The sequence below is a fragment of the Ruditapes philippinarum genome, unplaced genomic scaffold, assembly GCF_026571515.1.
Source record: "Ruditapes philippinarum isolate M1 unplaced genomic scaffold, ASM2657151v2 ctg4884_1_1_1_1, whole genome shotgun sequence".
NCBI classification, from domain to species: domain Eukaryota; kingdom Metazoa; phylum Mollusca; class Bivalvia; order Venerida; family Veneridae; genus Ruditapes; species Ruditapes philippinarum.
In genome coordinates this window covers 81,856-153,944 of record NW_026861710.1, presented here as the reverse complement: position 1 = coordinate 153,944, position 72,089 = coordinate 81,856, and the positions used below count along the sequence as shown (strand labels likewise).

Below are 72,089 nucleotides of genomic sequence, written 5' to 3'. Positions count from 1 at the left end.
AATCTAATCAGAAGGTAAAACAGTTTGATTTTTTGGGCAGCATTAGACTGTTTGTGACCAACTGTAGGAGGAAAGATTATACAGACACAATGAAGAATGCAGTGTTGGATGTGATGCTGGTGAAATTTGTATAGTAACTTTAAGTGATTAATCTTATCAAATTTTTATAAAAAAATGAGAAATATTATTCTTTTTGTTGAGCTTGAATTAAATTCCTTGATAAATGTAGATCCTCAAAAAGTCCTAATAATTGTATTTGCAGGACTTTTTGACCTACAATGAAATTGAGGCTGAATCCATGTTGGAGGTCAAATAAAACATTGTTGACCTTAAAATGCTGTGTAATGGTTGTTGCCACAATGTATCCCACTATACTTTACAAGGATAACATGGCAAAGAAATGGGCCTACAGATTGCCAGGCTACTTGTATCACATTTATTTATAAGAGTATTCTGACAGCTATCACATGTATCATCTGATGATAGCCAATCAAGCAGTTGTATTGAGGGGTAATTGTATATTTGTAGCACGTTGCAGCTCCTATAATCTAGCAGACAAACAAAATCATTATAAATGAGCAAAACAGTCATTGAATTTAGCACTGGCCCGGTGGCCCATGGCCAGTGTAAATTAGTTCAGGCCAGTGTAAATTTTAAGAAAATTTAGTTAGAAGTAGAATAAATTCAAAACTGGAATTCCAGCCAGTCAAATGTAAATTCAAAATCTTAAATTTGTTGAATGCAAAAACGCATTTTTTTATTCAAGGGCCATAACTTGGCTAAAAATTATTCAACCGAAAAACCCTTAATTATGCCCCAGAACTTGAATCAAGTCAAGTTACAAATAACATTAGTAGTATTTAAATTTCATTTTACTCTTATGAGTAGCACATTCAAACTTTGATCATTCCTGTAAATGGTTTAGATTAAATTACATTAGCAGTTTTTGAGTAGTACTAAAACAAGTTCTGTGACAGGTGGTCAGAACTGCAATCCAGTTGGGATAAGGTGCTATTTCTTTTGTTTGATCCCTTGTTATGTTGTTGCAGAATGAACTTTACTGGGCTTCCATTAAGTTTCAAAATTTGGAAGTCAGATTGAGAAACTGCAAAAACTCTGACGTTGGAACTCACATGATGTACATAAAGAAGGACTGGATGTCACACACCCCAGAGCAGTTCAGTGCAGTCATAGCTTGCAGGGAACACCCTAGTTTTCCAGCACCATGTTTTTAACAGTAACATATTTAATCTTCTTTTATTCTCTTTTTAACTTTTGCAATTTAGACGTGCAGACATGCCTATGTCCCCGCTAGTGGTTTGACATAAGAGGAAGATAGATATATTAGATAGTGCCGACAGAACCTAGGTGTGAATAGAGACACTTGTAAGGAAATTTCCACAAAGAACAAAAATAGTTAAAGATTGTGTTTTATGTCATTTAAATTGTGTTTCTCTAAAATAAAAGACGAATGATCTGTTAAGAAAATAATACAACTCTTTAGGAGAATTTAATTTTTAATATTTATTGACTCATCTCTATTTTTATCAACTCTTTTAGATCTAGTTTAAGTCAACTTTCGGTTCTAAATTTTATTATTTCCTGTTTAACTAAAACGATCCCCACATTTTCATAAGTAGGAAAAATATCATGATATACCAACATTTGTGTGTACAGCTGTGAGACACAGCTCATGATTGTTGTCATGCATAGTTTCGTGTTTATTTACATACCGAGCGAATTTGACGTTTGAAACAGTAGCATATGAAACTCCATATCTTAGCAGCCAGTACAAAAAATCCTCGCAAGCCCATAACAATATACTTGATCATGAGTGCAGATAAATCATCTGGCAACACAAAATCAGGTAAATGTTTTGCAAAAACAGACAAAATTAGGTTTGTCGGCGACAATTTAGAAATCTGCAAACCACAACTTGCACAAGGCAGCCATTGATTTCCCACAATTCCCAAATCTCACGATACTTTGTACGCGATATTTAGGAAATGGCGTCTGTGGCAACAGCAAGTGCGATGTGTCAATTAGCAAAGAAGTTAACGGATTAGACAACTATATTCAAGTAAAATGATTCAACCAGAGTAGAATCTCTTACGTGATTTATGTTTTCGTTTTCAATTTGAATGCTAATTATTTGGAATATCTTGTTTTGCAATGTATTGTAAGTTATGCTATGACTATTTTCATTATCAATATGAGTTCAAGTGGGTGGGGTACAGATTGTTTACATCATGATCATTAATGAAAATGACAGTATTATTTTTTGTTACCTTAATTAAAAACGATTTTCAAAGATCACCACAAAACTGTTGACATATAACCAGCGTGACATATTTTGCATTATTGTAGATGCCAATCATAACATGAGGATGCAAGGCGAAGCATAAGAGTACAGATACCAAAGCTTGCCATTTTAAGTCGAAGCATATCACCCATTTATTCTTCCTGCAAACAACTTGTTATTTTTTACACTTTTGCATTAATTACCGTATTGTTTCTATTTATCCCCTTTGGGGTGTCCATTTTATAAAATTGAGGGTGCTAATTAGAACTTTTAAAAGGTGCTTTAAAACAAGTTGCAGTATTAATTATTTTGTATGACGTTATGCAATAGAGGCTAGCGCGATACATGTGTCGTTTGATATTTTAATTCTTGTATGTAGCTAATCAACATGATTGGCACATCTGGGTGCGGCAAAAAAGAAAATTATTACACAGCATCTTTCAAAATAAAGTTATTAAACAAGCTGGTTAGAAGGGTAAACATCATACAGCAAAAGATCTGGTCTAGACAGAAAGCGTGTATGTGAATGGTGCCAGATGAAATATTAAAATAGCCATCACATCAAATTAAATAAGAAATAAACCTTGAGGTGCTGGACGCCCTGTCAGTATCAAGACAATGTAATCGACAAAAAAAGTAATTGAAAATATTTGGCTGGTGATGGGATTGTACTGTCTGAGAGTGATGATGACTCATTTTCGTCGGCTGAGAGTACAGATTATGAATGTGGAGACTTTAAACAATTAAAAAAACCTAAAAAGAGTTGAAGTTTACTGATTTTCCATTTAAATATTCAATGGAGTGATCACTAGTAGTTGTAATTTTTCAAATAAAATATATGAGCTGCGCCATGACAAAACCAACATAATGGGTTTGCAACCAGCATGGATCCTGATCAGACTGCGCATCTGCTGGTTGCAAACCCGTTATGTTGGTTTTGTCATGGCGCAGCTCATATGGATATTTTGCATTGCTCTTTTGTTATGGATAATAAATCTAAAAGGTAAGATATTTTTCTTCCACAAAACGTGGTAGGCGGTGCTAGTTAGAAGGGCAGTGTTAAATGGAAACAATAGTATATGACCACCTGTCAATTCTTAAATGTTAATATGGATCTGATGATTAATTATTTTAATCAAGTCGATTCATTTTTTAAAATATTTTTATAAATAAATACGGATATAAATATAGAAATGTCAAGTCAGAAATTTTTATTTATTTTCTTAAATACACATTTTAATTTCATTCTCTGTAATGTACAATAACATTTAAAAATAAAATATATATTATATACATTTGACAATTTATAAAAATGATCTGTCTGTTTATAAAAACAAAAACACAATTGATAAGCAAATCAATTCTCTATAAAAGGTAAAGGTGGCACATGTTGACCTGGTATGCTTGACACACGGGTACGCTTTGTCATACATTCTAAATGTGAAGCTGAATTATATTCGCTATAAATCAATAAGCATGTCACTGTATAGTATTTCAACTTTAAAGTATTTCACTGGAACATAATACTCTTTCTTGTCACAGACTTGCATTATGTATTTAAGGTACCAGTGAGTTTTAAATTGTCTGTTTTTTATAATGAGTAACTCATATTTGATAAATCAGTGAAAATTAATATTAATATTAATTACTGTTTCAATAGACTAAGAAAAAGATGCAATGGGTGGGGTAGATGGTCAACTACAAATTGACACAAAGCTTCATGAGGCTGTGAGGTTCTCTCAGATTGAGGATGTAAGGATCGCCCTCCAGCAAGGTTATGATCCCAATCTGATCGGAGTGTATATGTGGAGTCCCCTTCACGAGGCTGCATATAATGGAGACAAGGAAATTCTCAAGTTGCTATTACAAAGAAAAGGTTTGGATCTTGATCTTGAATAGAATTTTTGAAGGGTATAAAGCTATATCTCATGAAATATTTTTTATTAAAATTTATGAATGTTAAAATTATTTTTAGAAGTAGGGGTTCAACCATTTAGCAGTGATTTTTTGAATGGGCCATTGGCTCTTATGATATCAAAGAAACAGTTCTTTTATACAGATATTGTAGACGTATTCTTTTTCAAAATTCAAAAATAATTTTATGAACAAATATTATTCATGTAGCTTTATACACTTTAATTTTCCTTAATTATCATTTTTTTCTGTTATCATAAATTGCAAATTTATTTTCCCTGCTATTGTCATGATTAATCTATACAAAGAGGTCAGGTGTTTGATATCATTTATCATACATTAGTCAAATAAACATGATAATTTCTTGTAGCTTAAGAATTCAACAAATCAAATCAAGTTGTATGTTCTTTACATTGTTGATGTGATTTAAAACACAAACAATGCTTTACTAATCCCAGATGGTGGTATACTTTTTTTTGCTGTTGTCTTAATGCTTTATAATGTATAACTATAAACTTGTCACTTAAATGAAATTTAAATATCAGAGAGAAAAAGAAGAGAAACAATAGTCTATTATATATGATAACTATATTTCTTACATAGATTATATTGAATGAGTGTAGGTTTAATACTAAATTTATTAATCTTTTATCTATTTATCACACATATAAGATAAGAACAGTAAACTGTTAAAAGATTTTTCAATGATGCGCGTATAGTGTAACACTTACATAAGCGCCCTTTAACGCTATATTTGTATATTCTGCAAATGACTTCACATCAAAGTGTTATATCATAAGTGTAATATTGTTTTTAGCTCGACTATTCGTAGAATAATCGAGCTAATGCAGTCACCCATTTGTCGGCGTTGGCGTCCCTGTGGTTAAGTTTTTGTATGTAAGCTGGTATCTCCATAACTACTGAAGGGAATGGATTGAAACTTCACACACTTGTTCTCTGTGATTATCTAAGATGATTGGCACAAGTCCCATAACTTTGATTTGCTTTTTTACATAATTATGCCCCTTTTTCGACTTAGAAATTCTTGGTTAAGTTTTTGTATGTAAGCTGGTATCTCCATAACTACTGAAGGGAATGGATTGAAACTTCATACACTTGTTTTCTGTGATTATCTAAGATGATTGGCACAAGTTCCATAACTCTGATTTGCTTTTTTACATAATTATGCCCCTTTTTCGACTTAGAAATTCTTGGTTAAGTTTTTGTATGTAAGCTGGTATCTCCATAACTACTGAAGGGAATGGATTGAAACTTCACACACTTGTTCTCTGTGATTATCTAAGATGATTTGCACAAGTCCCATAACTCTGATTTGTTTTTTTACATAATTATGCCCCTTTTTCGACTTAGAAATTCTGGTTAAGTTTTTGCGTGTAAGCTGGTATCTCCATAACTACTGAAGGGAATGGATTGAAACTTCACACTAAACTTCACACTCTTGTTGTCTGTGATTATCTAAGATGATTGGCACAAGTCCCACAACTCTGATTTACTTTTTCGCATAATTATGCCCCTTTTTCGATTCATAAATTCTTGGTTAAGTTTTTGTGTGTAAGCTTGTATCTCCATAACTACTGAAGGGAATGTATTGAAACTTGAAGGGATTGTACCCTTCGGACAATTTTATGTATTCATATAGGTAAGCATTATTATACTCAATGAAACACCCTTGTGACAAATTTTCGAATAGTAGAGTGTTACTGTCCTCCGACAGTTCTTGTTCTTAAATGGCTTTATTACACTCCTGCGCCATGCTTTATGTGATAGAAATTAATATTTCAGGCAAAGTGGCTACATCACACTGTTTTTGAAATTTAAAAATGTATAAAAGTTTAAATTTGCACTTCTTAATACACTGTTAGAAAAATGCTAGGCTTGCCAGATTAAGGTTGTACATATTGTTATTATTCATGAGCACTAAGAGAAACACATCTTTGTTTTATGGCTGCAGCTAACACTATAAAAAAATGTGAAGCTATTTTGATTTTATTCATACCTTGTATATTAAGGAGATATGTTTTCATTTGCGACCATTATACCTCTGTTTAGGTGATCCAAACAAGAAAGATTATCAAAGGGGACGTACAGCGACACACTATGCAGCAGAAAACGGCCACATTGAGTGCCTTAAATTGCTGATAAACGCTGGGGCCAGGTACGATATAAGGGATGAGGATGACAAAGATTGTCTTGATGTTGTCACTCCTGGTGGACGCAAAATTCTCGAAAGATTAAGTAAGTGATTACTTTTGATGATTTTCTGTTACATCAATGTTAAAAAATCATCTTAGGAGTTTTTTGATGAAAATTGAGTAATTTTTTTCAATATAAAAAAATATGTGCACATATTGATTTATTTTTTATATTTCACACCTTGTATAAGGTATTATTATAATAAAAGTTGTTATAAGCCCTACTATTTGAAGAAAAAGAAGAGATATTAAACTCACCCAGGCTTCAGTGTTTGCATTGGTTAATTTTTTGCTTTCGATAACTATTAAAGGGATACTCAGGCAAATATATGACAAAATATTAAATTTACCATATTTACTTAACTTACGCTAAAATGAAGTTTTTAAAAGTGATTAAAAGTCCCAGCATGTTTTTTTTCTGTATAAATACTTTATAATGTGAGTTTAAAACGTAAATAAGTCTACATATGTTGAACGAAATGACGACGCAGACAGAACTAACGAGTAGTTTTAAAACAAGTCATTTGACAATTACAATCCCTAGAAGTTAAAAAAAACAAATATTGTGGATATTGTAAGATTAAAACAAGCCTAAGTCGCTCATTTGACAGGTTCTTTTACGTTTTTATAGTTCACGGTGATAACTATGGTGAAATCTAAATGCTCTAACCTGACCCGCGTGGGTCAGGTTAGGAAACCAACATTTTTTTCTTTATATGGAGAAAAATTTTGTTCCCTAGACTGCTTAGTCTATTCATTTCGATGACATTTATAGAATATTGGATAGAAAATTAAAATCTAAAATATGAAAATTTTGCCTGTGTCTCCCTTTAATGGATTTTGACAGAATTATGGCCCTTTTTTAATATAATAATTTCTACATTATTCAGGCTCTTGTTTTACTATCTAGTCAAACACATTATCCTACTGTAAACTCTTGATTTTTTAAAAAATCATGGTAACTGTAACAGACAATAGAGTAAAACATTAAAGCAGCTTGGGAATTCAAATTTGAAGCATTTTCACTATTTATGTTTTGATATTGCTTTGTTTCAGAAATGAAGGATTTAATGTTAAACCCTGATGATGATAAAGATGAAGGAATCTCAACCGACCGGTCACATGACCTAACATCTTTATCTTCCAGTAGAAGATCATCAGTCATTTCTGAGCAAGAAGATGGTCCAGGTATATTAATGGCCACATCACGACAAAACCAAAAAAGTGGGTTTGCGACCAGCATGGATCCAGACCAGCCTGTGCCTCCGCGCAGTCTGATCAGGATCAATACTATTCACTTACCAACTCTTACAAGTGGAGAAACTGACAGCGAACAGCATGGATCCTGATCAGACTGCGCGGATGCCCAGGCTGGTCTGGATCCATGCTGGTCGCAAACGCACTATGTTGGGTTTTGTCGTGACGCGGCTCAAATTTTGTTTATTCATCTTTATTAATTATAGATATTTCTTAGGAGTTATCACAGTGCATTTCATAAGATTACATTATGTGGCATGAATGATAAAGATCCCTGCCAGTTGTGTGTTTTTGTATGTAAAGAAAACAATTAAATAATGTTGCAAGTGTTAAAATAATTCAGTATTCTTACTGGGATTTTCAAAATAGGAATCCCAAGCCAGAAAAAGTAAGATTCTCATATCAAATAAAAAATATGTTTAGTCATCTTTGCTGCAGTTGATTAATAATAAACAGAGTAAGGGGAGAGGGGATTTTCAGAATTTGAACAGAGAAAAAGCTTATTTAGGAAAATGGTAATTTGTAAATTATTTATTGTCAATGCTTCTTTCCCAGAGATCAGATGAAATGGTATTAACAGAGTCAGTAATCCATATGTTTATGGTATATTTTCTCAGTAGAGTCACACATAAATTTTATTCTGAAGATTTTTATGTTTTTCTACAATTTAAGCATAAAGCATATAAAATTTGTATTTACAGCATTTATTCTGAATTATTTGTGAATTATAAGGAAGATATCAGGTATTTCAAATTGTTAAATTAAGTAAAATATGTTTCTTTTTATCAGTGTTAGGTCATATTCACCTGTCTGTGGAGTACCATGCAGCAAAGGGGTCATTGAAAATACGTGTATGGCAGCTCTCAGATCTACTTCTTCCACCTCGTAAGTTTGCAACTTTATTCTTGTTGTGATGGCCACTTTGTAAATTTTTATTTCCCTGTTAAATGTATCATTAACTAAAACTGTCCTGGACATATATTTTTATGTAATGTCATTTTCATACATCCCATACTGTGTTCTCCCTTATTAAAGTTTTTGCCATTACATGTGTTATTTTGTTTTATTTCATGACTCTGCTGGGATTCTTTATCAATGGTTATATTGTTGAATTTGTTGATTTGTTTTTTTGTTGTTAATTTTCAGCAAATACCTCAATGATTCATTCAATTTATGTGAAGAGCTACCTTCAGCCTGACAAGAAACGTGAAACAAAGCGTAAAACTGAAGAAGTCAAAGTGGACTCCTCCAAAGGTTCTATTCATTGGAAGAAGAAGAAAGATATTAGCGTTAAACATGTATTTACACCTGCAAACTTTAAGTTTAGTCAGCCTTTAGAATACTCAGGAATAACACATGATGTTGTCAAAGAAAAACAGCTAGAAATTGAGGTATGTGTAACACAGCGTTACTCTCACCGAAGTTTCCTTATTGGAATGATACGTATGTCGTTAAAATCTGCCGTGAAGAAATTGAAAAGGGAAAGATTAGTAATAATTCCATGTATGAACCACACAATTCCTTCTAGCATGAAGGTATATTGTGCATCCGAACTGGACATTGTGAATAATTCTCCAGGTGGAAATTACTTCTTTAGTAGCCCAAATGTGAGAATTGTGCTTCCAGAGGATACAGATGATTCATCTGAAAAAGCTGCTAGTAACCCAGATTTGCAACCATGGAAACATCACTCTCCATCTGTGGAAGTAGATATGAACCAAAAGTTTGAATTTGTGCCAAATGTTCCTAAATTGGATTTGAATATAACACCCTTAGATGAGAGTGGATATTCTAGTGAGTTTCATGTATCATTGCAAGGTGAGCTAGAAAGCCCAGATTCTGACAGTTATAAAAATAGTTTTGTAAGGTTACATGAGAAAAGTGTAGGTATTCCAAAAGTTCACGATCCATTGAGGAAAATGAAGCCCGTCCAAGTACTAGAAAATATTAAAGAGCACAATTTAAGAAATACTGAAACTAATTTAGTTGGTAAGTCAGATGTTAAACTAGAAATAACTGACTTTGATGATACTGATTTAGGTGAAGTTCTTGTTGAAAGTGGTAAAAAAAGTAATAAAGAAGTGGAGGAATCTAAAAAACAAACAACAAAATGTGGTAAAAAATCAGACAAAGATTCAGGTTCGAGACCTGAAACCCCTACATGGGATTATTATGATATTCCAACAGAAGTAGTTTCTCAGGAAGTGGAACAGTCCATTACACCTTGGAAGGAAGGTGCAGCACCTGTTGTGTTGCCAATGGAAACGACACTAGGATTAGCAAATACCAAAGATCAAAATGTAAGGCAGTTAAACAAAAGTGACAAATCTGTCCGCCATTCGAAGAAAAAATCAAATAAACCAATTCCTGGAAAGGCTGTCCCACTAATTCCAAGTATTGTTGTTACAAATGCTGAACAATGTAGAGAAACAAAAATAGCAATACCAAGTGAAATTTTAAGGGAAGTGAAAGATAATGATGTTAATAATTCTGAAGAAATTAAAATATCTGTTGATTCTGATAAAGGGGCTAGACCCAAAACAAAGTCATTGCTGAAAAAAGTTGACAGAAAGATGTTTATTAATGTTGGTAAAACAATAAGTAAAGATAGGAAAGGAAATTCTGAGGTTGAAATGTCAGAAAACAACGAACAAAGAAATAATGAACATAACCGTCCGAAATCAAAACCAAAGTTAAGGAAATTGAAAAAATCACAAGAGATGGATTCAAAAGGTGTTTATAATGATAATGAGGAATTTAAAAAGGTGAAGGTGCCTCCTTTAGATTTTTCAGGTAAAAATACTGAACCAGTCCAAACAGGAAGTTATCAGCAGACTGGTACCTCTGTAGTTTTAGACATGGACAAGCTTTCATTGTCAGCAGCCAGTGCTCATGTTGTGGAAGTAATAGAGGATGACATTAGTATAACAGAGCTTGATGAAGGTGATCAGTTATTTACAGACAGGTCGGAGGTTTCTGTTTCAGCATTTACAGATATTGAAAGTGGATTAGGAGATTACCATATTCCGGAACGAGTGTCTCCAACCAAGTATATGATACCAATGCAGGTATATGATGTTGATGACACTAGTTGTGATGAGTCAATAGCTACAGATAGGTCATATGTTCCCACTACTGTTTTATGAAAATCTTAGTTAACTAGTATGGTAAATTTTCTTGCCATTGATAATTTCCTTCCTCTTTTGACTCTACAATAATAGTCTTCCTCATGTAATATATTAATGTAGAATCTATATAAGATATACATTTCTAAAGTCTTACATTTGTATTTTGATATTTGAAGTCTCTAGGGCCAAGTAGTTAATGTTTATAATTACCAATCACTTGCCTCTCACTTCTGCCAGGGATTTGGAATTCATTTTTAAGCTATTTTAATTTAAGGTAGGTTATGACAGGTTAAAGGGATTTCATTGAGGTTTTTTTTTTGACATATCAGGACTGGAAATGATTTTACGAAAGTAATGTTCCATTTGATGTAGGACCATTAAATTTCAGATTTTGATTTGCTGACTCCCTTTTTCCAGATTAATTAAGTATTATAATTGTGAAAAATGACCCAAATTAAAAAGCGGTTTTCACTCAAAATCAGACTGAGAATAGCACAAGAATATAATTTTCAATTTATTTCAAAGCTTATCTTTTGCATATCTTTCTGTTTTAAGATCCCTTGTTGATCTGTGTAAGGAATTCAAATTCAATTTTTAAGGCTTTTGGACCATACAGTAGTGGAGTTCCTTTAAAGGTTCTTTTTCATTCCTTGTTTGTCTCCCTGAAACAATACATGGGGAGGCAACATTATTCTGTGACTAAACAAACTCAGATAAAAATAATACTAATAGTATGTTTAGATTTGACTTTGAAATATTCTGTTTAAAATGAGGTTGTATAACATTAGTATGAAACCAGTCATTTGTGTCCCCTCCCTTCCTGTGCACAACCTTAGGAGAAATGCAGGGATTCGACCTATAGACTAGTCAAGCCTTGGTCAAAACTCAGATATTACTTCTGCTGATATACCTTTAATACAGATTTGATTATATCCCTGGCCCGCCCCTGTTTGTGTGCACAAGAAAATTTGCTTCATTTTTTTCTACGGTTATGCAGGGATGCTCGAAAAGAAAAGGGGAAAGGGAGGGGGAGGGGTTTCAAGGACGTCTTGTTCTCTATTTACGCATACATTCTTCACTGCATTTATAATCATATTCTAATTCAACTGTGCCTTATATTTGTTTATATAGTTATTTTGTTATATCTTACATATTTGAATAATATTTCAAATTAATATGCATTTATTTCTCATTAAACATTTTACTAATATACACCTCCGTTGATCGGAATGCTCATAGTCATTAGTAATATATTTTGCTACTACTACAAGTTGTTAAAGTTTATAAAGTGTACAAAGTGTCTTAGGTTAGAGATCTGACTAGTTTTTATTGAAATTTAATAAACCTAACATTTTTTTTATTTTTTACATAGATATGTTTAGATTTAAATAGTTCGCACAATGTATTAGTTTAGGAAAGAACTTATTAGATCTAATTTACTTGCAAGATTTAATATTAGATGAAAATTTAAAGTTACATGTAGCAGATAGTAAAGAGCCTTGTCAAACTGCAGTGATATGGGGCTGACATGCCTCTACTCAAGTGGCAAATATTATAAATCTTGGTTCCAGCATTCATTAGGCTAAGACATGTAGAGTTTATATGAACCGAGTCATGACAAAACCAACATAATGGGTTTGCGACCAGCATGGATCCAGACCAGGCTGCACATCAGCTCAGTCTGATCAGTATCCATGCTGTTCGCTATCAGTTTCTCTACTTGTAATAGGGTTTGTTAGCGAACAGCATGGATCATGATCAGACTGCTGGGATGCCCAGGCTGGTCTGGATCCATGCTGGTCACAAACGCACTATGTTGGTTTTGTCATGACGCGGCTCAATTATACTGTATAATCAATATATGTGACATCTGATAATTTATTAGTTATTTGGTGACAGGGTAAATTATCATAAATTAGCAGATATTTGAATACTGTGTTTATTGCATTAACTTTTTAGCTCACCTGTCACAAAGTGACAGGGTGAGCTTTTGTGATCGCTTTTCGTCCGGCGTCCGTCCGTCCGTCGTCCGTCCGGCGTCCGGCGTCCGTCCGTAAATTTTTGCTTTAAATGACATCTCCTCATAAACCACTGAGCCAATTTCATCCAAACTTCACAGGAATGTTCCTTTGGTGATCACCTTTAAAAATTGTTCAAAGAATTTAATTCCATGCAGAACTCTGGTTGCCATGGCAACCGAAAGAAAAATCTTTAAATATCTTCTTTTAAACAACCCTAAGAGCTAGAGCTTAGATATTTGGCATGAAACATCTTCTAGTGAGTGTCTACCAAGTTTGTTCAAATAAAAGCCCTGGGGTCAAAATTGGCCCCGCCCCGGGGGGTCATTGATTTTCCCTATATGCATATAGTAAAAACTTGAAAAATCTTCTTTTAAAGAACCCAAAGAGCTAGAGCTAAGATATTTGGCATGAAACATCTTCTAGTGAGTGTCTACCAAGTTTGTTCAAATAAAAGCCCTGGGGTCAAAATTGGCCCCGCCCCGGGGGTCATTGATTTTCCCTATATGCTTATAGTAAAAACTTAAAAAATCTTCTTTTAAAGAACCGTAAGAGCTAGAGCTTAGATATTTAGCATGAAACATCTTCTAGTGAATGTCTACCAAGTTTGTTCAAATAAAAGCCCTGGGTCAAAATTGGCCCCGCCCCAGGGGGTCATTGATTTTCCCTATATGCATATAGTAAAAACTTAAAAAATCTTCTTTTAAAGAACCCAAAGAGCTAGAGCTAAGATATTAAGCATGAAACATCTTCTAGTGAGTGTCCACCAAGTTTGTTCAAATAAAAGCCCTGGGGTCAAAATTGGCCCACCCCGGGGGTCATTGATTTTCCCTATATGCATATAGTAAAAACTTAAAAAATCTTCTTTTAAAGAACCATAAGAGCTAGAGCTTAGATATTTGGCATGAAACATCTTCTAGTGAATGTCTACCAAGTTTGTTCAAATAAAAGCCCTGGGGTCAAAATTGACCCCGCCCCAGGGGGTCATAGATTTTCCCTATATGCATATAGTAAAAACTTAAAAAGTCTTCTTTTAAAGAACCTAAAGAGCTAGAGCTAAGATATTTAGCATGAAACATCTTCTAATGGGTGTCTACCAAGTTTGTTCAAATAAAAGCCCGGGGTCAAAATTGGCACTGCCCCAGGGGGGTCATTGATTTTCCCTATATGCATATAGTAAAAACTTAAAAAAATCTTCTTTTAAAGAACTCAAAGAGCTAGAGTTTAGATATTAAGCATGAAACATCTTTAAGTAAATATCTACAAAGTTTGTTCAAATAAAAGCCGGGGGTCAAAACTGGCCCTGCCCCAGGGGTGTCATTGTTTTTAACTATATGTGTATAGTAAAAACTTTAAAAATCTTCTTTTAAAAAACCCAATGAGCTAGAACTTAGATGTTTAGCATGAAACATCTTCTTATGGGTGTCTACCAAGTCTGTTCAAATAAACAAATAAAAGCCCTTGGGTAAAAATTGGCCCGGGGAGGGGGGGGGGGCTATATACAGGTGAGCGACCTCAGGGCCATCATGGCCCTCTTGTTTTACAATATGTAGTTAATAAAGGTAAAAAATGGTATGAATTTGGTATACATGAGATTTCAGTTTTCATTTTTAATTTTTTTTTTTTGGGATAAAGTATGATGGACCTTGGAAGTGGGCTATTTTTAAAGTTGTGAAATTTTAAAAGTTAGAAATTGACATTGCTTGCATAATATTCTTTGAGAACTTATGTAACCACTCAAAATTACATCACAAATTTCATTGTTATAAAAAGTTTGCGCAAAAACACCTGACTTAAATACGATAAAATTAAATCTTTTCAACAGAGAAGCTTAGCCGAAGTCACGAGTTAAAAGAGCCTCGACAAGTCCAAAAATGGTGTTATTTACAGTTGGGGAAGCAATACATAGTTTGAGCTATGAATATGTCACCTTTTATGAATTAAGTAACTTAAAAGGGATAAAAAGATCTGATATTAAAAGTATGTATTAAATTTTAACTGTTGCACTATGACAACAATTTGTCAGTTTTTTAAACATGGAAACTTTTAAGTTAACACTTTCCCTGTCTTTTGATCATTTATAACAACTTGTTATAAACAATATCCTTACATGTTTGACAATACATGCGTAAGACAAGATTTACCTGTATGAATGTTTGTAGCACGTTATAAAATTGTATAATATTATACAAGTATGAAAACATTCATGTAAGAGATAAAACTATTTCGGTAACATGTAGTACAAATTACCCATTGTAGTATAACCTTTAAAAATGTATATTATCCGGAAAGAAATCAAGTTCAGTTTTTTTTATTTGTATTGGTTATTTAACCGGATAAAAGCTCAAAGAATATGCAAAATTAGAATACCTGACACATACTTGTACATTATTAAGCTAAAAATGAACGTTTTTCCACAAGATCATTGTTAAATCTTACAAATGATAAGAGTTTTTAAGGTTTGATAATGAATGATACATTATCTTGAAGGTTGCTAGCTGTAGGTTACGATACTTTTCCCTGAGAACTCTGTCATGTAAGAAGGCCATGTCTTATAGGCTGTTGATGGTACCACTCATATACTCGCCCCTGCCTGACAAAAAGGTTTTATCATCTATGAAAAGTTACATATGATCCTTACATTCTTAGTGTGAAACAAAAAAACAGATTTAAACAAAGCAAAAACTAAACCACTCATATACCCTCCCGGTCTGAAAAAAGGTTTGATCATCTATGAAAAGTTGCAATATGATAAACATTGTTAGTGTGACACACAATTAAGCTAAATTGAAACAGGTTTAAACAAAGCAAAAACTGAATCTTATTTATTATCATTACAATAAATTTAATATACTAGATTAAATCACAAGCTATGGATTATAGGTTTTTTAGCCTAATAAGGGTTACAACCACATCCATAAAATGTTACCAGCTCTAAGTAGTTGCCAGGATTCAAAGTAAGAGGGTGGTTCTAAGATAAGCTTAAACCCATCTTTTAATTTTGGCTAATATAATCTATAGAAATGACTTAACTTTCAAAGATATTGATATTTTGTCAAGTTAGTGCTTAGTAAGAAATAACTATTATGAGTTCTATGTTGATACTTCATCATAAGTGAGTTAAAATAAAAGTAAGAGCAACTTATTTTGCAAAAAAAGTATTCTCTATTTCTTTAGTTCTGATTTCTTTTTGTATGAAAATATTCTACTATTTTTATGACCCACAAATATACAATGCAAATTTGAAATTCAATAAACTAACATTAAAATGCTGTATGTAAGATCAAGATTTGTTATAAAATCTATTCAACATAATGTAGCAGTGGAATTAACCTAATTCTGGTGTATATTTTTATAAATATTGGAAGACTGTATTGAAATTTTTGTGGCTGATCATAAAAGAAAATTGGCGAGGAATTACAAATAACTTTAATGGTATTTCAATTATGTGTGTACTTACAAGGTCTAAAGTACTAACTGGTTTAAGTCCAAGGCATTCCTTATTTAGGTGATACCATTGATTGAATTTTATAGATATAAATCTTCAATGTACAGTCAAACTTGTGAACAAAGGTCACCCAAAGGAGAGATGGAACATGGCCCTTATAGGCAAGTGGTCTTTATTTAGAGGTAACCCTGTCTATCTGATCACTGGAATTTTATGGAAAAAACAACCTTTATTTAGATTGGTCATTATTTGGAGGTTGTCTTTAACACAAGTTTTACTGTATATAGAGAGCTGCCTTCCATACTTCTTATTTTTCTCCTCAGATGTTGAGATGTTTCATAATTTGTTCCATTTTTTTGTGAAGCAACATAAGTTTTACTCTCTCTCTGCTTAAGTATTATGATGAATATAATTACTATGTAAAGATTTAAGTTGCTTCAAACTTTTAAGACTAGTTTCTCAACCTCATTTTAATAGCATTTGACAAGGTTCATGACTTAGTGAGGTATTTTATATTTCAAAATGAATAATGCCCCAATCATAACTATTATAATCTTTTATGTTTCTGAACTTTGAAATCATTTATATGTTTTAAAATGTTCATTATGATGGAGCTATGTTTGTTATGCTGTCATTTAAAGGTTGATATTGACTATATATATGCTTAACTCTCTGAACACTAGTAGCAAAAATGATTAATGAGCCGCGTCATGACAAAACCAACATAGTGTGTTTGCGATCAGCATGGATCCAGACCAGCCTGGGCATCCGCGCAGTCTGATCAGGATCCATGCTGTTTGCTATCAGTTTCTCTACTTGTAATACGGTTGGTTGATCCTGATCAGACTGCGCGGATGCGCAGGCTGGTCTGGATCCATGCTGGTCGCAAACGCACTATGTTGGTTTTGTCATGACGCGGCTCAAAATTTTATCTCTGACCAGGATAGATTATATGCACACATCTATGCAGTCAGACTAGTCTCTACACTATGTACTGCATCATTAGTTATTTCAATTTAAGTATAATGTATTTATGAATCTCTTAAATAGTAACTTAAAAATGAACACTTACAAATTCTAAGTACTGGTCAAGTATACTAGTTCAGATACCAGTAAAACATTTTTTTTTAAGTAAATAGTAGAAATAGTTACACATGTTGTAAGTTGAAGTAAATCAAAATAATATGTAATGTATTTTTTATTGTTTTATTTTTATATAGAGTTCACCATTATTGTTAAAGAAGAAAAAATGACAACACAGGTAAATCAGCTGTATGGATTGTTATAGTGATTACTTTATATGTATTCAGTTTGTGCTAAGTCAATAATGTAAGCAAGCTGTGTTTTGTTTTTGTTGTTTCATGTATTGTAAAAAGACGAGTTTTTATTTTGCTATCTCGGAATTGTACTTAACGGCCATTACCCTGACTGTACATTTTCATCATGTTATAAAAGTGTTAATGATATTACCTCACTATTGTGATATGTTAAGTATGCCAGGTGTCAACCCAGGTGACGTTTGTGTATAGAAATTGCAGTTAGTTATAAAGATCATCAGCACACCCTACTTGAGATTACGATTTTCATATTATCTTCGCAAGCTTATCAAAGCATTGTTACTGTCTTTAGCTCATCTGTACAATAAGTATATAGAGATGGCATTTATAATCACCTTGTGTCATTTGTCTATTATCTTTTGTTGTCCATGATCATCCACGATTTCCTGAAAAACTAGAAACATTTCCTTGTTTCATAAAGTAGATTTTGACCAAACTTCACAAATTGTCCCCATCAAAGTTATATATGTTACATTAGAAGATCATAATTATGGGAGCTAGAATTAGACTTGAAAATAAGATATTTCTTGTGAGGAAGAATATGGTTTGGTTAAAGTTTTACATATTGATTGCCTTTATACTGTATATTAGTAATGCAACTGGGGTCAAAATTGGATCTGCAGGGACACAGATTTTTGTAAGACCTGCATGAACAAAAACTGCCCACATTTTAACTATGGAACTAAAATATACATTCTCTTAGGTTAGACGTTTGTTAGGGGTACTAAAGTTAGTTAATGTTGAGAATGTACAATCATTACAATGTGCAACAAAACTCCAGCATGACTAATTTTTCAGTAAGAAAATTTTAATAATCATTTTGACTGTTTTAGAATTTGTTCACTAACTTTCTTGAGAACATAAAGAAGTTCTTGTCTTGTCAGCAGAGCTTTAATCAAAATGCCTCTTTTAATATGTTTTTGCTATATAATAACTTGTGTTACAGTCTATGTATTTTGTTATTGATACCTATTAAAGCTTGTTAGAATTTGAGAGCAGTTTGAAGTTGCATTAGTAAATAAGGGTATTGATTCCTAGCTTATTTGGCATTAACTGTTTCTTTAAGGTAAAAGTTTGAAATCTTCTCTTATGTGAATATTGTTCTTCTATGTCAGCACTTTCAAGAATGAGTCAGGCTTGGCCAATGTATGCAAGGCTAGGCCATAAGGTCAGGACAAGTGCAGGACTGCATATTTGTTAAGTCTGATGACAAGCTCATCAGTTGGCTCTGAAATTTTAGTGTTTATTCTTTATTTTGTATACTATGAAATCATTTTAATTCGAGGGCATAAATTTTCATGGTTTGCCGGCAAAAGGCAATTTCATGGGGTTGTAAATTCGTGGATTTCAATTTCGAAGTAATTATTAGTAAATCTTGGTGCCCTTGCCATTATATATCTTCTATAAAGTTGTTCCATGATATTTCAAAGCTATAAATTTACATCAGTTTTCTGTTATTTTTAGTTCCTAATTGTGTTAACACTTACCTTTGTATTTTAAACCATGTAAACAATTCCTATGTATATATTAATTATTTAAATCTGTTGAACTGCATTCTAATTTATTCTCTCAGTACCTGCCAACAATGGTTATAATGTCAATTTTCCATCCATTAACTTCCCTTTATAATGTTAAAGACACATTATGACTCAGAAACTAAAATAAATTTTTACTTCTTTAGAATATTTTATAATGTTTAAATAATGTTTTCAAAAAATGTTACTATAGATGTTTATTGCCTGAAGAAAGTAACAATAAATGAGAAATAATTTGTCATAAAAATAGAAAATGTAAACAAAGTAGTATTTTGACTTCATGATACAAAACACTTACTATAACTTTATTTATTGCCCAAAAGCAACAGATGAAAAAGATGGTTCTGGTAATTGGCCATTGAGTAACTTTTTACATACTATAACAGTATAGTCCAAAGTAAAAAAGCTTTTGATAAATAAAAAAAAGAAGAAATTTAGAGGCATAATTAATTGGCAGTTTTTAAAATTTATCCAGTGCTGATGATGATATTTATATTAGTAGTCTCAGTCTCACTGTTATTTAGCATTTTAGGTTTTTTATCTTACTAATTTTCATGTGTTTAGCAGAATTTTTACATGGTATAATATCAATTTTAAAGTTCTTTTTTTGACATTTAACCCCTACATTGCTAAATTTGTATTTTGACTTGCCCTACATGTACATAATACTTTTTGGAATGTTCCATCATTATTTTAGGGAGCTTCAATATGTAAAAGCAACATAGAGCACCTAAAAGTAACCAGTAATAAGTGTGTCAGGGTTATATAATTGCTTATGATTTTACAGTAGATATATTTTTGTATAATAATCTTACATAATATTGTTGTTTTTACATATTATGTTGTAGTTGTTTGTCTGAACATTGCAAAAAAACTTACTGCTGGTAAACATATTTTGAAATAAACTGCTGTAACTACATGCCATTGAATATTATTATAACCTGCTGATTATTATTCTAGTATGGTGCATATATATATATATGTGTATAATGTATGTGTATATATGTGTGTAATGTATGTGTATACATATGATGAAATCAATTATTCATGGATTTTGTTTCCTTGCCCGCTTCTACCTTAAATGTATGTCTTTTTCGTTATAGATTTATGATATTGAAGATAATTATGTCTACCAATTATTGTTTTTTTTTTTTGTAATATTTGTTTTATATCTATTCATATGATTGTTTAAAAAGAATAAGGATATTATTTTTCAACTTAAATCAACATTTTATGTACATGAATTGATTCTTGATAGGTAAAATATGATGCCTTTTACAGAAATAGCTTAAGACATGTAAAATGACTAAAATCATTTTACAGAAAATCAGTCTACCAATTTGGTCAATTTGAAATCATGAGTACCCAGAATTAACCAATCATATACTGGTATTTAAAACAGGTAAATAGAATGATTAAATTACAATTTTATCAATCTACTAATAATTTTGTTGCTGTTTCTATATACTACTGGTATATGAAATTAAATAAATTCAAAATTTAATTTATAGTTATACATGATGCTTTAAACATTGTTGAAGGTACGATAGTATTTATCACTATGATATTTACTGGACTTCCTTTAAATCTCCATAATATTTTGTATACATTTTGTAGCTACAAAAAATAACCATTACTTATACTTCTTGCACTAACAATGCTTATAATCAAAGCTATATCTTAGGAACAAGTTTTTGTAATAGTTATTAACAGTAAAATTATATTGTTTAAATAATCCATAGAATTGTCAATTCTCTAGTAGATTGTAACATAGAATTTTCCTGTTATTTAATACACATGATTTAATTATATATAAACAGGATAAAATGTTCCAGAACAAAATATTAGGAGGGTTTAATCCCGTTTAGCAATGATTTTGTTCATGCTCAATTTTTAAGGCATTAATATTCTGCCATATTGCTTTCATGCTAGCATTTTGGAAGTATTCTTTTAAATACGAGGGTTGTCCAAAAAATTTGTGCACTGCAGTTATTGTCGTGAAATTTATTGATAGAAAAACATGAATTATATATCACTTCAAGGGGAAATCTGTCTCAAATAAGTAAACAAAAGAAAAAGCCGTGTAACTGAAGTTTCGTGAATACAAATCGTCATACAGTTACCTTGGTAACATAATACCGGAGCACAACAAAAAATTGGGTTAGTTCATGACTTTGATGCATCACAGTATTCTTTAAACAGTGCATATAAATTTAAAAAGTGGGTGTACATATTCCTGACATCAATAGAAAATTTGACGTCATTTGCCCTATTATAACGGTCGTAAACAAACATTTCTGTGTGGTCATCAATACTGTAATTATGTGAAAATTTCAGTCGCTAAAAGTCTCGAAATACGGACGATCATTAAATTTTGGGCAAATATTGGTAAAACACCGACAGATACCTAAAAATAATTTAAAAGGGCAAGGGTGACAAATTCCATATAACGAAGGCTGGTTTTTTAATTGCACAAATGCTCTGTAAAGGGGCGAGAGGAGGTAGATGATGACAATCGGTCAGGCAAATGTTCGTCCATAATGCGGGCGCATTTGATGAGGGTTGTCCAATATACTCGTGCACTGGTGGAATATGTAACATGTAAGATGCATAAGAACAAAAACAACAACTACCCAAATTACTTTGCATCAATCATTCCTCTATTGACAATAAAACAAATCATGACATAAAAAGCAAATGCCACTCTACAAGCGACAAAAAATAATACAAGTACAGTAATGAACTAACCCATTGTTTTGTCGTGAGCCGGTATTACGTTAATAAGGTAACTTAATGACAATTCTTTTTCACAACACGCCAGTTACACAGCTTTTTCTTATGTTTTCTTATATGAGACAGATTTCCCCTTCAAATTATATATAATTCATGTTTTTTTCTTAATAACTCTCACGACAATAACTGCAGTGCACAAATTTTTTGGACAACCCTCGTACAATTATAATATAGCTTTATACATTTTAAGTAAGAAGTTTGATAGGATTTTACATTAAGAATGTTAATGAAAAGTGTACATTATTTTGGGTTTTTATTGTAAATTGTTTGTGATTAATTAAGATCTTTTATATTGATTCCTTTAACAGATGAATAGTAGCCTGAACTTTAAAGTTATGTTGACAAAAGAACTTTAAATAGTTTCTTAAATCAAGATAAATTGAAGTGTAAATATTTAAATTCAACGAAATGGAATTATTTTTGGTGTATAAATAAGTGAACAATTAGATAAGTATTTGGTGAATGGAAATTCTTTGTAACAATAAAGGAGTGAACTGAAATATTTTATGGGAAGGTCTGTTACATACCAATACTGTGATTTTTATTTTATCACTGCATGTTGTTGTTTTTTTTTTGGGGGGGGGGGGGTATTTTTTTTAAATTGGGTATAAATCAAGTAATATGGCTCCTTACAATCGGGCACCCGAGTAGAACCATCACTGCTCGGTAAGCTAGCTGCATAGCTTTCTCACATGAAAGAATCCAAAGATGCTTGCGGCTCAAACCTACAGCAGTGAGAGGCAAGTTGTTCATGGTCAATCACTGCAAAAAGAAATATTGAACATTCCTTTCCTAACCCTTAACATGCTGAATTCATTGAATGGACTTTCTCGTGCTTTAAATTTAGAACATTACATTTGAAATATAGCTGATTTCAATATTGAAAAAAAATTATTAAATGCTTCAATTAAAAAAAGAATCGAGGGATTTTAGAATTGTTGAAATATTTTGTTAAAAAACATAACTACTTCACCAGGATGCAAGTGTAAACATATCTGTGAAGTATTGTTTTTATTAAAATTATTATATTTTTGTATAGTTTATTTACATGCATTATAGATGAAATGATCTGTGATATATATTGTGATAGCGTATATGTGACTTGGTGCCAGTTTTGTTTCAAGTATCATTCTTTTACTCCTTTCTTTACATTTAAGCATATTAAATTTTAATCTTTCTTGAATAAGAAACTTTTACCCATGTTCAATATATTTTAATTAAGCTTTGGTTTATGAAGATGATTTAACTGTTGTTCATATATAATCATATTGTAATTACCTACCTACATGTATAAGATGGGGTCACTTGTAAGACAGGGGTTCAAATTTTGCCTGAAAATCTGCAGTTTTTGTTTTGACCTTCAATCCAACATGGTTGAATTTTTAAAGAAAAAATGAGCCATGTCACAACAAAACTAACATAGTGTGTTTGCGACCAGCATGGATCCAGACCAGCCTGCGCATCCGCACAGTCTGATCAGGATCCATGCTGTTAACTATCAGTTTCTCTACTTATCATAGATTTTGGTAAGCCAACAGCATGGATCCTGATCAGACTGCGCGGATGCGCAGGCTGGTCTGGATCCATGCTGATCGCAATTTATTGTGACGCGGCTCAATTTCTGGTGTATAACAGTTTACATACAACTGGCTCTTTTTGTCAATCATTTCACATATATTGGTGTTGTATGCAATTTTAAAATTACACAATTATGCAATTTGTTTCTTTACCTCTTGTAAGCATTACTTATTGAAAAAAAAATAAAATGTTGAAATATACATAAGTGTTGTTCAGTATATAGTGTTCTTAGCCATTTAAATTTTTGTGTCGTCTGCTACAGAGTAGCAGCAACATATAAGGATCACTTCTCCGCCTTCCATTTGTCCATGCTAACATTTAGATACATGGCATTGTACTTATGTGGCTACAGGAACAGTAGGTAACTGTACTGTTTCTTTGATGTCATTCATTCTGTAAGCTTTTAGGTGGCTTTTTTATTATGTGGCTAAAAGAACACTACAGAGAACAATGGAGTATCAACATAAGTATTATTTTGTTTGAATGTTTATCCTTCTGTCCTGCCATCACAAAAATTGTCTGGACTACTCCTTAAAAACCACTATTCATCCAAGTTACAGGAATGATCATATCAGTACCAAGTCTAGTCATGCATATCGTTGGCATTGTCCAGTTCAATGATTTTTTGCTCAGTTATGGCCCTTGAATAAAAAGCATTTTGGTCTGTGGATTTTCGTGTCTCCTGCTACACAGTAACTGCAACATGCTGCAAAGTAACAGCAACCAAAAAACAAAAAAAAATTTTTTTTGTCTCAGCTGCGACATATATGTAACAAATTTTCCAATCACCCCTTATTTTTTATTATTTCTCTATGCATTATCAATATTATATTACCTCAAGAATCATAAAACTGAAAAATATTGACCACAGTCAGTTTTCTTTAAAATCTTTCCCCCACAATATGAACTTTAAACCAGATTTTTTTATGCTTTAAATCAACAATTTTAGTGATAATTTATAAACAAGAGACTAAAGCCTTTTCTCAATAATGTGAGAACAACTACTGTTGTACATGTTAAAACTTTACTTTCCCCACCAAAAGGGTGACAGGGATATAATAAAATAGCCCCTGTCTGTTTTGTCTCTAATTTTTGCCTGAAGCATAACTGAAAAGTATTCGAGATATCAACTTGAAATTTCAAACCTGAACAAATCTCATTGAGGAGTGCAATGCACAAGAATGATAACTCTATCGTCATCATTTTTTGAGTGATTGCTCTTTGTTATGTTTCATGCTTAATTTTTGTGTAGAGCATAACTTAAGAAATTGACTTGAAAATTCATAGGTTTAAGGATCTTTTTTAGGAAGGACATTTATTTAAAAGAATGACAACCCTCCACTTTATTATTATTTAGTAATTGCCCCTTATATATATTTTTTATTGTTTTTGCATAATTTTTATCAGGTTTGCAACTAAAAAAGTATTTAAACTCTCAACTTGAAAATTCATACAGATCTTTGTGCTGTATGGTTTCTTTACCCTTGTCACAGGGCATTGAAGATGTGTGCATTGCATATGAAATATAACTTTCCTTTTAATTATTCATAAGTTATTGCCCTTTGTTTTATTTCATGCTTAACTTGGACCATAACTAAAATGTATTGAGGTACTAACTTGCAACTTCATAGGGAGATATATATATGTCATACATGAACGCATGAGGAGTAGTGTAAGTCTGGCTCTATAATCGTGACACATACAAGACATTATTGTCCCTTGCATTTAAGGAGATATATGTATAAATATTTAATATCAATGTAAACTAAAGTAAGACTAACAAAATATCTCATGTTATATTTAATGTTTATAAATAACATACATGACTGTACTTTTCTTATAAAAACAGAATTACAAAAGAAAATTGCACTTCTCAGGGAAATAAAAGGTATTTGTATCTCATAATAATCAAAAATTGTCTTTAAAGGGCATTTAATGTGGTAATAGTGTGTATAGTCTGCATTTTTTCATGCTAAAACTTTTTTATTTAAGAATTATAAAAAGAAATACAATTGAACACATTCTGTAAAAGGCTGATTTAACAAAGAATGAATCATACACTGGCTGCAATATAACATTATTAATTATTATTATAACTTTACTATAACTATTATTATAACAATATTATAACAATATTAATTATTATTATATGACTATAGCATTTTCTCTGTGTTGCCATTCACAGTCAATTGAAATTGATATTCACCTTGAGATATTGATGAAAACAAACTATGTCATAACTTCAAAAAATGTGGCACTAAATTTAGCCATCCATTAGAAACCAACAGGGATTAATGACTTTATGGAATATAGAGTACTAGCACCAACCAATAAAAAACAACATTTTGTAAAACAAGCATATTGTGTAACTTACTGATTCCTTACTATTATCTGTCAAAAATACAAGATAATCTAAAAGTTATAACTGTGTTTTTTATGAACATATGCCTGCTTTAAAATGGAAATAAATGCCCGCCGTCCACTTGTTGAGATCTTTTTTGCATGAAAAAGGAAAATAGACATTTTTGGATATTTAAATGTTTAAAAGAACGAAAAAAACATGCTGGGGTATAAGTCTATAAATAGCAAGTCTGACTTTAAGGTCAGACAGAAAATAAAAGAATGTGTGTAAAATCTACAGAAACATAACAAAGATTAGAATCATGAACATTGTATTCTAATGTAAATTATCTATGGTATTTCTCCAAACTCTCTTATTGCCCATCTATATTTATAAACCTTTTTTCTTTACAAAAATCAAACCACATACATGGTTACAAAAATTGACATACAAATCAGTATAAAACTGTCTATGTCTTATTAGCAAGAATTAAACTGAAAGGAAAGCAACAAAAGTTTATAAACATTTGTATAGAATCTGTTTATTTCTAAAAACAAAAGAGCAAAGATATATATTAGAGAAAGCATTATTACAAACATAAAACATTTCCTAAAATTTTTTTATATACAGACACTATTGAACACTATTGAACACTTTCTAAATATTTATGTTTACACTCAGAGGCATTTACCCAACACTTACATTTTTCAGTATAAAATGGTTATTTGTGGACTGATTTTGTTCAAATTTGTTTATGAAAAATTCACATAATATCTCTAACAATTTTTATATAAGTATATAGCACTATGCTATTAGAATAAAATTGATATAAAATTCAAAATTTAGCAGTAACCTATTTGTTTTATTATTTTTTCTTTTGAAATTCTTTTTTGGTCAATGAATTGAAAATAAACTTCTAAGTAGTAAGAATGATAAGTTCAATTTTGTATGGGCTATTTTTTAACAAAATCAGTCCATAAATTGCCAATTTATACCTAAAAATGTAAGTGTTGGGTTATAAATGCCTTAGAGTGTTTGGTTAAACAACATAATGAAATGAATGGTCCCTAAACACACTTTTTATCACATGCTAAAGATAAATAACAAAACATGGCAGTAATAAACAATGTTCCAGGAATAATTCACATAAAATCTCTGTAACAATTTTTTTAACAAGTATATAGCACTATGCTATAAGAATAAAATTGATATTAAACGCACAAACTTCATCATATCTTCTTTCTTTTCTCAAAATCTTGATAATAAATACAATCTCTTTAATACATCTTTTTTTTTATTTTTGTACACCAAGTTTTGTTCATAAGTAGGAACTGAAAAAAAATCAGATTAAACTACTTGTTTATAGCAAGAAACTGAAAAAAAATATAGAAGCCATGTTACTTGTGTAATTGACAAGACATTATCAGAGTTTTGATTTTATATACTATTATTATGAATATCTCAAATGTATCAACAAAGATGGCAGTGCATAATAAAAATACTGCTCTGTGTGGCATTCAAACAATCGCATTAAAATTCATATTCTAACTGTCGCTCCACTGGCCTATGTAGCGAAGAGTAACGGAGCTATAACGATGATCTAATTTTAATGAGATTGGGTGTTGAAACTCATGACTACTTAAAAACTTACAATCACAATGTTCTAGGACACTAAAAGTTGTATTCACAGTTACACTTAAATTACATGTTAATTACAGTATTTCAACTTTCCTAAACAATTACAGCTGAATTAAACTGTAAACAAAATGATTGATGATACCTATAAATGCCATTACCCTATATGTATGCCATTCAGTTTAAACATGTTTATAGAGAAATGATTAAAATTATATTTAAACCAAACTTACAAACATTATACCCTTGGTTTTCCACTGTAAAGATGAGAATCAGAATGGTCCTGTGGGGGTGAACAATAACTAAATAAAATGCGTTGTAGTTTCCATTTCTGACCTTTACTGACCAACAGTCATATATTACAGTGAACAACAAAAACAACGTAAAGTCGGAAGTGACCTTAACGTTAGCGTGGATTGTCACATTATATAAGGCGCTATAAATGACATTATTTAAATTCCCAACAGGCCCTTACAACACTCGCCTGCATGAGGTTTGCAACTATTTTCCACTCATATTTTGAGCATTACTTTATAAATAAGAAAAGCACTTTTAGCATTGATTACAATGACCTTGACAAAGTGACCCAGTTACCCGGCATAAAGAAACATCTCAATGAAATATATTTACATATAATATAACCAAGATATTGGTTGATAAATAGAGGCTCTATCAGGAAAAGTAGAAATATTTACTTTATACACGTGGTGACCTTGACCTTGGTCTCAGAAAATGTCAGGGGAATTATGAAGATGAAAAAAAAAAGACTATTTGTTGAAAGTTTTAATGGTTTCCCTTAAGGTATTTATTTGGTTGAGATTTACGTCTCACTAATACTTAAGTCATAAAGCTGTGTTACTGATAGGGGAAGACATCAGGTGTTCAGTTAATCATTATTTCAGACACAAGCATGCAACCCCCCAAGTAGAACTACTGACATTCTGTCAGCTTACTGGATAGCTTCCTCACATGAAAGAATCAAAAGTTCCTGAAAGGATTTGAACCCAAAGTGGTGAGGAAAAAGCGGTTCCAAGCCAATGGCTTTAACCACTAAGCCACAGTCACCTTCAGATTTTAATTACTGTTGCAATGACAAACAGACCTTTTGATTGAAATAACATTATTGAACAACTATGATTAGCCTCCCAAATTAGAATTGGATCTTGGTCTCAGAATATGCTAGAGGCATAGTGAAGATGGTAAAAAGACTTCATTAATTTTACAAACATGGTTAAGCAATATATTGATGAACGTTGTTCAAAATAAAATAGAAACAGACTTATGACAGAAAGAACGTGATTTTAATAGCTCATCATGAACTTTCTAACAGTTGAGCTACAAAGATGTTTTAACTTATTTTAACATTGATAATCGAAATACAACAATATTTCTGAAGCAATTATATGTTCTATTCAGGAAACCTTCCACTTTTTTATATCTAGTGCATCTAGTTCGTGTACCCTTCTACTTCGCCATAGCAACCATAGAAATCCTATCACTATACAGACGACAGATTCTATATAATAACCATCTAATGTTGTATGACAGGTCCCGCCTGCTTCTTTACATTCCTGTTAATATATACATATATATAAATTATATTAAAATGTGATAAATGTTCCTTATGAAAGGTTGAAATAAATAAAATAATACTATTTTGAGAAATAACAAACTCCATATTTTTAATATTTTCGGTAGCACTTTCAATGCTTGCCATGCATATCTTCAGCCAGCTGCCTAATATTTTAATCAACAATAATAAACTATAAACAAATGACGCAACATCATGAAAAAATGGGGGAACGTTAAATGATAACGTTTTCTGCAGCAAAACACAATTATGATATTTTATACTGTAAATATAATATTACCAACTTTTAGCATTATCTTACAATCTGGCAATCTTTTCTATGATTAATAATATATGTAATTTTTTTCACCCGTTTTTTTTTGGTTGGGTTTTTACTTGGCACCAACAAGGTCATAAGGCAACTGTCCAGCTTTACTGGTGGAGGAAGACCTCTGGTCCCTCTTTGTTCATTATTTCAGGCACATAACCTTTGACCTTCAAACCATGCTTTTGACTTATGTCCTTTGAGTAACAGACATACTTTTGAGTTTTGACATAAAACTTATTTATAACCTCACATAAAAGTTTATTCCATTAAATTGCAAAGACATCAATCTTGTAAAAAATGTAAAGCAAGACAAAATTAATGGCAAAGAAAAGACAACTATTTTGAAAACTACATAGATGCAGGGCAAATGGTAAACATACAATAAATCTAATAGTTCTAATTTTAACCTTCTGAATTTCATAAATAGACTTGTCCAGTTTCTGTGTTTTGGAATTGTTCATTATCAATTTTAGGGATATCAGACTGCACAGCAGTGCAAACTGACCTGGCTCTATACTGGTGGCAAAGGCTGATCATTTTCAGTTCAAGCATTTTAAAGCAGCACGCCTCCAGATTCATGCTAATTTTCATAAAAAATTTTTAAATGTAATTAAAAGTAAAAAAATTGTCAAGTGAAAAAAGTCATGAGTTATACATTGCAAACAAAAAAAACACTAAAATGCTACCAAAATTACCAAAAATATGCTAGAATATACAAAAATAACCCTTCTACTGCATTAAACATGCAGTAGAAATATTGTGATAAATACTGCAAATCAGTCATTAATTGCATATACCTTATAAATTATTTCTTGAATTGTGAATATTTTTCAATTTCTTAAAATTGTACATATTTCTCAAGGTGAATTTTCTCAAGTTTGATTTTCTTCAGGTTGATTTTCTTGAAATAAATATTTTGGCTCATCTGGAGGCATGCAGCTGTAAGGGTTGATGCAAATCCTCAATATCATTGTACATGTAGGTTATATTGTTTATATGCAGATTTCACACATCTGAAAATTTAGTGTGAACAACTTACGTGTTGAGAATCAGCTGTGTAACAGGAAGGTCCATCAGCCCCAATACAAGCCTTCCACGTTAAACTATCCACTATCCACAATGCAAAAGTTGTTGGCCAGTTTCCACCTTGATAAAAGAGTAAGTCATAAAAAAACTTATACCTTATACTTTATAAACACATAGATCACAAATTATGTATTTATGAAACATGTACAGTCCTCTATTTGTTCATATTGCCTGAAAATACCTACCTCAGTAATACAAATGACATGTTAACCTTTATAGGTCATGTATATGCAAATTAAATTTAACAAGAGTTGTCAGTAGGGCAGTGTTCTCCACTTATCTCAGTACCGGTACATGATATCATGTAAAACTAAATTCTGGATAATGTATAATGTAGAATTCTGTTAAAATGATAAAAATCACTTTAGGAGTCATGGGCATTTAAAAATGACCTCCTTTCATTCTCTAAAGTTTCGTAACGTGGGAAACTTGATATCTCACAACATCTTAGGTGTAATCATATATCAATTTCCGACGTTGCTTGTACCAAAATACAAAACCTCAGAAAGCATTCATAACATAATATTCTGTATTTACAATAACTACAAAGTACCTGTGTAAATCAATTATGTTAAATTTGGACTTACCTAGATTGGCTACAGTATTGAGCAATGTCATATAAGTTCCACCTATCTTTGGATCACTGATTTTAGCATGGAATGCCATTTGAGATACAAACATACTATATACAAACACCTGGAAATATAGAATAGACAACATTTCATACCTGCATAATTTGTTAAATGAACTTGACTTCCGCTCAAGCTGGTGTAAGGTGGCGTAAGGGATGTTGCACTTTTTCATAATCCCTCATGTACAGACTCAATCAAACCAAATCTGCAATTTTCATGCAATTTTGTTGTGATTTATGCTTCTGAGGGATCCCCCTAAAAAGGCTTTTATCCAGATTTTTGAACAACTTCTATTTTTTGGAAATGTCCATTATCAATTTTTGGGGTTAACTTCAAAATTATAGAGCCTGGTTAGACAGCACAGATTTTATGCCATTGAAGTCCCAATAGGCTCTATACTGTTGACTTCGGAAAGTTAACATTATGTTATCAGAATTCCTCACATTGATAATGTTCAATTAGAATTTCAAAGCATTGTAATGTCTTAACATAAATTTAGCTGGTAAAGAGTAAAATAGTTACTAAATTAACTGTCTGAGTAAACAGAAATGTGGTTGGAGAATTTTAAAAAGAAATGAACCTACAGACACAAATGATATCTAACTGTAGAGGCCCAGTTGAAAATGCTACAAAGAATATCTTTGTTGTAATTCTTTTAATTTCAAAGAAAACAACAAAAATTTTCCTATTAAATTTATGCAAAATGATAGCCATCATCACTCAAATGGAGTTGTCCACTTATCTTGAATACAGAACCACTAGGCTATACTATAAAAAATTATCTTGCCAACATTACTGCAGTGATTTTCAAACTTTACTGATAACAGAAGTCTTCAGGTGCCTATCTGTGCATTACTTCAGACACTATTGGGAACCCGAGTACAACCACTAGCCTTCCGTTAGCTTGCTGGATAGAATAAAGATAAAGTAAAAATTTATAACATTAAAACAACTATATATATTAAAATTATTAACATAGAAACAGGGATAACAAGAAAAACTTTCATACCTGATGTATCATATAACTGCCTATAATTATAGCGAGGAAATATTTAGGGAATTGTCCCGGAGTTTCCTGTACATAGTGTGCAAAATATACTATACAGCCATACAATATACCCAACAACAACCTGAAATTAAACAACAGTTTGCTTACTATAAGATCTTGATAAATGGGATGTTCTAATGTTTGTGATAAAAATTTTATTATCATTAGTAATGTGTTTTGTTTTTTTCCTTAACCTTTATTGTACAAAATTTCATTTATGAACAGTTCAATTTTTAATAAATCAATTAAGGCAATGTAAAGAATATGTTATACAATTGGCCAGCTAACAATATAGAGCCCTGGACAGAAAGCAAATGATGTTCACTTTTATAACCAATAATTACCAATTTCTATGCATTTTAAAAGACTACTAATCCCTGATGATTTCCTAATCAGCAGTGAGAAACAAAATATAATGACCATAAGACTCAAAGTTGGAGATCAACTGTCATGGAGTACTAACACCTTATCTGGGGATCAAACTAGCAACCCCTGTATTATTAATGTGATGCTCTCTCCATATTGAGCTAAGCAGACGGACCTTTTTTATTGAAAACAAGAATCAATATATATTATTATCATACAAGTAAAATTAATAATCTTACCTTGGTGGAATTGCTTTTAAGAATATATTCAAAGGTCTGGGCCCTGATGTATATTTAGATATAATTAAAGGTAGAATGATTTGAAGGGGAACCATAGGTATTGCAAACAATGCTAGAGTGGTCTTTGACATGCCAGCTTCAATAAGTTTGAGCCCTGAGAGAGAATCTGCGGCTGCAAAACCAATCTGAAATATACAGACAATAATGTTCATGTTGATGTTGTTGTTGTTGTTGATGACAAAAGAGTATCAGACTTAATTTATCCTATATCATAAATATGAAAGAAATGTTAAGAGACAATAAATAATATGACAAGACATAAGTCACTGCTGACAACTGTTTTCAGAACTTGATGGAGGAAAAAAGGACAGGTCTTTGGAAACTTTACAAGTAAAAAAAGGGCGTAATAATCTTAAAATCCATGACAGAGCTGTGCACTTTTGCAAACAAGAAAAAAAAGTTAAAATGTAAGATACATGTAGTTCAAATAAATAAAAATCAGAAGTGTGGCAACGGCATGAACACAGCTATACACATCTACATCTACATTTAGGTATGTAAGAAAGCTCTCTCTATATTAAAACATGTACTCACAATAGTTAAGCTTAAAACTTACACAATGTAATTCAAGAATACACATGTGTTTTTGCTCTCAAGACACCTTATAACCATTGGCACATGAAACATCTGAAAGGACTTGTTAATTTTTTAATCTGGACAAAAATGTTCATCATTTTTAGGGAAAATTCCAATATATGTACTGATTAATGAACAGTGCAGACCATGATCAGACGGCACTGGTTGAATGGGTAAAATCTGTTATGCTGCCAGCAGGCAAAGGGATATAGGTGAGTAAACAAGAGCACCATAAAGGCTGGGATATATACACCTGAATGTAAATTTGTTTGAGTAATCAAAAATAATCTTTGAATTAAGAGTAGAGACGCAATCAATAAACTTGTCTCAGAAATGTTTTAACTTAATTATCCTTAAGATACTTACTATATAACCTCTAAGGTGGAGACCTTTTTTTACCCTTAGGTGTATAATTCATAAAACTTTTTGAAACAAGTAGTTTCAATTTCCTTCCACTTGTTCAAAAGATACAGACCAGACACGAAACCTGCTAACAGACAAACGGACAGACAACTGGATTTATAAAAACATATTCATTAAAAATCTAAATTACCTTTGATGTTAAAAGAATGATACAAAATGATTGGACTGGAGGTAGACATAAAACTTTGTATAATTGTTTGTATGTTTCGATAATTCCTTGTTCTGGATCCACCTCAGGATCTGCTGTCTCGGACTTCAGCATCCATACAAGAGTCGTTGTTACAAAGAATACTATTCCCCAAAAGTATAGGAAACCTGAATAATATAATATTAATAAATTAAACCAAAACACTATCCATTACAAGTGTATGTATTTCAAATAACCTTTATTTAAAGAAACAGATTCAATTTGATGTGAAATTAAGGTTTATTATAGAATATAATTACTTGTACTATATTTCATAAATTTGAACATGATTGTACAATGAATTTCCTACCTTGTTTTAACAAAGATGCAATTAAATAACAAACATACCCTAGAATATTACACATACTATGTAAGTGATACAAACAGCATTCAAATTGGAATAAAAAAATAAATCATTACTTACTAGCTAAAGTTATGACACCAACATCTTTGGGCTCTGACCTCAAGTAACTATTACAGAAATCTGCAGATTCTAGCCCTAGAAATAACACATTGCCTAAGAAGTACCCAGCTGTCTGTCCAACTGAATTACAAGTGCTTGCCCAGCCAACATTATGCCTGGAAAATTATATACATGTATTGTATATGATCATTTACAAAAATAACCCCTGCCTTTTACTGAGACACAGTTATAACTAGATTGTCACATTGTGCAATTGATTTGTTTTGATTTTAGATGTGTCTATTCATATACAACGTAACGTGATATATTACAAAATGACAATTGTGCAGAATCTGGCTCTATACTGGTTTCTTGTAGCATATACACTGTATATATAAAATTATATAAAAGTAGTAACTGCTAGTAGATTTAATAAACCTTGCATTATTCGTGTATATTTATGTAGAATTTTATAAGTTTAAAAAGGGCCATAATTCTGTCAAAATCCATGTTAGAGTTATGGGCTGGCTTTGGGCAGTTACCAGGTATAGGTTATGTATAGGTTAATAAACATTTGCCAGTACTATGTAATAAATATTTATACCCTATGACAAGTACAATTTCTCTCCCTATTCTTTGAATAGTCAAGCTAAAAATGAAGTTAAAATTTCACTATTGTCACATATATGAGCCGCGTCACGACAAAACCAACATAATGGGTTTGCGACCAGCATGCATCTGCGCAGTCTGATCAGGATCCATGCTGTTTGCTATCACTTTCTCTACTTGTTATAGGGTTTGTAAGCGAACAGCATGGATCCTGATCAGACTGGTCGCAAACCCATTATGGTGGTTTTGTCATGTTGGTTTTGTCGTGACACGGCTCATTTTTTATGTCTCTTGAATAAGAGGTTATCCTATATATCAATCCCAATTTAAACTGATAAAGTAACTTAGAAAAACAAATACAAAATCATGTACCTAGATAACATTGTTAAAGCCCAGATATGTAAGTGATACATACAGCATCAATACAAAATAAATCATTACTTACTAGCAAAGTATGACACCAACATCTTTGGGCTCTGACCTCAAGTAACTATTACAGAAATCTGCAGATTCTAGCCCTAGAAATAACACATTGCTAAGAAGTACCCAGCTGTTTTTATATCAACTGAATTACAAGTGCTTGCCCAGCCAACATTATGCCTGGAAAATTATATACATGTATTGTATATGATCATTTACAAAAATAACCCCTGCCTTTTACTGAGACACAGTTATAACTAGATTGTCACATTGTGCAATTGATTTGTTTTGATTTAGATGTGTCTATTCATATACAACGTAACGTGATATATTACAAAATGACAATTGTGCAGAATCTGGCTCTATAATACTGGTTTCTTGTAGCATATACACTGTATATATAAAATATATAAAAGTAGTAACTGCTAGTAGATTTAATAAACCTTGCATTATTCGTGTATATTTATATAGAATTTTATAAGTTTAAAAAGGGCCATAATTCTGTCAAAATCCATGTTAGAGTTATGGGCTGGCTTTGGGCAGTTACCAGGTATAGGTTATGTATAGGTAAATAAACATTTGCCAGTACTATGTAATAAATATTTATACCCTATGACAAGTACAATTTCTCTCCCTATTCTTTGAATAGTCAAGCTAAAAATGAAGTTAAAATTCACTATTGTCACATATATGAGCCGCGTCACGACAAAACCAACATAATGGGTTTGCGACCAGCATGGATCCAGACCAGCCTGCGCATCCGCGCAGTCTGATCAGGATCCATGCTGTTTGCTATCACTTTCTCTACTTGTTATAGGGTTTGTAAGCGAACAGCATGGATCCTGATCAGACTGGTCGCAAACCCATTATGGTGGTTTTGTCATGTTGGTTTTGTCGTGACACGGCTCATATTTTATGTCTCTTGAATAAGAGGTTATCCTATATATCAATCCCAATTTAAACTGATAAAGTAACTTAGAAAAACAAATACAAAATCATGTACCTAGATAACATTGTTAAAGCCCAGCCATCTACAGCAATATCTTGTGTAGCAGCTAGAAAATTAAGACAGAAGAACACAGCTGTCAGTGTTTTTATATCAACTTTTCCTGGCTCATCTGTTTCAGTTCCTAGTAGATCGTCAATATGTGCTGAGAGCACAAGCATGAATATTCCTATAAGATACTGTGTCGGCACCATCCAAGATTTTCGCCGACCAAACCATTTCACATATAATGAATCCACTAAAGGTGCCCATAGTAACTTTATACTAAAAGGCCAGTATATAAAACTAAACAATGCTTGTTCTTTGTAGCTCACTTTCCTACTCTGTAACAGCATAGGTATACTTCCACCAAGTCCGAGCGGGATTCCTTGTAAAATGTAAAGAAACATCAACAACATTATGTTCCCATAATCGCCTTGGAGGCCTCTACGGGGGGCAGTTTTTTTGTCATCATTTCTTTCTTCAGTAGGCACTGTAACGTAATCATAATCACGATCAGCCAGAGCGATATCTTTTTTAGAATTTGTTCGTCTTTTCATTTTGTCTGACATTTTTGAATATAGATCTCGTGTGACCTCAACGATTGAATGAAGTACTTGATTCCCTATATTGTATCTTCTAACATTCATAGACTTTGACAATTGATTTCTTTTCTGTGATCAGCTGAAACAGAGAATAATTGTTATAACACTGTTTATATTTATGAGAATGTTGGAAGAACTGTGCATAATGGAGAGTCCAGTACATTCTTGTCATACATGAAAGGTTAGGTGGGAATATCTGTGAAAATCTAAAAAAACAGGGGGGGGGGGGGGGGGGAGAGAGCAAGAGAGAGACCATCATTTAGTAGTTTTATAATAATCGACGGTCTTATAGTACTGTCTAGCTTCTATCACAGCAGCCTCTGACAAATCTGCGGAATATAATATCAAATATCAACCTACTATTGACAGGGAGTTTTTCCAGGATTTTGGGAACACGACCATTACTACTTTAGCGTTGTTTTGTTAAAGATTGGGAAAAAATGCATTGACTGAAATTTTGCAGTGATTAAATGGATGCAAACAAATTACTGTCTATGATGGCATCTTCAACCATTTAAGCACTCTTACAGTGAAGAAGCCCTTATTTGCAAAGATTTTAGAATTTTTATTCAATATTTTTATTTTGTAACTATCAATTGGGAATTTTTCCTGTGGATTGGGAAAATAATATACTATTTTCAATTGGAAATATGACCCAATAACGGCTATAAAATAAGCCAAAAAAAATCCCTGTAAAGATGACTGCATGATTCCATCTGTATCGTCCAACAAATAAAACAGAGATGTTTCCATTGGCTTGGCCATGTCCTCAGAATGCCAAATGCAAACATCACCAAACCAGCACTAAGATGGACACCACAGGGGAAAAGACCACGAGGAAGACCAAAGACTTGGAGGAAGAGCAAAGAGGATAGGTAGGTTATAGTACTGTATAGTAACACGTACATGTATGTCTAAAAAGACCCTTGACTGTAAGAGAACTACAAATACAAATCAATGCTATCACAATTATACATGAACTTAATGACAATGATATTTAATTTTTTTCTTACAAAGAAATAACTGTTTTATTTCACTTAAATCATAAAAAAGGCCAGAAACATTGAGTTTGTTATTACACTCCATTAGGTGAATTCCCCACAGCTATGTACAGAAAGTACCGGAAAACGGCGTTTAGCTAGGTTTTCGAATTCGTGAATTAAGCCGGCCAATAAGCGAAATTCTTTTTTCATTTAACTTATTACGTCCCTTTCATCAATCAACCAAGAGACCAGTGATTTGTTAAATTACCTACTAATGGACAGTCTTTGAAGACCTGAGACAGTGGATTAGAAGGCCCCCTAAAAATAGAATGTCTATCTAACGCATTGTTGAGTTAAACTGTTAGAATCTGCATCAGCATCAAAAGTATATTAATTGCTTGGTACCAACCAACTTTTTCATTGAATATTTTAATATAATTGGTTTGAAACTACATATGTATCGGGATACTTGTTTCCAACCAGATTTTAATCTAAATAAACAAAGATTAAATGAGAGTTAATGCCAAAATCTAGGACATGAAAATGTTTAATGTTTATTAATTTATGTCAAACTAACAATTTGTAAAGTGCAGTGTTATAAAAAAAAATAAAACATATATACTGACTTACTGAGAAATTAGTTTACTCTGTCTGTCACTGTCAGAGTATGCTGAGCAGGGTTACAGAAAAGAAATTTAAACAGATTCATTAATGACATTATAAAAATATTTATAGATCTAGAGACATAAAAACAATGAATTATTTATATATGGCAACTTTTGTCATAAAACATTTAAACAATTTCATTTGCATATTTCAAAACACACCTTATCAAAGGAAGCAATATGTTTACCTTTCACAGACGTGGCCTTTTCATATTAACAAAAGTTACTACTTCACCGGTTGGCAGTAGTGACTTCCCTTTAATAAATTTCTAGAAAATTGACAAAATTAGCAAATATAGCGTCATTTCACATAAGCTGAGAGGTAGATAGATATATTTAACAGAATATTCAAATTGAAAGTTCTTAATTTATAATATAACGTGACTGTAATGTCACTAAACAGTTTTAAAGATATGACTACATAAATTATTGAATTGTTAACGATTCGCCCCACTGACGATTCGACCCAAAACAAGTCGTTCCACTACACTGACGATTTCCTCACTTAAATATAATAATTTAAAACGTCTTTTTATAATGTGTAAGTAGGAAAAAACTTATGAACGGGAAGACAGATTAAAAAAAATTGTTCATTTCATTTTAAAAAAATTGTTCATTTCATTTTTTGTTTTTATTATTATTTATTATTTCATAATTAATCTGAAAAATTAGCAACGCCTATGATTCATAGTATGAACGGGCAAGTCAATTAAAAAAATCTTTCAATTTTCTGTTTTAAAGTAGTCATTTGGTATTTCATGCACCAATTCTGTTTTTACTGATTTTACTCGGAATACTCGACTTTAATATTAATCCAAAAAGTTGCGATGGTTTGTTATTGGAATGCCCCGCCTACTATCATTGAGTTACATGTATTGAAAATGGCGGCGCCCAACTAGAACTGACACTGATAATTTCATTGATAGAATTCTATATATTCTTTTATTGTTTTATTATTTGATTTTCTTTTAAATATACATGTGTAGTCTATAGCTGGGCAAGCTAAAGCTTGTGCAAGCTTCGCAGTCCCTGCCTTTGACTTCCCAGTATAAACATGAATTATACACATGTTTTATTTGCATGACTTTTAACAACTTCATTTGTATAGGATCACATAGTAAATCATTTCATTAAATAGAAAAGTAATTACATACAATTTTTTCTTTCTTTTAATGTTTTCAGATTGATTCCTGAAAGCCTGAGAGTTCTACATCTTTAGTGTATCATTATTATAGCTTAATATAAGATTATTAGTGATGGGTGTAAGAGGTTTATTATCAGCTTGTCTTGAAAACCAGGAACTTTGTTCAGAAACTGTTGATCTGATTGAGATTTCCCATCGACAAAATGGTATAGAGCTGATTATTGATTATTATTCATTCCAACAGGAAATTCTTCTCAAATTTTGGATAGGACTTAGCCGCCTCCGAGGTAATGACTATCTAAGAATTCTGGGAGGTGAATACGCAACATTTGATGCTTATGTTAAAAAACTTGTAAATGATTTAAAATCCAATGATATTTCATTGGTATTGTACATTGATGGTGGAAAAGGCAGTTCAACTGAGGCACTGCGTCAAAAACTTGATACATGGATAAGTAGACATAATCAGGATGTTGACAAAATGACAGAAATACTTAAAGTGCTGTGGGGAAAATCGGATATTAAAGATTTGCCATTAGACACAAACATAAGACCTGTGGCTTTAGAAGACCAGTTTAGGATGGCATTGAAACATTGTGGATGTGAAATTCACCAAAGTCCGGCTGGTGAGGCAGACATGCTGTTGATTAAGGCCTTGAAAGAAAGACCAAAGGCTTTTGCCATTATTAGTAATGACTCAGATTTCTGTGTTTTTAAAGACAGCAGACTTATACCTATGCAGTTGTTTGACATTGAAAATGACCTCCAACTTGGTGAACCTTTGGAATTGCCAGAGCAACCAGTAAGGTTAAAGGTGAAGGTCATTCATACAGAAAAAGTTATGTCAATGCTGAAGGTAATTGTTTTCTATGGGCAGATAATTTCTTTATTGCATTTATAACTATTGGAAATACTTTAATATGTTCTTAAATTTGTACATTAACATTAACAACACAATTTTTTTTTTGAGAAAAATGCATCACACTATTAGAACGAAAAGTTTTTAAACATTACAACCATTAATGAGCAAAGCCAGCTTGCACATCTATAAAGTCTGACCAGGCGAATATACTGTTTTGTATTTTGAACTTTGAATTGACTGTTTCAACCAGGTCAAAGTTATTACCCAAAATTCAGCAAGTTAAAGATGGTTTAAGAACATGTATGTTGATCTGTTTTAAAACCAATGAACATATGTGGTAATCTGTGTTTACAGTAAGTGTTATAAACATATAGGGTAACTTATGTTTAAATTGATAAACAAATATGGTCATCTGTGTTTCAACTAATAAACATGTATGGTCACATCTGTTTGAACTAGTAAACATGAATTGATGGACATATATGGTCATCTGTGCTGAAACTGATGAATATACATGTATATGGTCACATCTGTTTGAACTAATAGGCATCAACCTATTGACATATATGGTCATCTGGAACTTATGAACATGTATAGTCATTAGAAGTCTTCCAATTAGAAAATTTTCAAATTACATGTACATTTAAAAATATCTATTTTTTTAAAAAAATTAAAAAATCTGAAAATAATGAAAAAGTGTCAAGTATTAAATGATCATTTTTGTTATTTATCAGTTAAATAACCATCAGTTGTTGATAGAAATGAGTATAGTTGCTGGGAATGACTTCACAGGTCCGTTCATGCGTGCAGGACTTAGTCAACAACTTGATGTTCGAGGGCGTAAATCTGTACAAAACTTCGCCGGCTGGATTAAACATTACAGAAATGTACAGAATCATCCTGTATTAGCTGATGCCATGGTAAGTCATTCTTAAAATCCATTGTCAAAATACAATTTAAGATCAGTAACTAAAATAATTTGAAAGGTGTTAATGTATGGTTGTATTTCATGTATTTCAATATTTACCTTTTTGAATGTGTACATACGGAACTATTGTAGAAAAATCTGTTGTAATATTAATATATAACAATGACAAGATGAGAAGTTCAAACATTAGGTATAAAGACAATAAATTAGCAAGTTTTAACCTGCATTTATTTCACATGTGTCCTCTCCTATTTCAAATGCTTGATATGGGGATGTTAAAAGTTATACTGTCTTGTACAGTCATTAAGAATTCTGTTGAACATTTTGAAATTGCTGATGTACATTTAGTTCAGCAAGACAAATTTTTATTGACCTGATTTCAGACAGGGACTGTGTGGTACAAATTGACAAATTAGTAATTATAGTTTGTATTATAAGCACTCAAGTGTTTATTTACAAAGTTAGTGTTATTTACATAAGTATTTTTATTTGTTTCTTGCTTGAAAAAAAACTACCCCATACATACACACAAAACTGTAGGTAAAAACTTATTCATTTTGATTTTATAAGACAAAGGCATTTTTAGCTCGACTATTCGAAGAATATGAGAGCTATTGTAGTCGCCCCGGCGTCAGCGTCAGCATCCGCGTCGGTGTCTGCGTTGGTTAAAGTTTTTTGTAAAGTCAAATATCTCAATTATTACTTGAGATAATCAATTGAAACTAACAATACTTATTTATAGTAACAAGGTACATCAGATTGACAAGTTGGATAACTCTGCCTACAATATTGACAGAATTATGCCCCTTTTTAACTTAGAAATTTTGGTTAAAAGTTTTTGTAAAGTCAAATATCTCAATTATTGCTTGAGATATTCAATTGAAACTTACATTACTTATTTATAGTAACAAGGTACATCAGATTGACAAGTTGGATAACTCTGCCTACAATATGGACAGAATTATGCCCCTTTGGAACTAAGAAATTTTGATTAAAGGTTCCATGTTGCATTAAGGCTGATTCATATCCCCTTTTCTACTTAGTCTCTTGGTTAATGTTTACATGCAAGTTTTACATATCTCAATAACTATTAAAGATATTTATTTAAAACTTCTCATATGCATTTAGGGTCATAATTGTAGGTCACTGACAAACATCCATAATTCTATCTTGCATTTAGGCTGATTTTTCTCTCCTTTTTTCAACTTACAAATTCATGGTAAAGTTTTGCTTGTAAGCTGTTATCTCAATAACTACTTAAGGGTTTGTTTTTTTTTGGGACGATTTTATGCATTCATGATAATAAAGCAGTGATTTACTTGATAAAACATCTTAATAACAAGCCTTTGTACCTTTCCTGTCAAATTTATGTATTCTTAGGTAATTAGTATTATTATACTCAATAAAACACCCTTGTGACATTTCCTTCCGAATAGTAAAGGCAATATTGTATAATTAGACTCTCTCTAAGGCCTATAACATGAATTTATAAAAAAAAATTAGCCCTTTTGTGAACTTAAAAAATTAAACATTATCAAGGCTCTTTTACTATCAAGCACTTAGAATAGTCGTGCGTGCTGTCCTACCGACAGCTTTTGTTATTTTGTGCAATTTGTTAGAATTAGTTAAGTGCTCATCAATTATTTGGTGTGTAAAGTTACTTAATATATTATCTAATAACTTACCACTGCTTGAAATGATTTTATGCTATTATCTATATTTCCAAATTTTCCCATTAAAGGCTCATTATGCCTCAGGAACGAAAAAATCTTTATTTCTTTGGAAAGGACAAACATAACATGAATTTTATTATGTTAGAATAATGGTTTCAGAGCATGTATGGTGCTTGTAACCTGAAGAAAATATTTATAATTGTGAAATCATTTGTCATAAAAGTAGCAAAATGTAAACAAAGTAGTATTTTGACTTCCATACAAAATACTAAATCACTATAACTGCCAAAAAGCAACAGATGAAAAAAGATGGTTCAGGTGTTTGGCCAACTAGTAACATTCATATGGAAACTACTTAAGTTCACCAAAATACAAACTTTTAAGAAATGAAAGTAAAAGCATTTTTTAGACATGATGGGCCTTTAAATAATGACAGATTTTTTGCAACTGAAAATATTCAGCAGGTCAAGGCTTTATATTAATATAATATATTTTCCAGCATCAAGATCAGTATTTCAGACAAGCTGTGTATCATAGTAGAAATTTCTATAATTTAAGAGGTGAACCAGATGCACCACCAAAGAAAGGATATTTATCTCAGGTAACTTAATTTATTTGTTTTTATAAAATAAAGTCATTTAAGTGCTTGACATAGTATGATACATTGCTGTGTTGGTTAAAATTGTGAGTTAACATTTCCTATAAAACTGTCAGTTTACATTTTCAATTAATGTATCAATTCATATTTTCAGTAAAACATTGTCAGTCAGTATTAAACATTGTCAGTTCATATTGACAGTAAACATTGTTAGTTTAACAGGCGTGGGGGACTGGAGCATAATTTCTACATGGTAGGATTTTATTATAACTTTAATAACTTGGGACAAATGTTCTCCATAGTGTAGCGGAGTGTCAGGCGGAAAATTCCTTGACCTTTGTGTTGAGTTATCTTGCGCAAAATGAAGGTGAAAGTCAGAACAAGTCAAAGGTCAAATAAAAAAAATAAAAATTTGTTTGTCCACGCTGTATCTTGCTTATGCTTTGAAGTATTATGCTTAGTGGTCAGCAAATTTTTGTCGAGCCCACTTGCAATGAGCTTGACTTAGTTGTCAAAATGGCTGTTAATTGTTTGTGTGTGAGTGTGTGCGTCTAAACTTGTCCATGCCATAACTTCTTCATGCATGGAGGAATTTTCAGATAACATGAATTGTGTTTTTTAGGCACAAATTTTCATCATGAGACTTCATGTCATGCACATGAACCAGGTCACCGTGTCAGAGGTCAAGGTCCCCTAAGATGATGCAATGTCAAGATTTTGCCTTGGGTATAAAGAGGATGTGTTGAGCACATCTCACCTATGTATAAATCTTTCTCATTGATCTGGAGCTAATAGGTTCAGGTTTAAATTAAGATGATTGGGCCAGACATTCTGCCCGTGGGCATGTCTTGTATTACCGTTGAAATACTTTGTTATCTTGTTTCATTTCAGCTAATAGAGCAAGGAATCAGGGACGGGAAGTATCCTTCAAACATCATGAGTATGCATAATAACTTTTACTGGTATAGAATGCTGTTGGAAGAGAACAGTTATGGGCAGCCAACTGCAGAATGTTCTCTGACACCTCTACGAGCATATATTTACAGAATTGTTTTACCGAGGCATGAAAATCTGGTAGAAGAATGGGGCAGGAGCCCGTATGAAAAACTTAGAAAAGCAGGGGTAAATTAATCATCCATTGAAATTGTATTTGTAACTTTTGAAAATCTCTTACAGTTCTGTAGTGTTTTTATAAAGCAAAGCCTGGTTTATCTGGTTGACAAAACATGTGAAACACAGACATATCCCTCACTTCTGTGTTACCTGGAATATAGGATATAATGAGAAGCTATCTAGGTAGTCTTACTAGTATTTGTTGATACAGATTTTATATAAGTTCAATTATGAAGGAAGCTACTAGCTCATAAAATCAGGCTCAAATCTGTTCTTAGAACCAATCAGCATCAAGCAATGAGTGTAAAGATTTTGTACCAGACATGGTTTGAATCCATGTGCCTGGCTAGTGATGCTTAGAGTAGTAGTTTATGTTAATAACTCGGCCATGCAGCCATTATATTTGATCTTTTGACAGATACCCTAATTCCATGTTCATGCAGGATATACATGTAGAGTAAAAATGTAATATTATATTCCAGTATATTACCATACAGACTTAACCAGTTTCAAATGAAAAAATGTTGCATGTTCATTCACTATCATCGTGAAACAAAGATTTTGTTGAGGCAGCCATTGTTGTATTGGATATAACAATAATAATTTGTATGATAATTTTTTCTTTATTTCTGTCTGTAGGAAAGACTGTCACTTTAAGAAATTTATTTTCTATTGTTTTATGATAATTTTTTCCCACAGATAATGGCAGCTGAAGAAGGTATAGCTCCACCCATTCATCGCATACAACCTGATAAAATCTTTCAAAATCTGAGAACATTTCATTCCATTTTATGTCATCAAGAACGAGGTAATTTCAAGATATTTTTTTTTTCCAAATCTAAAAATGATAATTGTATGATAAGATAGTAATAGGGTAGGTAGGGTAGGGAGATGGGATTGAGTTGGGTGTGGTAGGGTAGGTATTGGTAGTATAGAATATGGTAGGAAAAAGTATTGGATAGTGGTCTGATGAAGTTGGGCATGGAGGAGTGGTTTATGATGATATATATATGTAGGATAGAGTTTATTAAAATAGGATATAATTTAGATGCTTTGAAATGGAGACATTTCTCATGTACAACCACTTTAGGTAGTGATCACACAATGCCATAAATATAGGTCAGTTTTCAAGTCTGCTATAATGCCTGGTTTAAGTTTTGTGTATTAATTTTATCTCCGCAACTACTGAAGGTTGCAATCATTTGAGACACATTTTCTTTGGAAGTAACATTATAGGTCAATTTCAAAGACTTATATCCATGACATCATATGTTTTTGAATACATTTTCTTCCATTTTGTTAAAACTTACATTTTTCAGGCTCTTGTTTGTTTATCATGAAAACACTTAAAAAACTTGAGTGTACTTACAACTTTTATTGTTAGTTTATGTACATGTAATTATGAAATTATAATTGTCTATTGTATGAACATATGGAGTTATACTTCCTTGTGATTAATCTTTACACAAATATCTACTCTATTGTTCACTTCATTCCATTGTAATATTTATTTATGAAATTACAAAATATAATTAATGATCAATGACTTATTCTCTGGATGTAGCTGTTTATTTTGATATTGGTTTATATTAAAGGGACTCAACTGAGGTTTTTTGGAAATATTTTTGTCGAGATTAATGTCCCACTTGACCTAGACCAATTTCAGATTATTTGCTCACTCCGTTTATCCAGAATAATTATTCTCGTTGTGGAAAATGACATAAAATTGAAAAAGCATTGCAATGCTTTTCACTTAATCTAGCTAGGAATAGCACAAAAAATATGATAACAATTTATATCTGAGTATATTTCTTAGTTATCTTTTGCAAGTATTTCTGTTTAATGTGCGCCACCTTACTGGTTGGGGACCACCAAAACCGGACAACCACCAAACCCGGACGGCCCCGAAAATGCTTAATTTAATATTTTCTTTGTTCAGTGGTTGTCAGTCACTTTTTTATCAACAATAAGTGCATGTTTCTTTTAAAATTAAGTAAATAGATTTATTTCAACCTCCGTAAATGGTAATATTTTAATGTCTATTTCAAGAATGTTGACTTTGAAATTCGGGGGTCATGAAAGCAATGCCTGACCTCATATACCAGCTATAATCATTGGCAGAGTGAATAATAGAATATCCAAAACTTCAGCATTTGTTGCTGACATATTGAATAGCATGTTACAAATCAAAAATCAAAACACCCAAGCTTTTATCTGAATTAAATCACATCATGTACATATCTGTCCGGACACATGGTACTGTAGTGTAGACAATGTAGGTAATTTTGATACCCTCCTTGTCGAGCATATGATATAAGTGTCAATGCAATCAGAAATAAACAAACTAGTTTGTTAGTTAAGAGAAGAACCTAGCTGAACTGTGTCAATTTTTTTTTATCTCTAGGTTAAAAATTATGAAATCTGTACGGAAAAATGTTCCAAAAGTGTCCGGTTGATGGTCTCCGACCAGTATCTATGTAAGAAATTCAAATTTTATGTTTTAGGCTTTTGGACGTCAGTGGAGTTCCTTTAATGCATATGCAATTATATATGTTTTAGACTATTTGTTTTTATGATTTTATCATGTGTTAACAGGGAACTGCTCTGTAAACTGGTTTGACATGTATGGGAGGAAGAATGGATTCACGATTCATCTCCTGCGCTACTTCTTGTTAATGAACTGGGGTCGTAATCTCCATTTAACAGAAAATGAGTACCTAGCCTTGGTTGCCATGGTGATGGGACGTCCAAAAATGCATGAGTCATACTATCAGACGATAGTGCTGAAACCAACAGCAAGATGTGTGACGATTGGAAACTGGTTCATGGTACGATTTTTTATGTCAAAACTCATCAAATACAAATAACCTTTTTTAAAAAGGCTCACTTTGATGAAAATTATCAATATTTAGCTCACCTGAGTACAACTTGCTCATGGTGAGCTTTTGTGATCCCACCCTGCCCCGCATCTGCCGTCATTCGTTGTTTTTCATTAATAAAACCAACTGATAGAGCTTTGATATTTAGCATGAAACCAAGGATCTACCAAGATTGTTCAAATTATTACTTTTGTATGAAAATTGATACCATTCCTGGAGGTCATAAATTTTCACTTTATACCCCTTGTATACAATGAAAAACTCTTCATCTCTTACACATAATTGGACTTACAGTCCTAAGATGATTAAGATTTCATGTTGGACAACTTGTATAACTCAGTGTGTTTAATCAAAATTTGACCATCATTATAATGGCCCTGTCTCTCTGTCTGCATTGTAAAAATAATTGAGCCACGTCACAACAAAACCAACATAATGTGTTTGCGACCAGCATAGATCCAGACCAGCCAGCGCATCCTGATCAGGATCCGTGCTGTTCGCTATCAGTTTCTCTGTTTGTAATAGAGTTGGTAAGCGAACAGCATGGATCCTGATCAGACTGCACCGATGCGCAGGCTGGTCTGGATCCATGCTGGTAGGAAACGCACAATGTTTGTTTTGTCGTGACGCGGCTCAATTACATTTTCTAGCAAAGGATCTTGAGTGAGCAATTTAGGGATCATCATGATCTCCTTGTTTTATTGAATTATATTTATATTTTTGTGCTTTTGAACTCTAAACTGCATTATTGTTCAATTGTACACTCATAAATGGTTGATAGGGCCTTGAAGTAAATTTGTTATGCAAAATGCAAAATGTTCAATTTACTACAGCAACATTTTAATATTACAAGAATTTAATATTGGAAATACTTTTTTCGCATAACAAAAATTTATCAGAATAGTCAAATGTGCAAAAAGAAATATTTTTTGAAAAGAATTCTCTCCCTTGAAGTGATCTTTGTAGGATGACACGCCTCTTTGGTTGGAATTGGTAGTTTTCACTCCGGATCAGGACAGTAAGCCACATTGAATTCACCAGAGCACAGTTCAACCACCGCATTGTTCCTGGGCAGGTTTCAAGCAGTTTACCAGTACTAGTTGCCTTTACTTTCGCAAGGAACTGACACTTCTGTACATGCCAGAGCAGAGGTACAGCGCAAATGATGGTAGAAAGGATTTCATGATCAATCACAACGAAAGTGACCTGCGCCGTCCGGGAATTGAACCCGGTGTCTCTTAATTCACAGTCCAGCGCTCTACCTATTGAGCTGACACGCCTCAGTAAAGTTATTGATATTAGAATTTTACTGTCTTTGATTCAGTAAATTCCCAACAACTACTGAAGGTATTGATTTGCAACTTCACACTTGTCTTGGCGATCATGCTTAAAAAACCCTTTTCCATATACACGCCCAAACATGAATTTTCTTTGATTTATTTCAGTTTATGAAATGAGAGAATTTCTGCACAGTTCTTGTTTTCTATTCAGCCCAGTTTTGTTTTTGTTGCAGGATCTATATAGACATGCATATTCTATGTTGGGTAGTTTACTGTATCTACAACATGAGTTTCCACTACCATCTGAGATCTTCAGTGGTTCAGTATGGGCTGTTGTCTATATGGTCTGTCAGGATGAGAGTAAGTTGTTATAGGCCATTAATCCTTAAAAATATAATCATGTTTTATTAGATTGTCCATTCAAAGAATAGGGAAAGCTACTGTACTCGCCCAGGTGATGGCATCACACTTTGGTTAAGTTTTCGTGTGCAAACTTTGTGTGCAAATTGATATCTTGAAAACTACTGAAGGAAATAGGTTGAAACAAACACATTTATTTGAGAGCATAATAAGGGGTCACTGTTCAAGGCCCATAACTCTAACACAGATTTTGACAGATTTATGAACCTCTTTAAACTTACAAGATTCCACATTATTCAGGCTCTTGTTTTTCTATCGTCATGCAGGCTGTCCTTAGTTACTGACAGCTCTTAATTATTGGTATCTTATTCCATTTTCCAAAAAAGGTACTCATATGCACCATCTTTTGATAATACTTTTACACTTTGGTAATGGGTATAGTAATATAGTGTTTTAGTATTTTATATAGAATTCTGCTAACACCTGTTATTTTATATTTTGCTACCTTTATGGCACATTGTTACACTGTTACTTTCTTCAGATTATTGATATCTGATATGCTGTAAGCCCATTATCAAACACTTGTTTGACCTTCTAAAGAAATTCTTAGGCAAAATTTTCTTTTTATACACTGTAGGCTCTAACACTAGTTTGAATATAAATATACCAGGACGTACAGTTTTTTGGCGCTGAAATATCATGAAACAGTTTTATAGAAGATAGAAATGACAAGGGCACAGAAATATACTTTTTTCATGAGCAACATATTTTGTCTTGTTAAACAGTTTTCTAGTTGATATTTATATACTGAGATATGATAAAGGTTGATATATTTATGTAAATTGATGAATTGTTTATGTTAATAGCTGTAAGCAAAATTTATATGACTGATAATTTTAAGGGGAAGTTGTAAAGTGACACACCTTAGATAAGTGTGTTTTTAGAGAATAAAACTTTCATAGAATATTGTGAAGGTTTAAGATACACACTAATGTTTATGTTGACTTGATGAGATTTCTTCCATGTTTTATGCAATATGTAGCATTTTTTCATGAATTTTTCAACCAATGATATACACAGTTACAATCAGTGTAAGGGCTAGTTTGCATAATTTGAAAAGAAGTTTTGCATGATTTTTGTCCATTTTACATGCCAGTTAAACTTTCTGTCTGCATAGACTTTCAGCTAATTGGGACACTTAATATTTTTTATGAAAAAAAAAATATACATGAATTATACATTATCTGTTTTTGTGCATATTTAAAGATATACTACATGTTATGATGTACTCTGCTCATCCATAAGTAAAATATTTGTATCACTGAAATTTATTGAAATCTATGAAATTCTTACTGTTTAATTTGAATAAAAGAATTAGTAAACTATGTGTGATAAGCTGCGTTTTCTATTAGAGGTCAAGTAAAGGTAGTCCTTTCTTAAAAAAAAAACTGCCAGTTTTTTAGTCCCCTACCAGTTTAACCGGAGGGGACTTTAGGTTTACCCTCCGTCCGTCCGTCTGTCCGTCCGTCAGTTTGTCTGTCTGTCTGTCTGTCAGTCCGTCCGTCCATAAAACTGGATCCCGCGATAACACAAAAGTACTAAAAAATATTTTTATGAAACTTGATATATGGATAGATGGGAGTATGGACATTATGCACGTCTTTTTTTCTTCTTCCTAAGTTGAAAATTCTGGTTGCTATGGCAACAAATAGTCTGAAAATATGGCAAATTTAACACATAAACGGGATCCAGTGATTACTCTAAAAGTACTGAAAATATTTTTATGAAACTTGAAATATGGGTAGATGGCAGTCTGGAGATTATGCACATCTTTTTCTTTTCTTCCTATGTTGAAAATTCTGGTTGCTATGGCAACAAATAGTCTGAATTTCAAGATTTCTGATTTGAGCTATAAGTTCTTTATTATATGCCCGAAAGGGCATATTATGTTATACCCCCTGGCGTCCGTCTGTCTGTCTGTCTGTCTGTCCGTCCGTCCGTCCGTCCGTCCGTCCGTTAGCAATTTGGTTTCCGGAGCATAACTTAAGTTCCATTTGGCCAACAATGTTCAAACTTCATAGGATGATTGTCCATATTGGGTAGAAGACCCCTATTGATTTTGGGGTCAAAAGGTCAAAGGTCAAGGTCACTATGACCTTAAAACTGAAAACAGTTTCCGGAGCATAACTTAAGTTTCATTCAACCAACAATGATCAAACTTCATAGGATGATTGTCCATATAAGGTAGAAGACCCCTATTGATTTTGGGGTCAAAAGGTCAAAGGTCAAGGTCGCTATAACCTTGATACTGAAAACAGTTTCCGGAGCATAACTTAAGTTCCAAATGACCCACAATGTTCAAACTTCATAGGATGATTGTCCATAGTGGGTAAAAGACCCCTATTGATTTTGGGGTCAAAAGGTCAAAGGTCAAGGTCACTATGACCTTAAAACTGAAAACAGTTTCCGGAGCATAACTTAAGTTCCATTTGACCCACAAAGTTCAAACTTCATAGGATGATTGTCCATATTGGGCAAAAGACCCCTATTGATTTTGGGGTCACAAGGTCAAAGGTCAAGGTCACTATTACCTTGATACTGAAAACAGTTTCCGGAGCATAACTTAAGTTCCAATTGACCCACAGTGTTCAAACTTCATAGGATGATTGTCCATATTTGGAAGAAGACCCCTATTGATTTTGGGGTCACAAGGTCAAAGGTCAAGGTCACTATTACATTGATACTGGAAACAGTTTCTGGAGCATAACTTAAGAACCATTTGGCCCACAGTGTTCAAACTTCATAGGATGATTGTCCATATTAGGTAGAAGACCCCTATTGATTTTGGGGTCAAAAGGTCAAGGTCACTATATCCTATAAACTGAAAACAGTTTCTGGAGCATAACTTAAGTTCCATTTGGCTCACAATATTCAAACTTCATAGGATGATTGTCCATATTGGGCAGAAGACCCCTATTGATTTTTGGGTCACTAGGTCAAAGGTCAAGGTCACAATTACCTTAAAACCAAAAACAGTTTCCGGGGCATAACATAAGTTCCATTTGGCCCACAATATTCAAACTTCGTAGGATGATTGTCCATATTGGGTAGAAGACCCCTATTGATTTATGGGTCACAAGGTCAAAGGTCAATGTCACTTTTACCTTAATACTGAAAACAGTTTCAAGAGCATAATTAAAGTTCCAATTGGCCAGCAATATTCAAACTTTTTGGGATGATTGTCCATATAAGGTAGAAGACCCCTATTGATTTTGGGGTCAAAAGGTCAAAGGTTAAGGTCATTATTAATAACTAGTATTAATCAACCTACAGCTGTAAAATTTTATAGGATGAACAGCTAATTCCCATGTCTTATAAATGCTTCATCCTTATTAAAAAAAAAAAAACACTTTCGGGCATATAATGCTCCGCCTAGCGGTGCTCTTGTTTCTTAAGGTGTTTACTTCAAACTTTAAATATAAGTTTCTGGCCATCAACCACATCATATGTGACAAGGTTTACAACTCTAGCACAAAAATTATCAGTATTACCTCCCTTGAACTTATTTTATGAAAAAAAATTGTTGTCTTTTTTAAATAACTTCTTTATTTCCTAATGTATCTACTTCAAACTTCATATATATGTTTCTTATTATCACTCAACATTTTTTAAAAGGTTAAATACTCTAGCAATACTATTCTAGAATTATCTCCCCCTTGAACTTAGATTTTTTTCAAAAAATTGGTATTTTTCACTCCAACTTCTTCATTCCTTATAGGATTTACTTTAAAATCCTACATCATAATAATATGACAAGGTTGTATAAACATAATTTTCTTACTAGGCAGGGAAACTTAACACATTACTGTGATATAGACAAACTTAGAACTCAAAAGATTTAGGTTCATTCATGTCATTCATCCACTGGTAAAATTGAATGGCCAATGGCCCATCAGAATGTTGCTGGGGTTCTAACCGGTTGGGGACTTGCGAATTGCTTGCAATACTATGATAATTGCTTGTTTTTAATGACACTATAATTATATTCATATTGTGACCACCTTTAATGTGTAAACTTTTAAACATAACATATCTACTTTGTGTGAAATCAGAATGTGTTGACTTTATATTTACAAAGAGACTGTAAAGGAAATATCAATATCAATATTATCAATATAAGATAAATAAGATATATTTAGATATAGTGGAGGCTTTTGATTGGCTGGTAAGCTCCAACCTACAATAGGTTCCTTGTTATGTTTCATGGTTAATCCTTGATGTAGAATTTTGTCATTTCAAGAAACAGTCTAGTAAAGTGTGTGTAAAGTTTATGATTGTACTCAACTTGTTCTCTCCTATTATATGAAGTTATTATATGAATTTCAATTAGGAACATTTGTACACTATCTAATTATGCTGATTTTTTTTGTAAGTGATTACTTATGTAGAGAAAGAGACGTAAACGTGATCAGATTTTTCATTTTGTCTTACATGCTTAGTAAGTTATTGTATTCTTTTTGCCATCTTACATGTATATTAGCATTCTGGACATAAGGAGAGATAATTGTAAAATTTAACATAATAATCTAAAGAAATCTTACGAAACATATATAAAATCTTTGTTGTTGTTTTTTCCTCTTCAGCATTTTATGAAGCTGTAGATCAGGTGAACATTGATATATTGCGGAAAACTCAGGAAGATATGAACAGTGTAATTACAGAGAAAAGACACATAATTCGTCATATTGTGGAGGGGTTCTTTCCCTTCAATGATAGATAAACAGAGTGGCTTCCCCCTCTTTTACAAGGAAACTGTGCAATTTGAAGATCTTTATACTTTGAATAGAAGGACTACTCTGCTGAGAGAATTAATGAAAAATGCAGTAATTATGAAAAAAATAATAAAAATGGTGTTATATGATAAAAAGAATTAATGAAAATGTTATTATAAAGAGAATTTATGAAAAAGCTGTTATTATAATGTGAATCAATGAAAATGTTGTTATGATAAAGAGAATGAATGAAAATGCTGTTATTTAAAAAAGAGAATTAATGAAAATGCTGTTATTATAAAGAAAATTAATGAAAATGCTGTTATTATAAAGAGAATTCATGAAAATGCTATTATTATAAAGAGAATTTATGAAAAAGCTGTTATTATAATGTGAATCAATGAAAATGTTGTTATGATAAAGAGAATTCATAAAAATGTTGTTATTAAAAAGATAATTAATGAAAATGCTGTTATTTTAAAGAGAATTAATGAAAATGCTGTTACTCTGTATTATAAAGTTCTATTTCAGGATAAATAGTTCAATTTGTTTGCAAATAAAACCCATTATGATTTGTTTTTTCATTTTAACCGGGCACTGGTATTTACTGATACCAGTAACTGGGATTTTAAGGATAAATACAAAGGTGTTGTTGAAACTTAATTAATGATTTTCAGTATTCTATTTTGTTTCTTTTTATTTCTTTGAGTTTTTTTGTTTTTGTTTTTTTTTCAAACTTACTGAAAAGATTTATTCATTTGTAATTGTTGAGCATGCTATAGAAAACAGAGAACATTGTACATGTATACATGTATGTTAATTGACAACTAGAGCTACATCTATCTGTTTTATATTTTGTGTAATTTTTTAATTTGTAAATAAATATGTCTACTAATTGCCACACACCATGTAAGAGATTGTGTTGTTTTTAGCTCACCTGAGGACAATGTCCTCAAGGTGAGCTTTTGTGATGGCTCATTGTTCATCATCTGTGCTTGCGGGCGTCCACAACTTCTCCTCCTAAACCACTTGGCAAAATTTGTTGAAACTTTCCAGGGATGTTCCTTGCATGAAGATTTACCAAAGTTTTTTTTAAATAATTAGATTCCATAAGAACTCTGGTTTCCATGGCAACTAGAAGATTTATTTTTCAAAATAAAAAATCTTTTAAAAAATTGAAAGAGCTAGAGCTTATATATACCGTTGCTGTATTAATATCATAGCTAGATGTCAAACATCGACCATGACTGTAATGTTTGAAACTGATTTTAGAGCATAAAATCAGTAAGGGGTGTAAAAGTCAAATACCTTTTGTTTGTTTAGATTAAGTTTAATGAGGGTCTATCCGCATATAAGTAATTTTGTTATTAAAGACCCCCGACATCTCACCTTTATACTGTCCTGCTATGCCCTTGTAGAGTTAATTTTGAAGCACATAGTGGTGTTAATTTTTCTCTGTGCAATTTCCTTGGAGTATTAGCCAAATATATGAATTTTGAGCCGAAAAGTAGGCTAATGTACGTGTTACCTTTCCTTTATACATACAAGAATATTTTTCAATGTCCAGGCTTACATTAGTATACATTTAACATTTCCCACATTAAATATTGTAAAACTCATTAAAAATACAAAAATTGGGGGAGGTGGGGGGGGTGGTGAACTGTCAGAGGGCTGTAAATCATAATGGCAGTTGGTGCCAAGCAAAGGGCCTGTCTTCAAGCCGTCACCATGTACTAGGTCCTCACGCACACTTGTGTTCTTCCTCGTCGTCCCTGTTTATTTTGTAAACCCATCGGTAAAATTAAGTTCTTATGATTACCTGGCTGATAAATTAGAATAATGACTTCATATAATACTCAATGACGCCGCTGGGATATGATATATTATGCGATATTATTCCAAGGTCCAAGCCTGGAATTCCAGGTACGTTAAAAATGATACCAATTCTCAGTTGTTTTTACTGACCCTCGTAAATTGACATCCTTAAATCTGTCTTCCCAGTTTGGATCAAGATGTTTTATATTTAAAGTCACCTTGAGGTAGCCACCTACACCCCCACCCCCCAACACAGACACACACAACATTTTAGTCTCATTTTCCTATCGGAATCTTGAAAAATGCTTAACGTGTAACCTATCCTTTATACATACAAAAATATTTTTCAATGTCCAGTCTTGCATTAGTATAGCTTATGGTCTTCGGCGTATCCATTTATATACTATGACCGGACGTGATGAAAGAAAAAAAAGTTGACCCTTATGGGGTTTGAACCTACGGTCCTAAGTTTCAATGCAGTTGCCTATTTGAATACCTTTCAAAGCGGCGCTAATGCAGTAGGATGGTCATACCTTAAGTTTATTTAAGTTGCAAACGTTGTTGATATGTATTGACAATAACACTTAACAAGATTATTTTATTGATAACATTGAATTGAAACAATAAAGTTCAAACAAAACAATATCATGTTTTAAAATGCTTATTAAGACATTTGAAACAATATCCTAATTTAGAAGACTTTGAGGCAATGTGTCAGTTGTTGATTAAGTCATATTCCAACAATTTTACAATACATTTTTTAAACAAAATATACAAGTTTTTCATTTAGAACATTTTGGCAAGATGTCAGAGTTCAACTTATAAAAAAGTCATCAATATAAAGACGAAGATCAAAAGCCGAATTAAAGGCTCTAAATAACGCAATCTTGTTTAGAGATGCGTGCTGGCACTCGTTTCTGTAATTGTAAATGTAAACATGTAAACTGTTTTGGCTTCTTCTAAGATAGAAATTTTCACCGTGACAATTTCATTCCTCACTGAGTGGTTTGTTAAGATATAACTTAAGTGAAACGTTTGGCTACTGATCAATAAAAGCCGACAATATCGTCACTGTACTGTATGAGTTTATGTCTGTGACAAGCCCACGATGTGCTGACGTAGTTTCAAACCCGGCAATTTCAAAATGATATTCTGTCCTCATTTAGGTCTGTTTTTTCTTCTTTTAAATACTACGTCGGAAACTTATTATTTATAAACTTCTCGATCCTTCACTTTGCAACCGTTTTAACAGCATATTATACCATTCATTTACAAGAAATCGTGGTCTACCTTTTCCTGCACCTGAATTGTTGTTATTCTGTGCTTCTGTGAAAATGGCATTCAATTTTCCTCCACCATTCTGTAAAACTGCGCCATTTGATGTGCTTCTTGAACCAACAAGATTTTTAATTGGTTGAGATGTTTCAAGGATATTTCTGGGACTATTTACTTGAAATCTTGAAGCACTTTCGATTCCAGGTAAATTAAATGTATTGTCAGACGGCGGAGTAACTTTAGGATTCATTATACGCATGCGTGACGTAACTGTTTCTGGTACTGGTAGCCTTTGTCCGGTTCCTGCTCCGTTTATATTTGCATTGTTACCAGAATTAAAGTCGCCACTATTCTGCCAGTTGTTATTGGCTGTGTTTACAGCATTGTTAGCCCAATTCCGCGTTCCCTGCCCGACCCGAGTGTTTTGTACATTATGTATCCTTTGATGTCCTTGCCAGTTTACATTTGTTGGTACTTGTAACCTTGTATTAGGGTGGGCTATACTGTTGCTTTGTCCGTATCCAGATTGATGACTGGTACCATACTCGTTCTGAGAGAGATGTGAATTCTTTTGGATTGTTCCAATCGGTTTTGAGTACTGGTTTGGAGTTGGTTGGTAGGATGTGCCACTCTGAAAGTTAACGGACCTAGGGAAGACGTGACGAGTTATACCGTTATTAACGGTTACACCGTTATTCCAGACGACTGGATTTTGTGCAAACTGCCCCCTCCCATTGTTCAGAAATCCATTGTTATTGTTGAAAGAGTTTTTGTTAAAGTTACTTGCCTGGTTCCATTGTGTGTTGATATTATTGTTGGTCAACATATTCCTGTTTTGTTGACTTGCTAACAACTGATTACTGATGCCTGTATTTGTGCCTTGAGAATTCAAATTTGTAGCTGATAAGCCTGCGTTGTATATAGAATAACCGGCATGATAACTCGACTTTGAACCGTATGTACCTTTCCCATTCTTTCCGCCATATGTGCCAGTTGTCGAGAACGCTGGACTTCCTGCAGCAAAGTTTCCAAACCCATAGTTATTTTCAATTTGTAATGGGTAAATGGGGAGTGCTCTTGCCCACGTGACTGATGCTATTGGTGGAACTGGGGGTGGCTGAACAGGTCCTAATGCCCGGCTATTATGTAGACTAACCGCACCCAAAAGTGGTATTAAACTCAGTAAAGCAAAAACATATTTGTTATTACTTGAGCCTCCGTTGCCATTAGAGATGGTTTGTCCACCTATTGAGTTTCCACTCGAGCCGATGACAAGACGAGGGCTTTCTGGTGTCGATGTGGGTCTAACTTGTGTCGTTCCCGTTGTGATAACTGTAACCGGCCTATTTGTAGTTCCCGGACCACTTGTTGTCGTAGTAACCGGAAATCCGGTAGGGATCGTGATTACAGGCACACCCTTTGTTGTTGTTGTTGTCATGACCTCTGTTGTAGTGCCATTGAGATTACTGCCGTCAGGTTCTGTATTTTAGAACAATTACAATTTATATCTTTTATATGACTGAGTAATAAAAATACATATACGATTACATATACAATGTATTAAATGAAAGCATTGTGAGATTTCAAGTTAGATTTTATAAAAATTGCGCCTTTCATTTAATTTTCATCATTTACAAAGAGATGAACATTGCTGTTACCAAACTAATGTACACACATATTGAATAAGACTTGATCTAATCACGCACAAGACTCGAATTTTATTTTTGAATGCCAGACAATTTTCATTTTACGAAATAAAGCTTTTCTTGAAAGAGCACTTTCAATCTCCATTACAAAAGTTTCAAAAGATCAATCTTACACGTATAGGAAAAATTCAAAACTAAATTTTATAGATTATTAATCTATGTACAGTAGAAAAAAGTGGAATTTTAAAAAGTGGTCATCTGACATAATTCGTACATTTGTTGCATGTTTAACTAATGTACGCGATATATTTTTCTAAATATCTGCAAATAAAGAATTTTAATTATATAGCTAGAAATATGTTTGAACGACACATATGACCTCAGTAAATATGTTGGGGCACAGAACATGTATAAATAAAAATGTTATGATAAGGCAGTATAGTTTGGATGTCATAAACTTTTAACATTAAAAATACCCTTGAAAGTAAAAGGAAAGGTGGCCCTTGATAACTACTGACTTCAAAATCCCTTAATGCATGACATAGTAATAGATCAGACATGATTTTCTTACTGCTAACCATTGATTTCTAAGTGTGACCTTTGGAGTTAGTGTCTAGGTGTTAAGCAAGTCAAACTGTCTCATCATGCTAAACATTTATGCAAGTTGTTTCAAAATCCGTAGATGCATATTTTAACTGCTGACCTTTGACCTCTAAGTATGGCCTTGACATTGTAACTTATGTCTTAGTCTTGCACATGACATACCGTCCCATCATGTTATACATGTGTGCCAAGTTATTTCAAAATCCCTTGATGCACGACAGAGTGATGAGCACGACAAGATTTTATAAATGTTGACCTTTTGACCTCTAAGAATGACCTTGACATTGGTGTACTTGCGCATGACATACCGTCCCATCATGCTACACATTTGTGCCAACTTATTTAAAAAAATCTCGGTGCATGAGTTATGGACAGGACAAGGTTTTCGAACACACGCCCCCCTTCCCCCATGCACAGACGAACAGACGGATGACAAAGACAAAGTTCAAATTATACTATGAAGATTATGAATCATACATACGGTCTGTTCGTGTCGTGGCTACATCATACGCACTTCCGTAGTCGGAAGCCGAGTATATAGGATCTGAAATGTAGCTTGGCTTCGGCTGTCCAACGTTACCAATCATTACATCAGCACAATTGTAGTACTCGGTCTGAGCACCTTGTACTCTACACCATTTCTGATCATCACACCCAGCATAAGTTTCTAAAGAAAAAATAAATGAAGTTCGCTTACTGTAACTGAAGTCTTGATTCCTATACAAATTTGGAGAAGGGACAATATCCTTCAAGAGAGATTAAAACAAAGTTAGAAGGTGACAATTGAAGACTCGATTTTATTCCGTCGGTCTATTCATGAGAGATGATAACCGGGCCACATCTCTCACGCCCCTAGCACCGTCACAATTAAGTAGAGTATGGAATATCATATTACAAGTTTTTGTATCTTTTGTCAAATGATTAAACACCAATTCGATTACTCCATAAGTAACTTAGAAGCGCAACAGATGTATCGACTATTGAGGATTATATAATGTAAAGTTCTTTATGTCATAATAGGACATTGTACAAAATGAACAAATAATAATAAACATAGAAACTCACATATTGTAACAAATGCACTTTTGAAGTTTCAAAAGCATGGTTTTGCTTGCTTGTTCGATTTTTAAATGACTTTTTGTTCTTCGACCCATATAAACAGAGAGTAGATCTATTTTCCATTTATTCAGTAATTTAAATGCTACCTTTTCTGAAGCGCCATTGCAGGAGGCAGTAGTTACACGTGACCCCAGCCGGAAGTTGTACATGAATGATGATAAGACCTTGTGTTGGAGGAACTTCCATGTATGTTTTACCGGTGTCAGTTATTGTCAATAAATGTTTATCTAGACACGCCTGTGTCTGGTTTGAATCTTCATCACACAGTCGGAACTCATAGAAGCCAGGTGCTCCTGGTAAATTGTTCCATATACTTATCTCTGCGACCTGACCCGATTCGTAAAATCTCGTTCGAACTCTCGGATTTGCATATTTCCCGCCAACTTCATTGTCTCTTGGAGGCTTGTCTGTGTATGGGTCGCCGCACAAACCGCAATTTCTACTACCGTCTGCATTTATCTTTACCTAGGATATATTAATATACACTTTGAAATAGTAAACCATGGTGGCTGATTTGGAATGCTTTTGTGCGTCATGTTGTCGCTAGCGAAAGCACGACAAAGCGCCAAACGGCGCGTTGTCGGACTTTCGTCTTGTCGTCCTGTCGCCAACGATGCACGCCAAACGGCGCGTTGTCGTGCGGCGTGTTGTCACGATGTCACATTGTCGCTCGGCTAAAATTGGAGGATTGGCGACAGAGCCGAGTGACAGGGCGATAACGCGCCGCACGACAATGCGCCGTTTGTCGTGCTTCGCTAGAGACAGGACGACAGTGCGACAACGCGCCGTTTGGCGCGTTTCGCTTGAGACAAGACGAAAAGGCGATAACGATATAGGTTTTGTTGTCGCTATCAACAACGCTACGCTCAAAGTGTACCAAATCAGCCACCGTGGCCTTTAGGTTTTCTAAAGGTTAAACATGTTATTTTTTAGATATATTGTTTCATATAATTGTCAAATCAAAAGAATTAAGGTGGAAAATGAAATTTGTTGTCGATAAAATACATAAACAATAAGGACTTCCCTCGATACCTCTGTTTCTGTTTCTACAACCATTTTATGTCCTGTTTATTTTATATCTATGAATTTCGGACTTTTGGCAATGAACGTCAGTGACGCGTTTTACTCGTAAATAGCTCTCGGGACGTTGTTTTGAAGAAGGCTTAAGAAGGTCTGCAATTTTCATGTAATTTTTTATGTGATTAATGCTTCCGAGGGATTATTTTGTTTCCAGATTTGTAACAGTGATACTAAGTATGATGCACTTTTTCAAGATAAAATTACTGAAATACTTAGTTTTAAACAGCACAGAATTGTTTTTTCCAACATAAAACGAAAGCTGAAGGCTTTACTATTTTTTAAGAAAAATACTTTCAAATGTGAAAAAAATATCGAAATTGGTCCACTGTGTCCAGTAACCGCACACACACACACAATTCTATTTCTAAAAGGCGTTCAATATTTAGTGTTACAGTTTCCGAAATAGTAATCACTGGGCATATTACAGTTACAGTTTCCGAAATAGTAATCACTGGGCATATTACAGTTACAGTTTCCGAAATAGTAATCACTGGGCATATTACAGTTACAGTTTCCGAAATAGTAATCACTGGGCATATTAATTACAGTTACAGTTTCCGAAATAGTAATCACTGGGCATATTACAGTTACAGCTTCCGAAATAGTAATTACTGGGCATATCATAGTTTCCGAAATAGTAATCACTGGGCATATAAATTACAGTTACAGCTTCCGAAATAGTAATCACTGGGCATATTAATTACAGTTACAGTTTCCGAAATAGTAATCACTGGGCATATTACAGTTACAGCTTCCGAAATAGTAATTACTGGGCATATCATAGTTTCCGAAATAGTAATCACTGGGCATATAAATTACAGTTACAGCTTCCGAAATAGTAATCACTGGGCATATTAATTACAGTTAAAGCTTTCGAAATAGTAATCACTGGGCATATTACTGTTACAGCTTCCGAAATAGTAATCACTGGGCATATTACAGTTATAGCTTCCGAAATATTAATCACTGGCATATTACAGTTACAGTTTCCGAAATAGTAATCATTGGGCATACTAGTATTACAGTTTCCGAAATAGTAATCACTGGGCATATTACTTAGATATCTTATTGCGTTTTTAGCCTTTTTGACCATTAGTCACGACTTAAAGCTCAAAGGTACTCCACTGAGGTACGGCCGAATGTCACAAAAAAAAGTAAAATTTCACGAACCGATATTTTTTTGTTACCTGCGAGTTAGGGACATTCAAACAGAATCAGTGATACATTGATATGTGTTCTTTGGATTGGCAAGTCGTTTGAAATACATATTTTCTCCAATTTTGTGGGAAAAGCGTTTAAACACCTTTCAGTTTGCAAATCTGAATAAAAACAACGGTCACGTGATGATTCTCGGGATGACTAAAAAAGCGAAACGGAGAATTTTTTGTGTATCGGCAGCAACGAAAGTGCGAAACCGGAATATACCACAATCCATAAATTTAAAAGCAAATAATGGGTTTTTTTTGTTAAATTTCTTGTTGTTCACATATGTTCTTGTGAGAAAAATCTTTCAAAAAGCAATTTCAATATATTTAAAGCATTACATTGTTGTAATCATGTTTTTTTCTCCATTACAATGATGAATTTAGCTAAACGTACGGAGTTCGAAAACTGACATACACAAATTTTACAAATATTCTATGTTAATTTGAGAGCTTTCGTGTAATTATTAAATATTATGTATTAACTTTGTAATGGTTAAAATATCATGATATCTAGGCTAAGAAAATTTACTTTGTCAATCAGTGTAATGGGTCCTATTTCAAAGGTCACTTTGGTTTATCTGACACACGTTCAGGAAAAAAAACTTCGTAATACCTTTTATACAACGAACATGAATTTGAGTATTGTAAGCATAAAAAATCACATGCACACACAAAATGTTATTCCAGAATTTTCTCTTTAACTCTGATCAAAGCACTGAAAGCACTGGCTAAATAGAGAATGAATCCGGCCTCATTATAGGACATTTAGGCTTCAACTTTATTAGATAATATTTCTAATGTATGTCTAGTGCACATAATTAAAATTCTTTAAGAAAAAATCGATCTCCTTTGCTAGATAGATCTGAAATTTAATATTTATCGTTTTACATACATACTTTGCATATTTATCCGCATTGGATGTAAACTTTGTTGATGAAAAGATTACTATGTTTTGATCTAGACATTCAAAACTATAGGTAATTGATACCTGTTTCATGCACATGGTAAAACATTATCAAGAAGGTCGGAAAAGAGTTACAATCTGGCTCTATTAATATTATTATTATCATTATTGATTTAGCAGATATCCTGATAATTTTTTTCTTATTGGAAGGCCTCCGTACTAGTGATGGGTCAATTGAGCTGTGCTTTAATGTTACCAATATATTGAAAGCTTCCCGGTGGAAAAGAAATTGAGAGCGTTATAAGAGTAAAAAAGGAAAACTGGAATAAAGACAATCAAGGCGACGGCAACGTTCACATGACGCAGCCCCCGACATAGTCAAGCTTCCACAGCAGGGTTATTGCCGTGACTAGTGAAATAAACTTTAAAACTGATTATATAGTTGTTGTTTTTTTTAAACCCTAACTTTCTTTCAAATTAAACGAAACAAACAAAATCATGATACAGCAAGACAAATGTGAAGGGCAGGTAAGTAAAAGTAACTTTTAAGAATTCAGAAAGATATTATTAACCTCACCTCATACAACAACCATTGCTTAAACTATGTTTTATAATACTTCCAACTCCTAGACGGTAAAGGGCAATGCATATATAAACCATTGTTTTTACTCCTTATAGCCTGTTTATCATGGCATACTCATTGTTAATAGTTTTGTAAATGTTTTGATAAAAAAGTCGGGTTCATTTCCCGACTATTTTGAAAACACGAGTGACTGGTTTCAAAAACCACAATGGCTAAATATTGATCGGATGCATTTCATTGCATAAATAAGTTAGGGAAAGAACGCTGCTTTTCTTTCTTTATAGCACGAAAACCTTTACTTTTCTCTACTTTTGTCTCTTCTTTCTTCCTGTTTTTCATTTTTGTTGTTTATTCTTTTTATTTACCACTTGAAAGCCTGAAATTAATGTTTTCATTGATAATTTAGCTGTGGTCCTGTTTTGCTTGGTCGTGTGGGTGTTGTATTCATTGAATGTTACCATTCCTTTTTGTATTTCTGATCGAAGATTAGGAAATACAAAGCTAACATTCAATCTCTGACACAGCGGTTTCACGACAAATCTAACAACAAACAGTTCTTAAAACACCTGAAAACTACCGATTTAAAAGAAAGAAATATTTTCATTTTGTTATAAGTATCCAACAAATTACAACGCATTCAAAGTTAAAAAGTAGCTTTGGCTTATAGAATTGTCAATGAATGCACATTCACAAATTACGCGGATGAATATCATTTTAATCAATGAAAATGCTATTTTAAGCGATGTCGAGAGCTTATTTCACAAATAAATCTGACTGTCGAGTAGTGGAATATATACATGTCGGACTGTTTTGGCGAGAATATTTTTGTTAAATTATTTACATCAATGTTAAAGAACAAGTTTATCTTGAACAAAAAACATCGAAATTAACCCGAAATGCAGTGAAAAATCTTAATTTAGTATTACTTGATTTTATTCAGGCATTGTTCGTATATCTTCTCCGTGGTGCAAGGGTAACGCGCTCGTTTAGTGTGTCTGGGGTTCAAATCCAATTCAAGGCAATTATTTTTATAAAGTTTCTTTGTTAAGGAAATAGCCACGATATGCAAGGATAAAGTGTGGCTGTCATAAAAATGAACATAAATGATTTTTGATGCAACTCTAGTCATGCAAAATGTTTCAAACTCTGGTACCAAGCAAGAAGAATTATAGTACATAAAAATAAACTTATACAGGAAAATAATACAGTTGTACAGTGCGATTTATATTGCAAAGATCAGAAAATACCACAGAGCTTGCAGCCTTTTGATTTATCTTGTTTTTCGTATGTATTTCTGGAGATTAAATGGGTGGTTCTCGTAATACTTTAAGATTTATAAGATTGTGTATTAAAAGCCTTTGTAAATTGTTTCGGAAATACTGGATATCGTTTTGAAAATTTTAGAGCTACTTAAGTATTTTAAACACGTGAACGAAAAATTTCACAGTAACAGGAATTAAAATTAATTCCTAAGTATTTCGATTATAGTGATTATACCGTAATCAAACGTTAAAGGTCTCCTAAGAAATGTTCTTTGGAATTAAAAATTAAGTGTAAGCACTAGAACATAAACCACCAGATTGCTTGCAAAATCTTTATCGGCAGGATAAATTGGTTCACAAAACATGATTTTTCACAGTCAAGATCAAATGAACAGACTGTCATTTTCTTCCTGTTACCGAATGATACGAAACAGACTGTCATTTTTTCTTCCTGTTACCGAAAAAAAAACACCAGGAAGATTTCAAGTAGAGGACACGTCACTGACAGAATGTTCTTTAATATTTGAATAGAAAAAGAATTTGCTAAAGCCAATTTATGAAAGAGAAATCGGGGATGCTACTTATTAAATTATTTGCCTATAAAAGAGGATTTATTTTACTCGTTTAGATTATTTTTCAAAAACAAAAGTCTCAAAAAAGCAAAGGTTAGCTGATATTTAGATGTAAACCGCGACATATGAAATTAATTTACCTGTGAAACTGGAGTGAAAATGTGATAGTTTATCCGGTTTTTCTTCAGTGCCTTCAGCACTTTGATCTTATCTGTAGTACAAGTAAACTATATCGTTTTCACCAAAAAATCATTAAATTCTAAACAAGTTTCTAATAGAATCATAAACATTTATTGTATCATAGTTTGAAGACTTTTTTGTTGAAAACGTGTCAGAGTTAAATCGAATTCATATACATGCACAGTGCGTAACTGGAGTGCAGGTAATAAATACCAACACTCCAGAGCATGCCCATTGATGTATTCATTCTTTTTTTTTTTGGGGGGGGGTGCTTTTATGGAATAACGATAGAAATGCCACATTCAGAAGCTAGTTCATAGGTTTTTTTCTGGGGTTTCATATTGTTACAATAGGAAACGTGCATTTAATTTTGCCTATGGTATGAATATGATGTAATTGTGTGTGGAACGTGTATGTACGATCCTATCAAGATAGCCTACGAAACGTCACTCATTACATACACAGATGCCCGTTTGTGCCAGAAACAATTTTGCAAAGGGGGCACCTGAGTTCTTTCTCCACCAGTAAAACTGAAGAGTCGCAAAAATGACCTACACAGTTTTGTGTGACGTAACCCCACTCTATCCCAAATACAAACAATCAAATCAAATGAGACATGTCATTAACTGTATTTGATTTAAATACGTTATAGATAGCGTTAAATACTTTTATTAGTGTGATTACACTGTGCTCGTTTTAGTATAAATATCACCGATGCATTATGTTTGCCTTAGAATATTGAAATTGAAACTGAAATGTCAATGAAAATAATTGTACATGTTTATAATATCTTTCCGTTTTGTCTAGAAAATGACCGCTTCGCTGGCGTTTGATTTTTCAAGACTACGAAATTGCTACCTTGATTATCTTTTATACAGTTTTTCATCGTTATACTCAAGTTATATAAACATGATAGGTTAGAGAGTTGAGAAAAAATCAATAGACTTTTTTACCCCCGTTTACTCTGTTGTTCCAAAAATGTCCGTTGCGTATTTTAGTTATACCCGATGAATTGTGGGTAACTTCTGTACATGTCTGGGAAAACCAACTTTCATTTTTGCATCAAAAGCTAATGTGAATATGCATTTTCTAGCATAATTGTTGTTAGAGGGTTGGTTAAAGTGTAAGTTATTGTTATTTTAGTCATAATATTGTGATTTGTGGGGAAATTTGTATACATATTTTTTGGACACCAAATTACCCGTCAGACCTCAGTGTAGCCCCTTCAAAGTGAAACCTGCAAGCAAAACCGTGCATGGTATTCTGTGTTTAGCTCCACCTTAAAATCTTTATTCGGACCCCATCAATTATTTTCTCAGATATGTTCCGTATAAACTGTTTGATATGACAACGAATACTAGAATTTTATTAATATGCAGGGAACTACATGCATCTAATCTCAACAAGAATTAAACACAAAATGCTATTATTTCATCACCTTATACAACCTTTGTGCTACTTTTTTGTTAGTATGCAGTGCTTATTGTTCGTAAAAAGAATGGTGGAAAATATGTATTTGCTAACTATGCACTAAATAAAATTTTCATTTACAACCAGAAGATTCTTCACATTATGATCGTTACATAAATTTATTTTGCCGAAAATAGGTGCACATTGACTTTCTGCCCTTCTCGTGTGTATTTCGGCGCTTTACTTGTTTTATAATATACACTTAGGCACGAGTCATTTGTAACAACGTGTCCCGCTCCACGGTTCTCCAGATAGTTATGGGGGCTAGCGGGAGCGGAAGAAAAGAGCCAGACGCCCCCGTATTGTCGTGCTGTCATACGCAGTTTTTTTGGTGCCAAAATAGCGTGAACCTGGGTATGCCCATCTCTCGATGCTGAGGCTTTCATCACAGTTTTACAATGTACCTATCGCGCCAAAAATCGGGTTTCGTCGGAGTCACAATTGGCCATAACATTAACATCATTATGTGAAAGTTATATGAAAATAAATGAGCCGCGTCACGACAAAACCAACATATTGCGTTTGCGACCAGCATGGATCCAGACCAGCCTGCGCATCCGCGCAGTCTGATCAGGATCCATGCTGTTCGCTTACAAACCCTATAATAAGTGGAGAAGCTGATAACAAACAGCATGAATCCTGATCAGACTGCGCAGATGCGCAGGCTGGTCTGGATCCATATGCTGGTCGCAAACGCACTATGTTGGTTTTTTCGTGACGCGGCTAAAATATGAAAACCAAAGTACAAGGGGCGAATTTAGGTAGATTGAAATACTGCGATAATAATCCGTGTTCTTCAAACTTCGTAAGTCATATGTATGTTTAAAACATGTTTCTAATGATGCCATTGTTTAAAGGCCCATTATGTCCCAGAAATGCTTTTATTCTTATTTCTCAAAAAAAAATTCAGTTTCGAAACAAATACTATTATCCAAGTATGTGAAACATGTATTTCTCTGTTGCGTTTTGGCAATTAGTTCAGTTATATTGATTTAGAATGTTGTATGGAAGTTAAAATACTACTTTCTTTACATTTTGCTACTTCTTTGACAAATTATTTTTATTATATTATTATATTATAAGTAACAAAGATTTATTGACAGATTATATGGCCTTATATGAACAGTTGTTATGGAAATATAACCCGAGTCGTTTATATACGGTCATATAACCTTTCAGGAATATTGATATTGAATTTTTAATACAGCAAACTTACTTCTTTTGAGAAAAAGTGAGATTTTTTCAGCCGTGTTTATAAAACTTTATAAACGTTGCGCACAATATTTTGTTATAAAGTTGTGATACTGAAGGCCATATTTACTTATAAAAACAGATTATGAAAATTATATAACCATATTAACTTACAGGTACTGCACCACAATCTAAGTTTCTGAAGTTGTAATTGACCGGTGTTTTAATCTGATAATACCACGCTGCCGATCTACTCGGCGGATCTTGAAGCCACGCACTTCCATTACACGTGCGCACACATGCAGCAATGCAAAACAAAACTACTATCCAAAATTTACTCATGTTTTCTGTTTGAAATAGTTGGTTAAATTCATAAACGTCTCTTAATCCAGTGGAATTTTTAGCTGAAAAAACACTTTATCCATTTTATTTCTGAAAACTGTTCCTTTTTTATTAATTGTTATTTTTACCTAATGCTATTTGTGTCACCAGTTATTTTTTTCTCTTTTTTAAGTTTAGTCATTTGAAAGTATATTAAATTTTTGCATCGAGCCTGTCCATGACCCTTGTGACAAGAACTCAAGTAGGAAAGTTTTACAACATGAAAATCTTATTCTGGTATATTTCACAGGTCAAACTATCAATCAAAAAATTTAATTTTGACATTTTTAACAGTGAATTGCCCGAAATTAGCACGCGAGATTGTGTATTCGCTCATATGGTCAGTTAAATGACCCTTGGGACATGGGAGGTTGACTTCCTTCTATGTATTTGTTGTTTTAAATTTTGAAATTTTCAAGTACATATTTAAGTGTAATAAATCTGATAGTTATTGACCGTCATATAGGGATGAAGATCATTACGTGAATCAAGTGCGTCATCACATTATACCATAGCTTATGTAAGGGCCATAACTTGTGCAAAGAATACTTCAAACTTTAATAAAAACCGGTTATTACCACTTCCGTTTTCAATAAAAAAAATGAAAATACAAAAGAAAGACAATTAAAAAATGCTTCGTATATTGTAGCTAAATGATTTGATGATGCTATTGTATTAATAGCAGATAATGTTGAAAATTTGAAACGTATTTTGAATGAATTTAATGTTGGTTGTAAGAGTATGAACCATAGTAAATGTTATATTGTTTTCTTCAGAAATGAGTAGATAGAAAGATATCAGTTTATATTTATGTGTGATAATGATGCATTAGATGAGTATATACTTAGATGTTGCGCTAACTGAACGCTTGAATAATACAATAACAGCCAAAATTGTTGCCAAGTCAGCCAATAGAGTCCTTGGACTATTTATCGATTGGGGATGGGGGGGGGGGAGAGGTGTACCTCTCGGGCATTTACGGAGCCTCGACGACTAAGGGTATTGAAGAGTACAGTCCAGTATAGAGCTGCTAGATTTTTCATTGTTGAAAAACATTTTAGATGTTGGTAAAAATTCGCCATAGAGGAGCGATGAGTGGTTAAGGTGTCTCCCTCTCAATTCAGTGATCATGGGTTCGAGCCCTACTCAGGTCACGACCATATTTATTCATATGACACCAGTACTGGTTGGCAGGAAGCGGGCTCGAAAGTGATTAAAAGTTGCAAGAACTTGTTTCGCAATCGAGCTTAAATAAATATGTTTAATACCAATATACGCAAAATGCTGCTGTAAAAGGTGCTAATGGCTGGCTACCATAACACGGTGTAAGATTAGGATTAGTACAATCTGACTTTAGTTCAGATCTACTTAATTAAGTTATTTCTTGCATGCAATGCGTAGCGTTATATAGGAGCTGTAGAAAAGTATTATATATCGGTGGTGTAGACTTAACAATATGGGCAACAATAGGTCAAATAAAAAAATTAAAATGGTCATTATTTATTCAAAGGCCGAAATTGTAAAAAATATGAGTTTTAAAGTTTGTTACATGTATGAAAAAACATTATATGAATAGATGCACTAATGTAAAAAAAAAATCTAAATAAACAAGAAATTAGCCGCGTCACGACAAAACCAACATAGTGCGTTTGCGACCAGCATGGATCCAGACCAGCCTGCGCATCCGCGCATGCAGTCTGATCAGGATCCATGCTGTTCACTTACCAACTCTATTACAAGTAGAGAAACTGATAGCGAACAGCATGGATCCTGATCAGACTGCACGGATGCGCAGGCTGATCAGAATCCATGCCGGTCGCAAACGCAATATGTTGGCTTTGTCGTGACGCGGCTCACTGAGAGTAAGGTCCCATAGTAGAATTTTAAAAAAAAATATATGAAGTTGAACCTTATAGTCTGCTTGTGCATAATAAGAATCATAGAGGCGGCCATAGCAAAGTTTAGAAGTAGAACTGCTCCATTTAGCATTAACATAGGAAGATATACAAGTAAACCTTTTGAGATAAGAACATGTTTACAGTATTGTAACAGTTTAGGAATACATGTTATCGAAAACGGAAGACATGTACATATAATGCTAGACTGACCTTTATACTATATATGAAGAGAAACAAGAGCTTTTTACTGAGGTTCAAACTCAATATCCGTGTTTTATGATGTTAAGACTGAAAATAAGCTTTAGATTTCTTTTTCACTTAAATTTCTGCTCTATAGTTAACGTTGTACAAACAGTTCTAAATGCCCGGAGGTGACTAGGTTTGACTGACGTTATTATTAATATAACGGAAATTACAACTAAATTGAATAAATTGACAGGTAAAGTAGTTTGAAGACCTTTCACTTGAATGATTTGATGTGTACAACTTGACAGAAATCTTTATCAAACTTTATAACCCATTTAGATATTGACATATCATATTTAATGTACCCGGGAATCGTAAAATAGAATTATTTTGTTTTATCTAATGAAAGTTGACATTACTTAAAGT

At 32.9% G+C, this 72,089-nt stretch overlaps 5 protein-coding genes across 8 annotated transcripts in view; 2 read left to right on the top strand and 3 right to left on the bottom strand.

Annotated features, from left to right (window-relative positions):
* Positions 1-1,966, bottom strand: part of LOC132716575 (CTD nuclear envelope phosphatase 1-like) — an 8,123-nt gene extending 6,157 nt beyond the window's left edge. Inside the window, exon 1 of the mRNA XM_060699881.1 lies at positions 1,734-1,966. Within this exon, the coding sequence (XP_060555864.1) occupies positions 1,734-1,832 (99 nt within the window). The 5' untranslated portion in view covers positions 1,833-1,966. The remainder of the gene's footprint in view (positions 1-1,733) is intronic.
* A 44-nt stretch (positions 1,967-2,010) lies between these two features.
* On the top strand, positions 2,011-17,753 carry LOC132716574 (uncharacterized). 2 transcript variants are annotated; one of them, XM_060699880.1, is made up of 7 exons: positions 2,011-2,179; positions 3,963-4,178; positions 6,287-6,472; positions 7,486-7,617; positions 8,476-8,571; positions 8,833-10,754; positions 17,501-17,753. In XM_060699880.1, the coding sequence occupies exons 2-7, from the start codon at positions 3,980-3,982 to the stop codon at positions 17,531-17,533; spliced, it is 2,568 nt and encodes an 855-aa protein (XP_060555863.1). In that variant the 5' UTR covers positions 2,011-2,179; positions 3,963-3,979; the 3' UTR covers positions 17,534-17,753. The 2 variants fall into 2 exon arrangements, with proteins under 2 accessions (XP_060555863.1, XP_060555862.1); XM_060699879.1 differs by lacking the exon at positions 17,501-17,753 and having other exon boundaries at positions 8,833-12,418.
* Positions 17,754-25,310: 7,557 nt separating this feature from the next.
* On the bottom strand, positions 25,311-38,996 carry LOC132716573 (acetyl-coenzyme A transporter 1-like). 3 transcript variants are annotated; one of them, XM_060699876.1, is made up of 9 exons: positions 38,873-38,996; positions 36,450-37,115; positions 34,439-34,593; positions 33,958-34,142; positions 32,769-32,953; positions 32,125-32,245; positions 31,071-31,179; positions 30,437-30,543; positions 25,311-29,070 (listed from the first exon to the last, which is right to left on the bottom strand). In XM_060699876.1, the coding sequence occupies exons 2-9, from the start codon at positions 37,079-37,081 to the stop codon at positions 28,912-28,914; spliced, it is 1,653 nt and encodes a 550-aa protein (XP_060555859.1). In that variant the 5' UTR covers positions 37,082-37,115; positions 38,873-38,996; the 3' UTR covers positions 25,311-28,911. The 3 variants fall into 3 exon arrangements, with proteins under 3 accessions (XP_060555859.1, XP_060555860.1, XP_060555861.1); XM_060699877.1 differs by having other exon boundaries at positions 38,847-38,907; XM_060699878.1 differs by lacking the exon at positions 38,873-38,996 and adding an exon at positions 38,650-38,791.
* Positions 38,911-55,201, top strand: LOC132716572 (uncharacterized). The gene is made up of 9 exons (XM_060699875.1): positions 38,911-39,006; positions 39,867-40,684; positions 41,425-41,610; positions 43,791-43,892; positions 44,781-45,011; positions 45,702-45,810; positions 47,598-47,830; positions 49,395-49,521; positions 54,165-55,201. The coding sequence occupies exons 2-9, from the start codon at positions 39,941-39,943 to the stop codon at positions 54,299-54,301; spliced, it is 1,869 nt and encodes a 622-aa protein (XP_060555858.1). The 5' UTR covers positions 38,911-39,006; positions 39,867-39,940; the 3' UTR covers positions 54,302-55,201.
* A 1,150-nt stretch (positions 55,202-56,351) lies between these two features.
* Positions 56,352-69,831, bottom strand: LOC132716571 (uncharacterized). The gene is made up of 4 exons (XM_060699873.1): positions 69,373-69,831; positions 60,838-61,216; positions 60,114-60,299; positions 56,352-58,862 (listed from the first exon to the last, which is right to left on the bottom strand). The coding sequence occupies exons 1-4, from the start codon at positions 69,538-69,540 to the stop codon at positions 57,319-57,321; spliced, it is 2,277 nt and encodes a 758-aa protein (XP_060555856.1). The 5' UTR covers positions 69,541-69,831; the 3' UTR covers positions 56,352-57,318.
* Positions 69,832-72,089: the final 2,258 nt, after the last annotated feature.

Coding starts and splice junctions, on each gene's coding strand:
- LOC132716574 (XM_060699879.1), top strand. CDS start 3,980: ATGGGTGGGGTAGATGGTCAACTACAAATTGACACAAAGCTTCATGAG. Junction 4,179..6,286: donor GTTGCTATTACAAAGAAAAG/GTTTGGATCTTG, acceptor ACCTCTGTTTAG/GTGATCCAAACAAGAAAGAT. Junction 6,473..7,485: donor CAAAATTCTCGAAAGATTAA/GTAAGTGATTAC, acceptor GCTTTGTTTCAG/AAATGAAGGATTTAATGTTA.
- LOC132716573 (XM_060699876.1), bottom strand. CDS start 37,081: ATGAATGTTAGAAGATACAATATAGGGAATCAAGTACTTCATTCAATC. Junction 34,594..36,449: donor GCTTTAACAATGTTATCTAG/GTACATGATTTT, acceptor ATAATTTTCCAG/GCATAATGTTGGCTGGGCAA. Junction 32,954..33,957: donor TCATTCTTTTAACATCAAAG/GTAATTTAGATT, acceptor TGTATATTTCAG/ATTGGTTTTGCAGCCGCAGA.
- LOC132716572 (XM_060699875.1), top strand. CDS start 39,941: ATGGGTGTAAGAGGTTTATTATCAGCTTGTCTTGAAAACCAGGAACTT. Junction 47,831..49,394: donor CGATTGGAAACTGGTTCATG/GTACGATTTTTT, acceptor TTTTTGTTGCAG/GATCTATATAGACATGCATA. Junction 49,522..54,164: donor TATGGTCTGTCAGGATGAGA/GTAAGTTGTTAT, acceptor TTTCCTCTTCAG/CATTTTATGAAGCTGTAGAT.
- LOC132716571 (XM_060699873.1), bottom strand. CDS start 69,540: ATGAGTAAATTTTGGATAGTAGTTTTGTTTTGCATTGCTGCATGTGTG. Junction 61,217..69,372: donor TAGATTGTGGTGCAGTACCT/GTAAGTTAATAT, acceptor AATATATCCTAG/GTAAAGATAAATGCAGACGG. Junction 58,863..60,113: donor AGCCACGACACGAACAGACC/GTATGTATGATT, acceptor TCTAAAATACAG/AACCTGACGGCAGTAATCTC.